The 72,089-nt window shown below is 44.7% G+C and overlaps 1 protein-coding gene across 1 annotated transcript; it reads right to left on the minus strand.

Annotated features, from left to right (window-relative positions):
• Nucleotides 1-19,508: 19,508 nt before the first annotated feature.
• LOC142313132 (uncharacterized) lies at nt 19,509-22,669 on the minus strand. The gene is made up of 2 exons (XM_075352118.1): nt 22,666-22,669; nt 19,509-21,591 (listed from the first exon to the last, which is right to left on the minus strand). Exons 1-2 carry the CDS (start codon nt 22,667-22,669, stop codon nt 20,588-20,590), a joined length of 1,008 nt encoding a protein of 335 aa, XP_075208233.1. The 3' UTR covers nt 19,509-20,587.
• Between the last annotated feature and the right edge of the window lie 49,420 nt (nt 22,670-72,089).

Consider the following 72,089-nt stretch of genomic DNA (forward strand, 5'->3'; position numbering starts at 1 on the left):
AGCTTTGCCAAAATGGGCAGAGCGTGGCCAGAAGAAGGGTGTGATGCCACCATTTCTCTAATTTATAACAAACTGCGATGTTCCCTATGCCACAAATCTCACTCCAGCCCCTGACGTAATTTTCAGTGTACATCGCAGGTCTTGATGAATTGGAGCCCTAATGTTTATCTGCAAAGACAGCAAGACCCTGCTACCTACTTTGGTTACAAAGCCTAAGGATAGGCCATTAATGTTACAGTCCCGGACAAGCCCATTAAATATTTGGCATCTGTCTCTATTTTATTTTCGTCTTCGAAAAAAAAACCTTTTTGAAATTGTCTATGTTGTGGATCAATGTCACAACGAGATGCTTGCAGGCATCGCCAAGTGTCATGGCGGCATCAGGATCTGTGGAAATTACAGATTCTGGCACTCTGCTTGCTAACTTCTTTGGTGTCTGTGAGCAGCGCAGGGAGACACAGGCATCGAACCACATACTTAGTAAGACTAGCAATAGTTATTTTCTGCTGGGCCCCTTGTTAATGTCTTTGATCACATGCTGTAGGGGAGTCAGTATCATTTGCTCCCCTTCTGTATATGCTGGCTGGACTATTCCATTAATGCCAGCTATAGTTTACCTATACAGGTCTGGTGAGGTGTTGGGATACAAACTAGTGGTTGTTGTGCATTATTGCTATGAGCAGTTGTGCTAACCCTTGTTGTCTTTTTGTTTCTGCCTTCCTGCTCTTGCTTTTCTCCTTAGTCTCTCACTGTTTTATTTCTGTGAGTTTGCAGTGTGCCTAAATTTTTGTTTTCCCGTCTGTCTTAATCTGTATTTCCATCATACTCCTGCCCCTTCCTTCCACGTTCAGGGGTAATCTAGAGGTTAGGGATAGGCTAAGGTTTCCTGAGAGAAAGTATAGGAGCCCCCTATCCCTCATTACTCATTATCCTACAGTCACATTGCGACAATCAATCAGATTATTTACTATAACACATTCCAGGGAACTGGTGCTAGGAATGGGAGATCCGAATTAACGAAGATGTATCGTATTTTTCGCTTTATAAGACACACTTTTGTTCCCCCAAGTTTTAGGGGAAAGTAGGGGGTGCGTCTTATAATCCGAATATATGGGGCCAAGGGAGGTGGGGGCAACTTTGGAGCCGTGCTGGGGGCTGCTGGGGGGGCTGGTGGAGGCTGGTAGAGGCTTGTGAAGGCTGCTGGAGGCAGCGGGAGATCTCCTGCTCCCGCTCATATAATATGCACAGCCGCTCTCCATCACCGTGGTGCTGAAATCGCACCGTGGCGATGGGCTGGGAGAGCGGCGCATATTATATGTGCCTGCGCCCCCCTTTGATCGCACATGTTCACCCCCCCCCCCCCCCCCCGTGATAGATATGGCCCCCATGCTGCTGGCCATTCTAAAATAAAAAAGCTTTTCTTACCTCCTCCAGCGTGTCTCCTGGTGTCTCCCCAATCTCACTGCTGCCGCTGTGATCAGGCACGCAGAGATCATGTCACTCTGCTGTGCCGATCACATGACCGGCACCAGGAACCAGGAAGTGCAGGAGCTCAACCGCACGGAGGGAGACACGAGGGAAGACAGAATTGGAGAACGTAAAGTATAGTGTTTATTTTACTATGGGCGGCAGCATAGGGGCCATATCTAACACAGGGGGACGTGTGCCAGCAATAGGAGACCTGTTCCACCTGTATGGGATGTGTGCCAGCAATAGGAGACCTGTGCTACCTGTATCGGATGTTTGCCAGCAATAGGAGACCTGTGCCACCTGTATGGGATGTGTGCCAGCAATAGGAGACCTGTTCCACCTGTATGGGATGTGTGCCAGCAATAGGAGACCTGTGCCACCTGTATGGGATGTGTGCCAGCAAAAGGAGACCTTTGCCACCTGTATGGGATGTGTGCCAGCAATAGGAGACCTGTGCCACCTGTATGGGACGTGTGCCAGCAATAGGAGACCTGTGCCACCTGTATGGGATGTGTGCCCGCAATAGGAGACCTGTGCCACCTGTATGAGACATATGCCAGCAATTGGAGACCTGTGCCACCTGTATGAGACATGTGCCAGCAATAGGACACCTGTGCCACCTGTATGGGATGTGTGCCAGCAATAGGAGACCTGTGCCACCTGTATGGGACATGTGCCAGCAATAGGAGACATGTGCCATATGTATGGGATGTGTGCCAGCAATAGGAAAACTGTGCCACCTATATGGGACGTGTGCCAGCAATAGGAGACCTGTGGCAGCTGTATTGGATGTGTGCCAGCAATAGACCTGTGCCACCTGTATGGGATACGTGCCAGCTATAGGAGACCTGTGCCAGCTGTATGGGATGTGTGCTAGCACAAGGGGGCTATATTCAATATAAGGGGGCCATATCCAGATTAAGGCGGCTAATTATAGGATGGGGGGCTATAAGAGACATATACCCTATATGATTTGTTAGACAGACACTGGCATTATAAGATGGACCCCATTTAACATTAAAAAAATAAATTCTCTTTTCCTTCACCAAATTTGGGGGAGCGTCTTATAATCAGGTGCGTCTTATAAAGCGAAAAATACGGTAACTCTTAGATTTCGAAATTGGAAAACAGATTCAGAATAATTTGTTTCCTAATTTAATATCTAATATTATGGTTTAAAATCATAAATGTGCTTTCAAAATTATATCATTAAAAAATAATAACATTGTGTCTATTTTTAGCAGATGACTGTATCAGGAGTTCAGATGGAAATCTAATATCTTCAGAATTTAAAACAGATGATCAAACTATCACACATGATACATATGAAGAGTATGCTGTTGTCCCAGATATACCTCCAGTCCTTCCTCAGAAAGCTTTATCATCTGATCTTTTCAAACAAGTCCAAAATTACGATTCATCACAGAATTGTAAGCAAAATAAAGGTTACAGAAAGGATGTGGAACATGAAACGGCTCCTACAAGGGAGAAACCATTTTCATGTTCTCAGTGTGGGAACTGTTTTACTCAGAAATCAGACCTTGTTAGACATCAGAAAAATCACACAGGGGAAAAGCCAATTTCATATTCAGAGTGTGGGAAATGTTTTATTTGTAAATCAGATCTTGTTTCACATCAAAGATGTCACACAGGGGAGAAGCCATTTTCATGTTCAGAATGTGGGAAATGTTTTATTCAGAAATCAAACCTTGTTAAACATCAAAAAATTCACACAGGGAAGAAGCCATTTTCATGTTCAGAGTGTGGGAAATGTTTTATTCAGAAATCAGACCTTGTTAGACATCAGAAAAATCACACAGGGGAGAAGCCATTTTCATGTTCAGAGTGTGGGAAATGTTTTATTCAGAAATCAGATCTTGTTTCACATCAAAGATGTCACACAGGGGAGAAGCCATTTTCATGTTCAGAGTGTGGGAAATGTTTTATTTGTAAATCACATCTTGTTTCACATCAAAGATGTCATACAGGGGAGAAGCCATTTTCATGTTCAGAATGTGGGAAATGTTTTATTCAGAAATCAAACCTTGTTAAACATCAAAAAATTCACACAGGGGAGAAGCCATTTTCATGTTCAGAGTGTGGGAAATGTTTTATTCAGAAATCAGACCTTGTTAGACATCAGAAAAATCACACAGGGGAGAAGCCATTTTCATGTTCAGAGTGTGGGAAATGTTTTATTCAGAAATCAGACCTTGTTTCACATCAAAGATCTCACACAGGGGAAAAGCCATTTTCATGTTCAGAGTGTGGGAAATGTTTTATTTGGGAATCATATCTTGTTTCACATCAAAGAGCTCACACAGGGGAGAAGCCATTTTCATGTTCAAAATGTGGGAAATGTTTTATTCAGAAATCAACCCTTGCAAAACATCAAAAAATTCACACAGGGGAGAAGCCATTTTCATGTTCAGAATGTGGGAAATGTTTTATTCAGAAATCAGACCTTGTTAGACATCAGAAAAATCACACAGGGGAGAAGCCATTTTCATGTTCAGAGTGTGGGAAATGTTTTATTCAGAAATCAGACCTTGTTAGACATCAGAAAAATCACACAGGGGAAAAGCCATTTTCATGTTCAGAGTGTGGGAAATGTTTTATTCAGAAATCAAATCTTGTTTACCATCAAAAAAATCACACAAAATAAATCATTTTTATGTTCTGAATGTGGAAAATGTAATTCTCAGAAATCAGATCTTGTTAAACATCTGAATAAGGCTATGTTCACATTTCCGTTGTTTTGCATCAGTCACCTGCATTGCTTAAAGGGAATCTGTCACCAGAATGTTCGCTATTAAACTAAACGAATCCCCTTCTGCAGCTCCTGGGCTGCATTCTATAAAGGTTCATCTTACTACTGGCCCCCCTTTCAGACCTAAATAACAACTTTATAAAATATTACCTTTTGCTATGGTAATGAGGTTTGCTGGCCCCGGGGGCGGGCTGTATTTCGTCTGTTATCCCCCCTCCTGTCGCTGTTTGCCGTCCCCCAGTGCTCATTTACATAGATGAGGCCGCCGCCCTCATGTTTCGCAGTGCTCCTGAAGTCTCGCGCATGTGCAGTGGCACTATTGCGGGACTGAGCACTGTTTTCAAATCGCGAGCGCCGGTGATGTTATTGCGCAGGCGCGAGATTAAGGGCGGCACTGTGAGTGTCATCACCAACGTCATCCAAGTACCCGCCCATAATCTCTAGCACGCGCTTTTACCTCTGCCTCTAACATTAAGCGCATAACGGTAGAGGCAGAGGTAAAAGCGTGTGCATGAGATTATGGATGGGTATTTGTATGACGCTGGTGATGACATTAACAGCACCAGCCATAATCTCGCGCCTGCGCATTAACATCACCGGCGCTCGCGATTTGAAAACAGTGCTCAGTCCTGCGATAGTGCCATGGCGCATGCGCGAGACTTCAGGAGCACTGCAGAACATGGGGGCGGAGGCCTTATCTATGTAAATGAACACTGGGGGACGGCAAACAGCGGCAGGAGGGGGGATAACAGACGAAATACAGCCCGCATCCGGGGCCAGCAAACCTCATTACCATAGCAAAAGGTAATATTTTATAAAGTTGTTATTTAGGTCTGAAAGGGGGGCCAGTAGCAAGATGAACCTTTATAGAATGCAGCCCAGGAGCTGCAGAAGGGGATTCTTTTAGTTTAATAGCGAAAATTCTGTTGTCAGGTTCCCTTTAATGCTTGTAACTGATGCGTTATACAACGGGTGACAAGAAATTAAATTTCTTGTCATGAGAAAGCGGATTCCGTTGAGAGAGAACAATCAGCTGATCGCTCTCACAAGCCGATCAACTGATCGCTCTGAAAAGCCGGTCGCCTGGAGATCAGCTGATCTCTCTGAAAAACCGATCATTTCAGTTTACAACCTCCCTGAGGGAGAGGGGGAGGGGGGAACTGATTTTACATGATTTCGGACGTTTTGCTGGACATGCTGAGCATGCTCAGTAAAACGTGATGGATTCCTGCACTGCAATCCGTTGCGTGACGCAGGATAACGGAATCCTGCACCATAGACTTACATTATGCCTCCTGACGGATTCCAATGGAATCCTGCGGGGTGCGTTTTTTTGCCGCAACAAAAAACGTTTCATGCTGCGTCACTCCCACCCGACAGTCAGTCAGTAAATGACTGATGCGCCCGCGCGGCAGATGCAACGCAAGGTCATCAGTCACAATCCGCCGCTCATACAAGTCTATGGGAAACAACGGAATCGGCCAAACGGATTGCGTTGTTTATCAGAGCGGCGGATTGTGACTGATCCTAAACAACGGAAATGTGAACATAGCCTAAGCTACACAGGGAAGAAACCTGTTCCCTCACTTATCTTCCCTTCTTTTGAGGTCCACACTCTCAGGCTTTACAGACCCTTCTCCCTGCAAGTAGCAGTTGTGTATCGCCCTCCAGGCCCAACCAGTCAGTTCTTGGATCATTTTGCCACCTGGCTTACACATTTTCAAGCCTGTGACCTCCCCACTCTTGTCATGGGGGACTTTAATATCCCTATTGATGATCCCCCCTCCCCAGCTGCCACTCACCTTTTATTTCTAACCTCCTCTCTTGGCCTTTCACAACTAACTAACTCTCCTACACATGAAGGTGGGAATACGCTGGACCTGGTCTTCTCCCGTCTCTGCTCAGTGCATGAATTCACTAACTCCCCTCTCCCACTCTTTGACCACAACGTTCTTTCATTCTTGGTCAAGAGCTGTCAACCCAATCAGGACACCCCCACTTACCTACCATAAAGAATATACATGCCATTAACAACCAGAAATTTCTGAAGACATTGCAGTCATCACTGGCCCCAATATCCTCCCTCTCATGTCCTGACTCTGCTGTAAAACATTACAATGAAACCCTACAGAGCACCCTAGATGAAGCTGCACCTGCTACACGCAGAGCAACTCAGCGCAGACAACAGCAGCCCTGGCACACGTTGCAAACACGCTTTCTCCAGCGGTGTTCCAGGTGCGCTGATTGTCTGTGGAGAAAATCCAATCTAGCCGAAGATTTCATCCACTATAAATTTAGGCTCAAACATACAATGCTGCCCTTCACCTCTCCAAACAAGTGTATTTTAACACCCTCATCACCTCTCTAGCCAACAATCCTAAACGACTCTTTGATACTTTCCATTCCCTCCTCGGACCAAGAGTTCTGGCCCCAACCACCAACCTCAGCGCAGATTACCTGGCCAATTATTTTAAAGAAAAAATTGACCATATACGCCAGGAAATTTCCTCCCAGCCTCATAACACCACACATTGTCTGCCCTCCTACACTACATTTAGCTCACTTTCACTCTTTGATCCAGTCACAGAAGAAGAAGTCACCAGGCTCCTCGCATCTTCTTGCCCTACTACCTGCACCAGTGACCCTATTCCCTCACATCTCCTTAAATCTGTCACCCCAGCTGTCACCACTCACCTAACTAAAATTTTCAATCTGTCTCCTCTGGTGTCTTTTCCTCCTCCTTCAAACATGCCAGCATACACCCATTACTTAAAAAACCATCCCTGGACCAAAATTGTGCCACTAACTACAGACCGGTCTCTAATCTCCCATTCATCTCAAAACCCCTGGAACGCCTGGTCCACTCCCGACTAATTCGCTACCTGTCAGATAACTCTCTTCTTGACCCTCTACAATCCGGTTTCTGCTCCTTACATTCTACTGAAACTGCTCTTACTAAAGTCTGTAATGAACAGCTAAATCTAATGGTCACTACTCCCTGCTGATCCTCCTGGATCTCTCTACTGCATTCAATAGTGTGGATCACCAGCTCCTACTCACTATGCTCCGCTCTATGGGGCTGAAGGACACCATTCTTTCTTGGTTCTCTTACCTCTCTGACCGCTCATTCTTTGTATCCTTTGCCGGCTCCTCTTCCTCTCCTCTTCCCCTTACGGTCAGGGTTCCTCAGGGTTCAGTCCTAGGCCCCCTCCTGTTCTCTCTATACACAGCCCCTATTGGACAAACAATCAGAAGATTTGGTTTCCAGTACCATCTCTGTGCTGATGACACCCAACTGTACACATCTTCTCCTGACATCACCCCTGCACTATTACAAAATACTACCGATTGTCTGTCCGCTGTCTCCAAAATCATGTCCTCCCTCTATCTAAAACTGAACCTATCAAAAACTGAACTCCTCATGTTTCTTTCCTCTCCTAACCTTCCGAAACTTAATATTACCATTTCTGAGTGTGGCTCTACCATTACGCCCCAGCAGCACGCCCGCTGTCTTGGCATTATATTTGACTACGATCTCGCCTTCACTCCCCACATTCGTTCACTTGCTCGTTCTTGTCAATTCCACCTCAAAAACATCTCTAGAATTCGACCTTTTCTTACCCTTGACCCTGCAAAAACTCTTACTGTCGCTCTCATTCATTCTCGCCTGGATTATTGTAATTCTTTATTAATTGGTCTCCCTGTTACTAAACTCTCCCCTCTCCAATCCATTCTCAATGCTGCAGCCAGGATCATTTTCCTCTGCAACCGCTTCACTGATGCCTCTGCTCTTTGCCAGTCATTGCACTGGTTGCCTATCCGCTACAGAATCCAACATAAACTTATCACTCTCACTCACAAAGTTCTCCACGGTTCTGCACCACCCTACATCTCCTCCCTCATCTCTGTCTGTCACCCTACCCGTGCCCTCCGCTCTGCTAATGACCTAAGACTGACATCCTCAACAATTCGAGCCTCCCGCTCTCGTCTTCAAGATTTCTCACGAGCTACGCCTATGCTCTGGAACACACTACCAAGAGCAATCCGACATCCACACCTTTAAGCAGGCCCTAAAAATGTGTTTCTTTAGACTAGCCTATCACCTCACTGCCCTGATCTAATCTAGACCCTTTCTGCCCTTCATAACAAAAAATTGACTTCCAATTCTTGTCCCCTGTACCTGTTTAAATTCTGGCCAATAACGTGTTCATGCAGCTGGTTTTGAATATCCTATTAAATCGATGGCTGGACCATATATAACAAGCTTTTCTCCCCCCATTCACCTTTTCTGCCTCCCCTATTTCCTCATAGACTGTAAGCTTACGAGCAGGGCCCTCACTCCTCCTGGTATATTAATTTAGTTTTTTTGTATTGTCTCAAATTGTCTGTACATGTTCCCTCTGAATTGTAAAGCGCTGCGGAATATGTTGGCGCTATAGAAATAAAACTTTATTATTATTTTTCATGTTGTGAATAATTGAAATGTTTAACTAGTAAATCAAGTCTTGCCGACCATCAGAAAATCAACAGAGTGGAGCAGGCATTCTTGTTTTCAGAACTGGCCAAATGTTTTTTATCATCAGGTCCTGTTGTCAGATCAGTCACACGGGAGAACCCATCATGATGTACCATAACTCAAAGGGTTTTATCCAAAAATCAGCTACAATTGCTTAAGTAAGAATTGGTGAGGGAAAGAACCATTTTCTCTCTTTTTAAACTTATTGTATTTTTCAAACCATAAGAATGTGGTCATGACGCACTGTTATGGGGTGGATCTGCTGCTGACACTGTTACAGGGGTAATATTCCCCAATTTCTAGTGCAATGTGTTTGATGACTTTCCCTTTAAATAGTGCTTATAACAAATCTGTGTCTGCCTTTATTATTTACTAAAACAGTGAAGAACCGCAGATTAGTGATTTTTTTAAATATAATCCAGTACCAAAACATTTGGAAGTGTACCTAATGTCCCCAAAAGGAACTTCCAGGTTGTGAGATCCCACAACCCTCAGCGATCACTCACAGTGAAAGAATGAGCTCTACGACTCCAGCTCTGCGGCATCCTTCCTAAGCAGTTCAGTGAAACCTTAAAAAGTTTGTGACAACCCTGGATTAGTTGAGAGAGCGATGTCTCGTGCTTAGTGCAGCTGCAGAGATTTGTGGGATCCCGCTCTGCACACTGAGATCCCACAAAATGAAAATTCAAGCTCCACTTTGCTAGTAAGTTGGGTATTTTGAGAGCCTTTATGTACATTTGTGAAAGGTTTTGATACTGGATTATATTTAGATAATTCAGTAATCTCAGGTTGCCCCCTGATTTATTTACTAAAAAGCAAAGCCTCAGATTGGAGATATGAACTCTTAAATATATTATATTGTATAAAGTTGCATTTCAAAACTTGTTTTGTTAATAAATGCTTGTAAATGTATATTTTTCATGCCTGTCTTTTTCTATTATTTAGATGTGATGGTTTTGCCTCCGAACATTTCGAGTTGAGGCAGAGCTGTAGGCATTTAGCACAAAAATAGTGAGGGGATGTCACAGAGATGTCACGGTTGGCTGACAATTCAATGGCAGAAGTGTTGGAAAATCCCAGAGATTTGCAGAACATGTTGTTAACTGACAGTTAACTGTTAGCTGTTTCTGCAGCAGCGGACTTTATGACTCTGGGAAACTGTCAGTTTTTCCTCTCAGTTGTGAGGCTCTGACTTCCTTTGTAAACCTCACCCTGGGGTGCTTTGGGTGAGGTTTATAGTTGATCCTGGCTGTGGTTTGCAGCGGTCGTCTCCTCTTGTTGTTCCACAGACTTCTGTAGTAGCTATTCCTAAGATAAATGTTTGAATTTTGCTATGTACCTGGGCTCAGGTGGTATCATTTGTGTCTCCCCTGTATTGTTTTCTTTGGTCTCCCTTAGCGTCAGTGGTATTGACGAAGAGCTCATACCAGCCATTCTTTTTTTTTAAATCAGATACTTTTTTATTAAAACAGAATACATACAACAGAATAACAAATCGGCATCCAAATTAAGATTATCACATCTATTACCCCTTTAGCTCCCCCTCCCGCCCCCCTCCCCCATTCCCGGCAGCAACACTTCTCCCCGATACTACATCCCATTTAGTACACACTTAGAATACCCTCCAACTGTAGTATAGCAACCATCCCGTTGTGCAGGAGGAACAACTAGTAACACAAATAAAACAAAACACACACATCAGAGGTCTCCGACGGCTATCCCGGTCCAAATTCAGTTTACTGGTCCATCACTCGTCCTATTCACATTGCAGCCAAGGAGACCATAGCTTCTCAAACATTTTAACATTCCCACTTCTTTCATACACTCCCTGTTCCAGCTGAAGAATACATTTCACCCTTTAATGTACTCTCCCCTGGTCGGGGGGTCTTTTTTAATCCAGGACCTGGCGATTAGCTTTCTTGCCGCATACAGCAGCCTAGCAATGGCAATTTTCATAGTATTTTCCACCCCAAGCTCCTCAACATATCCCAATATGCATAGCAAGGGTTCCCTGGGAAGGACACACCCATATGTTCTTCCTATCTTGTGGATAACCTTAGTCCAAAAGGAGACCAGTCTCGGACAAGACCACATCATATGAAAAATACCTGCGTCAGATCCCTGACACCTTGGACACTCCGAATTCCTTTTCAACCCCATTTTAAACATCAGTAAGGGAGACCTATATACCCGGTGAATCACGTATAGGTGAGATAGTCTGGCCGGTTCGCTCATGGACAGTTTAGGGACATACTCCAGGATACTCTCCAACACCTCCTCCGTTATCGGCCCAACCTCCTCCCATTTAGATTTAGTTTTAAGTGGGTAGTCTAAAAGAAAGGTATGTAGTATATCTTTATATGTGCCAGAAATGATCCCTTTAGTGCTTCCTCCGCCCTTACAGACATACTCCAGTACCAGGTCAGTCTGTATGGCCACACTTTGTTTAGCCGCTTGGGCTGCAATCGCATGTTTTAATTGACTGTAGTGGAGCCAGCCGGACGCCGGTAACTGAAACTCACTCTGTAACTGCGGGAACGATTTCACAATTCCTCCATCCAGTATCTGATGCATGTATATTACACCTCTACGTCTCCATTCCTCAATATTCCCCATTTTCTGAATCTCCGGGAGATTACTGTTATCCCAGATAGGTGTAAACTTAGTTAACCGGGTCACCCCTCTCACCCTTTTCAGCCTATCCCAGGTCTTGTTTATAAGTGCCATTGTAGGAGATGTTCCACCCAAGATCCCCACCGCACCATCCTCTAGTCCCATTACCAATGGACTTCTACCCACTATGTATTCCAGCACTTCTTTAATGCCCCCATCTTTCTCTCGATCAGACCAGCCCCTGAGGTGTTGACATTGCGCCGCCATATAATACAATTCCGGATTTGGGACTGCCAGACCCCCCTCATCTTTCGGCCTTTGTAAAGTCTCTAATCGCACCCTAGGCTGCTTTTTACCCCACACCAGGTCCCTAAACAGCGAGTTTATCCCTTTAAATCTTTTCTTTGAAATACAAACAGGGGCATTGTGCAGTATGTATAGGAGTTTAGGCATTACTACCATCTTTAGTAAATTAACCCTTCCAACAACTGACAAATGTAGCTTGTTCCAGGCATCCACTTTGGCTCTCAATTTTTTAAGAAGCGGCCATACGTTCACCTGTATGTATTTTTCTACTGGCAGAGATATCTGGATACCTAGATATTTAAATTCATCCACAGTCTTCAATTTGTTAGCCCCAGTATCATCATTTGTCCAGGTTACTTCCCCATCCACTTTAAAGAGGCTCGATTTAGACCAATTAATGGTCAGTCCCGAAACTTCTCCAAATTTCTCTATTATCTGCATGGCATGATCCAATGAGGCTGACGGATCCCCCAGGAAAAGTAATAAATCGTCAGCATAAAGAGCTATTTTCTCCTCTAAATGCCCATACCTAAATCCATGGATCTCCTTTGATTTCCTAATGGCCGCCGCCAGAGGCTCTATTGCAATAGCAAATAGGAGCGGCAATAGTGGGCAGCCCTGCCTCGTTCCCCGATGCAACTCAAACGCTGAGGAGGTCATACCGTTAACTCTAACTTTAGCAGTAGGCCTATTATACAACAGCTGCACCCACTTTACAAACCGTGGGCCAAAACCCATATGTTGCAACACTTTCCACAGATACCCCCACTCAACACTATCGAATGCTTTCTGGGCATCTAGCGAAGCGATCACCCTTCGGCCAGGGTTGTCAGGCGGCAACTGTAGATTAAGATATAATCTCCTGATATTAGCAGCTGTCGACCTATTGGCCATGAACCCTGATTGGTCCATATGTATTAGGTTAGATATAACTCCAGTCAGCCGGTTTGACAACACCTTAGCCAGAAGCTTCACGTCCGCTGTTAATAACGAGATGGGTCTATATGAGTCTGGAAGCCTCGGATTTTTATCCTCCTTAGGAATTACTACTATTGTTGCTTCTCTCATAGATTCAGGCAATACACCCTCCCCCTCCGCCACCTCAAAGACTTTCAATAGTTTGGGTAATAGGATTTCTTCTAACTGTTTATAAATTTCAACTGGTAGCCCGTCTGCTCCCGGTGCCTTGTCATTGCTCATGCCATGCAGAGCGCCCTCCAGTTCATCAATAGTAATAGGTGACTCCAGTTTATCTCTATCCGCCACAGACAACACCGGAAGCTCACCTCGCTCAAGAAATGAGTCCACCTCTTCCACCCTCACCTCTCCGCTGGAAGAATATAGCGTGCGATAGAAATCTTTAAAGACCCCAAGGATCTCCTCAACCCCAGTGACCTGTTTCCCCTCAACTGTGTCCATACCATGCACAAATGAACTACTCCTTTGAGCTGCAGCTATGACCGATAATAGATGACCAACTTTTTCTCCCTCCTCATAAAAATGCAATTTTTGGAATGCCTGCTTCCTTACCGCCTTCTCCAAAAGCATCTTATTAACCTGTTCATGCGCCTGCCTAAGATTTTGCTTCGCGTCCGTAGTAGTACTCCGGATTGCTTCCAGCTCTGCCTTATCTAAGGCCTCCAGGCTATCTTTCTCATCCTGCCTCGTCTGTGTTTTACGTTTACAGATATCCCTGAACAGGAGCCCCCTGAGGTATGCCTTCAACGCATCCCATACCACCAGCGGACCAGTGCTACCCTCGTTGTGGATAAAGAAATCCCCAAGATCCCGTTCTATATTCCCCATATTAATATGACGGATCCATGCTGGATGAAGCTTCCACTCTCCCCTCCTTCCCCCTGTCAGGGTCCCCCGTCGTATGGACACTAGAATTGGGCTATGATCTGAAATCACTCTTGTCAGATATTGCACGTCGCCTATCATTGCATCCATCAGATCACTAGCTAGAGCCATGTCAATGCGGGACAGAGTGTTATGCGAAGCCGAATAACAAGAGAAGCAGGATACCCTCCCATTCCTCACTCGCCAGGCATCCACCATTCCAAGTTCCCCAATAAGAGTGCCAAACGAAGTCATACAACTATCCTGGATACCTTGAGGTCTACTACTCCTATCCCAGTACAGATCTATCACATTATTGAAGTCCCCCACCAGTAAAAAAGGGATTACTCCCCCCTTCTCAGAGAACTCCCTCATGTCCCTTAGTTTGGTGCACTTATATGGAGGTGGTATATATATTGCAGCTATACACATGAGTCTGCCAAATATTTTACATTTGACGGCCACACACTGTCCCTCTTTATCCACATACACTTCTATCTCTTCATATTGCACAGAGTTATGGATCAGAAGTGATACACCCCTTGCATAGTTGGAAAAGATGGAGTGATAGGCCTTCTGCACCCATCTCCTATTTAAAACATGTGTTGTCTCCTTTGTGAGATGCGTTTCTACTAGACATATTACTGACGGGTTCTGGTCTTGAACATATTTAATTAATGCCGCTCTCCTAGACCTATCTGATAACCCTCTAATATTCCAACTCAACACCTTAATTCTATCCCCCATTATCCCACCCAGTAAAACCATCAAACCTTGTAGTATCTTCCCAAGCTGCCTCCACCCTACCCCTTTCCCCACTTCCCCCCTGCTCCCCTCCCCTCCTGCTCCCTACCACTTCCTGTTTTTGAGTACTCCCGTGAAGCATCGGGTTTTCCAAACCTGGACCATAATCCCTACTAAATTCCCCCCTACCTCCCTCGCCTTCCCCTCTTAGACACATTTTAAAACTCGTCCCTTTTCCAACAATTCTCCACTCCCACCCTGTCTATGTATAATCATATTCCACTCAACCAATATAACAGTAAAATGGCGAACAGTAATTAAACTGGAATCTCAAATTGTAAATACCACCACCGCGCCTAATTAGGCAGTCCCCATGTCCTGCGAAGCTCACATCAAACCCTTCGCATTCCCCCTGCATACTACCTCAATCCCAAAGGGAAGGAGGAAAAAGAAAAAAAAAAAAGGGGAGAAAAAAAAGAAAAAACAAGAAGGGTCCCCTGTAAGCTCCTAAGGATGTTGTAGAGCCTCAGCCGGCCTTCTCCAACACACTGCAGATTCAGACAGTCAGCTCATTCCTTCAAACGGATCCGCTTTTCGTTTGCGTCCAACCACTGCATGGCTTCCTCCGGAGTTGTAAAAAAGTGCACCCGCTCCAACGCCATCACTCTTAGCTTTGCCGGGAACATCATTGAGTATTGCACCCCCATCTCTCGCAGGCGCCTCTTTACTCCTGTAAAAGTCATACGTAGCTTTTTAACAGAAATGGAGTAGTCCGGGTATATGGAAATTCTCTGGCCGTCAATCATAAGATCCTCCATGTCTCTTGCCTTTCGCAGTATAGTGTCCCTGTCTCTGTAGTTGAGGAGCTTGGCTAGCATAGTGCGAGGGCCCCTGCCTGCTGGTTGTGGCTGCATCGGGACTCTGTGTGCACGTTCCACGGCATAGAGCTTGGATAAGACATTAGCACCCATTTTCCCCCTGAGCCAGTCTTCTACATATTCAGTGGGGTTTCTTCCTTCCGCTTTCTCAGGGATGCCGACAATTCGGATGTTATTTCTTCTAGAGCGGTTCTCTAAATCATCATTTTTTGCCATGATTTCAGCTATCTGCTGTGCAAATGTTTTTTCAGACTTTTTTAGTTTTGTAATATGATCCTCTGTTATCCCCACTCTCTCCTCTACAGCCGCTGTTCTCAGATCTGCTTTCTTGAGGTCTTTCTTAATGTCAGCAACCTCTGCCTGTAATCCCTTAACTTGCTTTGTCAGGGTAGTCAGAGCCTCTTTACAAAAAGACACCACTGCAAAAACGTCCTTTAAAGTGGGGTTTTCTGGAGCCTCCTCTGCACTATGTGGTTTCTCCACTTCTGTATTATCTTGCTGCTTTTCACCATCCCCCATCTCATCATAGCTGGCATTGTCTTCTCCCTCCTCTCCTATCTCACCTCTGTTATCTATATGCTGAAGTGATTTCTCTGGAGTCCAGGCAGACTTCTCCAGCCTTGCAGCGATCTGCATCCTCTCCTGACAGGCTGCATTAACTTTCTCAGCTTCCTGCCTTATCATGGCACCATCTTGAGAGCTGGGGACTTTCCCGCCTCCATTATCTTTTTGCCTGCAGGGACCATGGCACTCTGCATCCACCAGACTCACCCCAGATAAGTCCTCACCACCTTATCTTCCTGACAGCCGGCTGAGGCAGTGATAACAGCGGTATTCAGGGATTTATCAAGGGAGTTTGCAGGAGAGCTCCACAAACACGTCTCTTCACATTGCCGTCCAGGCCACGCCCCTTTCCCCTTGGCTTTAAATACTCGTTTTCCTTGGATTTGTTGCTGGGATATTCAGTTCCTTCACAAGCTTTGGATGCAAGCAGGCGGCTTGCACTCATCAGTAGAATCGTTGGTGCTCTTTACTGAACTTTTTACTGTATCGTATAGAGATAAGTTGTTTGTTGTTTCCCTTGTTTGTTATCCCTGTGTGTCCTTTAGTGCTTTGTGAGGTTGACGAAGAGCTCATTCCATCCGTTCCCTGTTTAGGGCCCAGATCAGGGTCAGCCAAGGCTCAGGTATCTGGCTTTGTACATAAGTGTGGAAACTATCAAGGGTGACGAGAGAACCCAGGGCCCCAGTGGTAGGCTTTGTCAGGGTCACGGTCTCCCCCTTCCCTACACAAAACAATCAATGCCATAACCCTCAGTCTGATATAGCGCCGCACAACCAGTTCTACCCTAACCTACTGTATCCTCAGCTATCCATTGTAGACTGTGAGCCATCACGGGCAGGGACCTCTATCCTCCTGTACCAGTCTGTGTCTTGTATTGTTTATGAATATTGTACTTGTCCCTATTATGTACACCCCTTTCACATGTAAATCGCCATGGAATTGATGGCGCTATAATAATAAATAATAATAATAACTGATCTCGGGGAGACCAGCCAGAGAAAACACTGCCTGCAGCCAGCAAAGGCGCTCAACACAGTGAAATCCTAGGTGCATTGCCTCCTGGGAAGTATGCAAATCAAAAAACGTCCGTGGAGCCTCTGTTAGAATTCTCGACACAGAAAATAGCCAGATATCCCTCTGGGAACGACCTAGCCAAGGAGTGGCTCTTTTTAAGGAGACCACCATAACCACCATATTAAGTGGCCCTTTTAGTCAATATCCAACTCTTTGACGAGTTTAAAGATATGACAAGGGAAATGCCAAGGCCAGGTATGCATCCACAGACAGCTGTTTCAGGGTATTGCCCCTCATCATTGTGAAGTAGGATTCTGGCTAGGTGGGAGCAATGCCTAGTAGACCAGCAAGACAAAACAATTACTGATCTCGGGGAGATCAGCCAGAGAAAACACTGCCGGTAGCCAACGAGGGCGCTCAACACAGTGAAATCCTAGGTGCACTGCCCCCTGGGAAGTATGCAAATCAAAAAAGGCCGTGGAGCCTATGTTAGGAGTCTCGACACAGAAAATAGCCAGATATCAATCGGGAACGACCTAGCTAAGGAGTGGCTCTTTTTAAGGAGACCACCATAACCACCATATTAAGTGGCCCTTTTAGTCAATATCCAACTCTTTGACGAGTTTAAAGATATGACAAGGGAAATACCAAGGCCAGGTATCCATTCACAGACAGCTGTTTCGGGGTATTGCCCCTCATCAGTGTGGAGTAGACACAGGGTTCCCCTTCCCTTTCGCTTTGTACTTCCCTGTACCTAGTGTGACACTGTCGTTATATTATTTGTTTTTTTAATTAAGTGGTAAACACTTAAGGTCCTGTCACACACAGAGATAAATCTGCGGCAGATCTGTTGTTGCAGTGAAATTGTGGACAATCTGTGCCAGGTTTCTGGCTGTGTACGAATGGAACAATGTCAATGATTTCACTGCAACCACAGATCGGCCAAAGATTTATCTCTGTGTGTGACGGGGCCTTAAGTGAGAGAATCACATTAAATTCACAAAACCCCAGCATAGGTATCATAAATGTTACTTGCTCTTCACCAAGAGATAGACCCATTTTAATTCTGGTCTCTTCTACACCCATAGTCCAAACTGTAATAAAGGTTTGTTGGCGGAGATGAGCAAACCCAAACAGTAAAGTTTGTACCGAACATAAACTTTATAAAAAAATCAGTGTTGGAGTTCAGAGTTTGGGTGCTGTACATATCCTAACCACTCAATCTAGCATCGGTGTGCTCAGGTACGCTTGGTACTAAGCAAAGTGTGAGCCGTTTGAATGGCTTTCACTGGGGTTAAAAACATTATTATAGGATGTAAGTGTAAACCCCGACTTCACTCCCCTGGAAATGCTCTGTTTATGGCTGCATGTGGGCGAAGACACGAACTGCCCAATCAGTGACTTCCAATGGGGTTCAGACCAAGTCCGGTTCCCGAACTGAACGTTACCTAAAGTCCATCTGAAAAAGCCGAACCCGAACTTCAATACGTCCGCTCTTCTCTATTTGTGGGTAGCCCCACAAAAAATAATCCCTTTGATATCAGACATATAAAATCCTTTCATTTTTTTATTACAGCAATTCTCCTTTCTAATAGGGATCATTCTTATAACATGAAGGGCCCAATTTATGCGGGGGCCACTCCTGATTTATAAAATGGTGCATGTCTCTTCATGAATCTGGAGCGTTTGACGAGTGGCATGTGCGTCTTGTGCCATGCTAGAAATATTACTCCCTTCAGGGACTGGAGTGAGATCTCTGGCATAGGGAACACCACAGCTCGTCATGAATTTAAGGAGATGTGCTGTCACACTCTCGTCCCATGTAAGCTCTGCCAATTTTGGAGTGAAAATGCCAAAAGCCGCCAAAATTTGGCACAACTATGAATTGATCCAAATTTTTGTGACGTTTCAAAGTGTCACTTTTTGTGCCACGTTTTGGCATAAAAGCTTTGATAAACTGGGTCCAGAGTGTCTTAACAGCTTCCCCATATCTAGGATTCAGTTCTCCCCTGTTATGGCTGGTGAAAGAAGCTATACCAGCAGTATAGTTCAATACAAAGGGAAGGGGAAAGGAATGCCCTATCACTAGGGAAAGGGGGAAGTGGTGACTCCTTACAATAACCTGCAGCTCACCCTCACTGCTCTTACCAACCCTATACAGGCTCTGCACCTATTGCCGAGCAGGAATACCTCAACCTAGGCAAACCCTGATTTGGGCCCTAAGTAAGGATGGTGGGTATGAGCTCTTCGTCAACACTACTAACGCTAAAGGAGACAAAAGGAAACAATACAGAGGAAATACAAATGCTACCACCTGAGCCAAGGTACATAGCAAAAGTCAAACACTTATCTTAGGAGCAGTTACCACAGAAGTCTCTGGAACAACAAGAAGAGCCGACCACTGCAAACCACAGCCAGAAACAACTATAAACCTCACCCAGAGCACCTCAGGGTGAGGTTTATAAAGGAAGTCAGAGGCTGACAACTGAGAGGAAAAGCTGACCGTTTCCCAGGGTCATGGAGTCTGCTGCTGCAGAAACAGAGAACTGTCAGATAACAACACGTGCTGCAAATTTCTGGGATTTTCCAACACTTCTGCCACTAGACTGTCAGGCGGCCGTGACATCTCCGTGACATCCCCTCACTATTTTTGTGCAAAATGCATACAGCTCTGCCTCAACTCCAGAGGTTCTGAGACAAAATCATCACATCTAGACAATAGAGAAAGACAGGCATGAAGAATATATATTTACAAGCATTTATTAACAAAACAACAAGTTTTCAAATGAAATTATATACAATATAATATACTTCAAAGTTCCTATCTCCAATCTGGGGCTGCGCTTTTTAGTAAATAAAGCAGTGGGCAATCTGAGATTAGTGAATTATCTAAATATAATCCAGTATCAAAACCTTTTACAAATAGTCCTAAAGGCTCTCGAATACCAATTTACTAGCAAAGTTGAGCCCGAACTTCTAGTATGTTGGATCTCAGTGTGCAGAGCGGGATCCCACAAATCTCTGCAGCTGCTCTAAGCACAAGACATTGCTCTCTCAACTAATCCAGCGTGGTCACATACTTTTTTAAGGTTTTACTTAACTGCTTAAGAAGGATGCTATAGAGCTGGGGTTCTAGAGCTCATTCTTTCACGGAGAGTGTGATCTCTGAGGGTTGTGGGATCTCACAACCTGGAAGTTAATTTTGGGGGACATTAGGGACACTTCCAAAAGTTTTGGTACTGGATAATATTTAGAAAATTCACTAATCTGTGGCTCTCCACTGATTTAGTAAATAAAAACAGCAGCCACAGATTTGCTATAAGCACTATTTAAAGGAAAAGTCATCAAACACATTGTGCTAGAGATTGGGGATATTACCCCTGTAACAGTGTCAGCAGCAGATCCCCCCCCCCATAATAGCACGTCATGACCACATTTTTTTGCGACAGTCTTTTTCCCTACTTTCCTTCTTCATAACCTAGGTGTGTCTTATGGTCCAAAAAATACAATAAGTTTAAAAAGAGATAAAATGGTTCTTTCCCTCACCAATTCTTACTTAAGAAATTGTAGCCGATTTTTCGATAAAACCCTTTGAATTATAGTACATCATGATGGCTTCTCCTGTGTTACTCATCTGACAACAGGACCTGATTAATGATAAAAAAAACATTTGGCAAATTCTGAACACAAGAATGGCTGCTCCGCTCTGTTGGTTTTCTGATGGTGGTCGGCAAGACTTGATTTACCAGTTAAACATTTCAATTATTCACAACATGAAAAAAGTTCCTTCCCTGTGCGGCTTCTTCTTGATGTTTAACAAGACCTGATTTCTGAGAATTACATTTTACACATTCAGAACATAAAAATTGTTTATTTTGTGTGATTTTTTTGATGGTAAACAAGATATGACTTTCTAATGAAACATTTACCACATTCTGGGCAGGAAAATGGCTTCTCCCCTGTGTGAGATCTTCGATGCCTAACCAGAGCTGATTTCTGAATAAAACATTTCCCACATTCTGAACATGAAAATGGCTTCTCCCCTGTGTGATTTTTATGATGTCTAACAAGCTCTGATTTCTGAATAAAACATTTCCCACATTCTGAACATGAAAATGGCTTTTCCCCTTTGTGAAATCTTTGATGCAAAACAAGTTCTGGATTCCGAATAAAACATTTCCCACACTCTGAACATGAAAATGGCTTCTCCCCTGTGTGAGATCTTTGATGTTCAACAAGTTCTGATTTTCGAATAAAACATTTCCCACATTGTGAACATGAAAATAGCTTCTCCCCGGTGTGACGTTTTCCATGGTCAACAAGATTTGATTTCCTACTAAAACATTTACCACATTCCAAGCATGAAAATGGCTTCGCCCCTGTGTGATTTTTCTTATGCACAACAAGATGTGATTTCTGAATAAAACATTTCCCACACTCTGAACATGAAAATGGCTTCTCCCCTGTGTGAATTCTTTGATGCTCAACAAGATTTGATTTCCATAAGAAACATTTCCCACACTCTGAACATGAAAATGGCATCTCCCCTGTATGAGATCTTTGATGGTTAACAAGATATGATTTCCTGGTAAAACATTTCCCACATTTTGGACATGAAAACGGTTTCTCCCTTGTAGGAGCCGTTTCATGTTCCACATCCTTTCTGTAACTTTTATTTTGTTTACAATTCTGTGATAAATCGGAATTATGTACTTGAATGAAAAGATCAGATGATAAAGCTTTCCGAGGAAGAACTGGAGGTATATCTGGGACAACAGCATGCTCTTCATATGTATCATGTGTGATACTTTCATCATTTGTTATAAATTCTGAAGATATTAGAGGTCCATCTGAACTCCCAATACAGTCATCTGCTAAAAATAAACACAATGTTATTATTTTTTAATGATATTATCTTGAAAATACATTTTTTTAAACCAAAACATCAGATATTAAATGAGGAAAAAATGTATCCTGAATCTGTTTTCCAATTTCGACATCTAAAGGCCCCGTTACACGCAATGACGTATCTAACGATATATCGCCGGGGTCACGGATTCCATGACGCACATCCGGCATCGTTAGCGACGTCGTTGCGTGTGACACCAACTACCGGCCATTAACGATCAAAAATACTCAACTTATCATTGATCGTTGACACATCGTTCATTTTCAAAAAATCGTTGATTGTTGAGGACGCAGGTTGTTTGTCGTTCCCGAGGCAGCACACATCGCTACGTATGACACCTCCGGAACGACGAACTACAGCTTACCTGCGGCCACCGGCAATGAGGAAGGAAGGAGGTGGGCGGGATGTTACGGCCGCTCATCTCCGCCCCTCAGCTTCTATTGGGCGGCCGCTTAGTGACGCTGCTGTGACGCCGTACGAACCGCCCCCTTAGAATCTTAGAAAGGAGGCGGTCCGCCGGCAACACCGACGTCGCTAGGCAGGTAAGTCCGTGTGACAGCTCTTAACGATTTTGTGTGCCACGGGCAGCGATTTGCCCGTGACGCACAAACGACGGGGGCAGGTGCTTTCACCAGTGATATCGCTAGCGATATCGCTGCGTGTAAAGCCTCCTTAAGAGTTACATCGGCATTAATTCGGATCTCCCATTCCTAGCACCAGTTCTCTGGAATGTGCAACAGTAAATAATCTAATTGACTGTCACAATGTGACTGCAGGATAATGAGGGACAGGGGGCTCCTAAACTGTCCCTCACAATAGGGAACCCTAAGCTATTCTTAACCTCTGGATTACCCCTAAAGATGGAAGGAAGGGGCAGGAGTATGATGGAAACACAGATTAAGACAGACGGGACACATGGCAAACTCACAGAAATAAACAGTGAGAGACTAAGGAGAAAAGCAAGAGCAGGAAGGCAGCAACAAAAAGACAACAAGGCTTAACACCACAACAGCTCACAGTAATAATGCACAACAACCACCCATAAGTCTGGTTCACAACACCTGACCAGACCAGTATAGGTAAGCTATAGCTGGCATTAATGAAATAGTCCAGCCAGCATATACAGAAGGGGAGCGAACAATACTTTCTCCTCTACAGCATGTGATCAAAGACATTAACAAGCAGCCCAGCAGAGAATTAAGGCCACTTTACACACAGAGATAAATCTGCGGCAGATCTGTGGTTGCAGTGAAATTGTGGACAATCAGTGCCAGGTTTGTGGCTGTGTACAAATGGAACAATACATCCATGATTTCACTGCAACCACAGATCTGCCAAAGATTTATCTCTGTGTGTAAAGTGGCCTTAACTCTTGCTAGCCTGCCCAAGCCTGTGGTTCCACGCCTGCGTCTCCCTGCACTGCTCACAGACGTCAGAAAAGTTAACATACAGAGAACCAGAATCTATAATTTCCACAGATCCTGACGCCGCCATGACAGTTGGCAAAAGCTGTAAAAATCTCCTTGTAACATTGATGCACAACATAGACAATTTCAAAGAGATTTTTTTTTCGAAGTTCATTTAGACTCCTGCAATTAACAGATCTTTGGTTACATCATGTCACATGACTTTGAAGTCAAAGGTCCTTAAACAATCAACCTTAGAATACAACTGATGAGGTCCCTAAGAGAGTGGGGTTCCTGAGAAATTGCGCAGTTTGACTCCTCCCAACATTGGCCCTGACTGTAACTAGGGCTTATTTTTGGAATAGGGCTTATATTTCAAGCATTCTCCAAAAATCCCATAAAATCATGCTAGGTCTTATTTTCGGTTTAGGTCGTCTTTTCGGGGAAACCGGGTATTCATGAACCCTCTGCAGGTCTTTGAGTTGACATCATAACAACAAAGAGAAGGCACTAGAAACAAACAGCAGAAGAAGCAGAAGCAAAGAAAATACAGCTGAAAAAAACAGAGCAGAAAGTGAAAAAATGTAAACACAAAATTAGTGCAGAAAGTACATGAGTAGATATCTCTTACTGGATAGAGCTGGAGGAAACACATCCTGAGGAACATCGGGATCTTCTTGTTTACAGTCCTGTGGAAGAAGAGGACGGGGACATCTCTCTGGTGTTGTCCTCTTACTGGATAGAACTGGAGGAGACACATACAGGGACTGAATTCATTCCTTACATACAGATAATTATAGGCCGTGTGTATTTAGTCCTGTCTATTACCTGGTGATGTGAGGGGCTGGGGAACCTCCATCATGACGTCCTTGTACAGATCTTTGTGTCCTTCTAAATACTCCCACTCCTCCATGGAGAAATAGACGGTGACGTCCTGACACCTTATAGGAACCTGACACATACAATGATACCGTCACCCCCGATCCTTTCATAGCGTTACTGTATAATGTCCCAGCATTCCCAGCAGTGTCACCTCTCCAGTCAGCAGCTCAATCATCTTGTAGGTGAGTTCTAGGATCTTCTGGTCATTGATGTCCTCATGTATCGGGGGGTGAGGTGGAGGCCCCGTGATTGGGCTCAGGGGTCTTCCCCATCCCTCAGACACAGGGGCCTGACAGCGCTCACTAGAGGTCTTCTTCACTACTGTGTAATCCTGGTTATGGAGAGACACAGTAATAAATCTCACTCCAGACATTTCCAGAGTCCTCACCTCTCCAGTTCTGTCCATCTGTTATTCCCATAGATAAGAATGATGTAATGTGACGTCATCAGAATCTCTCACCTCTCCAGTAAGCCGGAAGAGGATCTCTAGGGTGAGGTGTAATATCCTCTCCGCCATCTTGTCCCTGTCCATATCCATCCTTCACGGGGCAATCAGGAAAATTCTCTTCTATAGAAAATCTCCACTGAGAGGATCCGATATTGTAGGGATCTTAATGGGAAGATAAGCTGGTGTAAACATATGAAATACAATTACTAGTGCTATGATATCGGTATGAAGCAGTAATGTGATAACTTCATATGTCTAGAGGTCACAGAGGATTCCTATGTGAACCGAACCTCATTGGAAGTCACCAATTTTCACTTTCAGCTATTTAGCATATGATCAGTTATGCAGATTCTCATCATGTCGTTGCATTGTTAATGTTTCAATCTTTGTCTTCCTGTATACTATAAATTACAAACCTGTTCTCACATTCCCTAATAGCTCTGTGTGTTATTAGGTTGATCCCAAAGAGAAAGGTCACTGGTTGGAATCGAGGAGAAAAACCGGATCATCCAGCTCATCAATAGCGGTCTCTTGGCCAAGAAAATTGGCAAACTGCAACTTTTGTGGCCATGACAGTTGGAAGAATATGAAGTGAAGTCCGTCCATCCATTCAAAAGCCAAGAGGTGACATCCAGACAAAATATTGGAGTCAACAAGTAGAAAAGTGGAAAGAAGAAGATTGGAAAAAGGTGATTTGGAGCAATGAGATGAAAGTCAATAGATGGCCCTAATGGGAGCAAATGGGTCTGGAAGAAACAAGGGAAAAGAGGGGCAAACGGATCGAGAAATTGAAGGAACTGTCAAGTTCCATGGTGGAATTCTGATGATATGATGGTTTCTCAGTCAAAAGCGATGGATACTTGACCAGGATCGATGATGTTCTCAATGCTGAGCTATATGTGAGGATCCTACAAGACGGACTGTTTTTTTTTTGTTTAATAAGATGCACCGGATTATAAGACACACCATATATTTGAAGGAGGAATATAGAAAATAATGTTTTTATTGTTAAAATGAGGGTCCGGTTTATAATCCTAGTGCCTCTTATATTAACTCACTAGGGGAGGCAGGGTAGGCGATGCTGCCCGCATGAAGGAGAGGGTGTCACGGCTTAGGAGGGTCAGCGATGCTGTGGGCTCAGAGGAGGGGCTGTTGTGGCTCAATAGGGTCAGTGTGCAGAGGGTCGGCAACACTGCTGCGGGCTCGTGGGGTGTCAGGGTGGCGGGCATCATTGATCTGCCAGTGGGTTCGCAAGAGGGGGTGTTGTGGCTCAGTGTGCGGCAGCGGAGGGTCGGCGATACTGCGGACTTGTGGGGTGTCGCGGCGGCGAGGACCATTGATCTGCTGGTGGATTGTGGGCTGCTTTGAATCACCTGCAGTTGACGAGATAGACTTCAAGAAAATTGCCGCGGAGCAGGTGCATGTGCAGATTAATGTGATGGACTTCAAGAAAATGGTCATGGAGTCCTATTTGCGCATGTGCCGCCTCCACGGTCATTTTCTTGAAGTCCATTTCATCAACTGTGGGAGATTCAAAGCAGCCCGCTGGCAGATCAATGGTGCTCGCTGCTGCGACACCCCACAAGCCTGCAGTATCGCCGACCCTGCGCCACCATTGCTGCCCTGGTAAACCATTTGCGGTTTGTAAAATGCACCCCCATTTTCCCCCCAGTTTTGGGGGAAAATAAAGTGCGTCTTACAAACCGGAAAATACAGTACTTCATACATTCGAGTACTATGGGTTCAAAAAGGACGAGATATTGTTCCAGCAGGACAACGACCCGAAGCATATGGCGAGATTGGGGAAGAAATGGCTCAATGACAATGAAGTAGAGGAGATGGATTGTCTCCACAGTCCCCAGACATTAACACTAGAACTACTGAGGTAGTCATTTTGACTACTTTGCACTATGTATTTCTATATAGGTGTCACGAGTCCAGTAGTTCTAGTGTTAAAGTGAACCTGTCAGGTCCAGTGTGCACCCAGAATCACGAGCAGTTCTGGGTGCATATTGCTAATCCTTGCCTAACCGTCCCTGTATCTAGTAGCATAGATAAAGGGATCTTTAGAAAAAAGTATTACTAAAGATCTTTTATTGTATGCAAATGAGTGCTGGGACTAGTCCTCTGGGCGTTAGTTCCCAGGGCTAGTCGGCCCCATTAGCATTTTGCACGCCCCCGTGGGTGTGCTAACATGCTAATGAATATGCAGTGTCAGAGGATGATCTCACTCACCTCTTTGCTGCCATCATCGCCGCACGCTGGATTATGGCTCAGTGTGCGTGACCACGGGGTTTAGGTCATGCGCACAATGAAGCTGGGTGTATGCATCCCGGCTTCAAACTGAAGTAGTGTGCATGACCCAAACTCCGGGATCATGCGCACTGAGCCAAAATCCAGTGTCGGGCGGTGATGGCTGCTGAGAGATGAGTGAAAGCATCCTGTGACGCTGTGCATTCATTTGCATGATAGTATGTCCCTGTGGGTGTACTAACATTCTAATGGGGTTGACTAGCAAGGTAAGCAACACCCTTGGGACTAGTCCCCGCGCTCGTTAGCATATCATAAAGGATCTTTAGAAATACTTTTTCTACAGATCCCTTTATCTATGCTAATGCATAAAGGGACCATTAAGCAGGGATTAGTAATATGCACCCACAACTGCTCGTGGTTCTGAGTGCATATTGGACTAGATAGGTTCCCTTTAACCTAACCCAACACGTGTGGGTGAAGAAAGAGCTGTATACATCCCTAGTGAGGAGACCAGTATACACCAACACAAGGAACGTGGAGAAGAGACCTGACCAGTATACACCAACATTGGGAACATGGAGAAGAGACCTGACCAGTATAACACTGGGAATGTAAAGAAGAGACCTGACCAGTATACACCAACACTGGGAACATGGAGAAGAGACCTGACAAGTATACACCAACACTGGGAACATGGAGAAGAGACCTGACAAGTATACACCAACACTGGGAATGTAAAGAAGAGACCTGATCAGTATACACCAACACTGGGAATGTAAAGAAGAGACCTGCCCAGTATACACCAACACTGGGAATGTAAAGAAGAGACCTGACCAGTATACACCAATACTGGGAATGTGGAGAAGAGACCTGACCAGTATACATCAACACTGGGAACATGGAGAAGAGACCTGACAAGTATACACCAACACTGGGAATGTGGAGAAGAGACCTGACCAGTATACACCAACACAAGGGAACGTGGAGAAGAGACCTGACCAGTATACACCAACACTGGGAACGTGGAGAAGAGACCTGACCAGTATACATCAACACTGGGAACGTGGAGAAGAGACCTGACCAGTATATACCAACACTGGGAACGTGGAGAAGAGACCTGACCAGTATACACCAACACTGGGAACGTGGAGAAGAGACCTGACCAGTATACACCAACACAAGGGAACGTGGAGAAGAGACCTGACCAGTATACACCAACACTGGGAACGTGGAGAAGAGACCTGACCAGTATACACCAACACTGGGAACGTAGAGAAGAGACCTGACAAGTATACACTAACACTGGGAACGTGGAGAAGAGACCTGACCAGTATACATCAACACTGGGAACGTAGAGAAGAGACCTGACAAGTATACACTAACACTGGGAATGGGGAGAAGAGACCTGACCAGTATACACCAACACTGGGAACGTGGAGAAGAGACCTGACCAGTATACACCAACACTGGGAACGTGGAGAAGAGACCTGACCAGTATACACCAACACTGGGAACGTGGAGAAGAGACCTGACCAGTATACACCAACACTGGGAACGTGGAGAAGAGACCTGACCAGTATACACCAACACTGGGAACGTGGAGAAGAGACCTGACCAGTATACACCAACAACAGGGAATGTGGAGAAGACACCTGACCAGTATACACCAACACTGGGAACGTGGAGAAGAGACCTGACCAGTATACACCAACACTGGGAACGTGGAGAAGAGACCTGACCAGTATACACCAACACTGGGAACATGCAGAAGAGACCTGACCAGTATACATCAACACTGGGAACATGGAGAAGAGACCTGACCAGTATACACCAACACTGGGAACGTGGAGAAGAGACCTGACCAATATATATCAACACTGGGAACATGGAGAAGAGACCTGACCAGTATACACCAACACTGGGAACGTGGAGAAGAGACCTGACCAGTATACATCAACACTGGGAACATGGAGAAGAGACCTGACCAGTATACACCAACACTGGGAACGTGGAGAAGAGACCTGACCAGTATACGTCAACACTGGGAACGTGGAGAAGAGACCTGACCAGTATACACCAACACTGGGAACGTGGAGAAGAGACCTGACCAGTATACATCAACACTGGGAACATGGAGAAGAGACCTGACCAGTATACACCAACACTGGGAACGTGGAGAAGAGACCTGACCAGTATATATCAACACTGGGAACGTGGAGAAGAGACCTGACCAGTATACATCAACACTGGGAACGTGGAGAAGAGACTTGACCAGTATACATCAACACTGGGAACATGGAGAAGAGACCTGACCAGTATACACCAACACTGGGAACGTGGAGAAGAGACCTAACCAGTATACATCAACACTGGGAACGTGGAGAAGAGACCTGACCAGTATACATCAACACTGGGAACATGGAGAAGAGACCTGACCAGTATACACCAACACTGGGAACGTGGAGAAGAGACCTGACCAGTATACACCAACACAAGGGATAGTGGAGAAGAGACCTGACCAGTATACACCAACACTGGGAACGTAGAGAAGAGACCTGACAAGTATACACTAACACTGGGAACGTGGAGAAGAGACCTGACCAGTATACATCAACACTGGGAACGTAGAGAAGAGACCTGACAAGTATACACTAACACTGGGAATGGGGAGAAGAGACCTGACCAGTATACACCAACACTGGGAACGTGGAGAAGAGACCTGACCAGTATACACCAACACTGGGAACGTTGAGAAGAGACCTGACCAGTATACACCAACACTGGGAACGTGGAGAAGAGACCTGACCAGTATACACCAACACTGGGAACGTGGAGAAGAGACCTGACCAGTATACACCAACACTGGGAACGTGGAGAAGAGACCTGACCAGTATACACCAACAACAGGGAATGTGGAGAAGAGACCTGACCAGTATACACCAACACTGGGAACGTGGAGAAGAGACCTGACCAGTATACACCAACACTGGGAACGTGGAGAAGAGACCTGACCAGTATACACCAACACTGGGAACATGCAGAAGAGACCTGACCAGTATACACCAACACTGGGAACGTGGAGAAGAGACCTGACCAATATATATCAACACTGGGAACATGGAGAAGAGACCTGACCAGTATACACCAACACTGGGAACGTGGAGAAGAGACCTGACCAGTATACATCAACACTGGGAACATGGAGAAGAGACCTGACCAGTATACACCAACACTGGGAACGTGGAGAAGAGACCTGACCAGTATACATCAACACTGGGAACGTGGAGAAGAGACCTGACCAGTATACACCAACACTGGGAACGTGGAGAAGAGACCTGACCAGTATACATCAACACTGGGAACATGGAGAAGAGACCTGACCAGTATACACCAACACTGGGAACGTGGAGAAGAGACCTGACCAGTATATATCAACACTGGGAACGTGGAGAAGAGACCTGACCAGTATACATCAACACTGGGAACGTGGAGAAGAGACTTGACCAGTATACATCAACACTGGGAACATGGAGAAGAGACCTGACCAGTATACACCAACACTGGGAACGTGGAGAAGAGACCTAACCAGTATACATCAACACTGGGAACATGAAGAAGACACCTGACCAGTATACACCAACACTGGGAACGTGGAGAAGAGACCTGACCAGTATACATCAACACTGGGAACGTGGAGAAGAGACCTGACCAGTATACATCAACACTGGGAACGTGGAGAAGAGACCTGACCAGTATACATCAACACTGGGAACATGGAGAAGAGACCTGACCAGTATACACCAACACTGGGAACGTGGAGAAGAGACCTGACCAGTATACATCAACACTGGGAACATGGAGAAGAGACCCGACCAGTATACATCAACACTGGGAACGTGGAGAAGAGACCTGACCAGTATACATCAACACTGGGAACATGGAGAAGAGACCTGACCAGTATACACCAACACTGGGAACGTGGAGAAGAGACCTGACCAGTATACACCAACACTGGGAACGTGGAGAAGAGACCCGACCAGTATACACCAACACTGGGAACGTGGAGAAGAGACCTGACCAGTATACACCAACACTGGGAACGTGGAGAAGAGACCTGACCAGTATACAGCAACACTGGGAACGTGGAGAAGAGACCTGACCAGTATACACCAAAACTGGGAACGTGGAGAAGAGACCTGACCAGTATACAGCAACGCTGGGAACGTGGAGAAGAGACCTGACCAGTATACACCAACACTGGGAACGTGGAGAAGAGACCTGGGAGCAGATTTCAGTGGAGACATACAGTACGTGAATCTGATAGAGAGCCCAGAAGGATTCAGGAGAGGTGAAAGCCAAAAGGTGGATTTACAAAATATTCACAAAATAATACAAATTTACATTTTGATTTTTAGAAGCAAAATGTTAACTATGCAGTGACATGACAACAATCTGCATAACTAATCATATGCTAAATAGCTGCAAGTCACATTTATGTAGGATATAGCCAAGATGATTGTAGGTCGTCATTTTCAGCTGGAAGCTGTAGTGGATGGTGAGATATGGAGCCTGAAAGTGAAAAGTGCAAAGCATTGTTATCCTTTTGCTCGTCAGAGTGAGTACATCAATGGCGGAAATGGGTTTGGGTTTTTTTTTCCCCAAAACTTCACCAAATCTGGAATTTTGATCAATATTTTCAGCGCAATAAACAGTAAAGTGAGTAGAGTCATTCAAAAATAGTTAAAAATGGGAAAAAGATAAGTCGTCGTGGGAGTATAGAGGCAGAAAAGTAATAAATGCGCAATGTAAAGCGACAAACACTGTATTATCATATAGAAAAAGCGGGAAATATGTGACTGAGGGGAAGGTAACATCTGTCTGGAGCGGAGCAGCTGCCCCAGAGTCAGTGTTACAGGAGGGTCTCTGCCATCCGAGGCCAACACTGACCGCGAGTGTGAGGAAAGTCTTGACCCTGGAATTGTAGATTCCGGCCAAAATTAGGCACACACACCCCTTTTCCAATTCCCCCTTATCTGCTAATAACCACTCAGACACCAATTTATCTTTGGATAATTTTGGCCATAGCAGCCATTTATTAAACAAATACATAACATGTAAAATTTTGCATTGTGGTAAGGTCCTTGAAGCTAAAACCCTGGTGATTCCCATAACCAAGCCATATAACCAAATTGCTCCCAGCCGTTACCCACACTGGCTCAGGAGCACCAAAGTGTAAGGGTTATTCCTTCATTAACCACCAAAAACACCCACGGGGGCCCCGTCATACCCCGTCGGGATCCCCCAAAAATCACCAGGTGACCAACCATTCTGCCAATGAGGGGATCCATACCCGGATGGGTTCCCCGAACCAATTTAGAACCAACTTCAAGGACCCACCAAAAACCTGCCACCAGGCCACTACGACCCGATAAACTTCCATATCGCCTCCCACAAAACTTGCAGCCCATTGCGAACTCAAAGTCTTTAGGGAGGGCGGGTGGGACTCTCACTGGTGTCCCAGAGCGGGAAAAGTGCCGCTCCTCCCCCAGCTTCACCTTTTTACTATACCCTGACTTACTCCCCCTCCCCTACCCGTGACATCATGACCTCCACTCCAATCAGTGTCATGCTGGCCTCCACACATGCCCGGGGGGAGGGGGGGGTCAGTGCTCCGGCCATTCTTGACCCTGGAATTGTAGATTCCGGCCAAAATTAGGCACACACACCCCTTTTCCAATTCCCCCTTATCTGCTAATAACCACTCAGACACCAATTTATCTTTGGATAATTTTGGCCATAGCAGCCATTTATTAAACAAATACATAACATGTAAAATTTTGCATTGTGGTAAGGTCCTTGAAGCTAAAACCCTGGTGATTCCCATAACCAAGCCATATAACCAAATTGCTCCCAGCCGTTACCCACACTGGCTCAGGAGCACCAAAGTGTAAGGGTTATTCCTTCATTAACCACCAAAAACACCCACGGGGGCCCCGACATACCCCGTCGGGATCCCCCAAAAATCACCAGGTGACCAACCATTCTGCCAATGAGGGGATCCATACCCGGATGGGTTCCCCGAACCAATTTAGAACCAACTTCAAGGACCCACCAAAAACCTGCCACAACGAGGGCACCTTGATAACCTTCAAGTGCCTGAGACCCCCCCTCAATAGCAAAGCTCGCTCAATACCTCCCTGCAATCCAAGTGCCCACAATCAATCCGTACTGCATTCAAATGCACCCCATCCGCCTACCAAAATTCGTCATCCTCTCGTTCCAGCTCAAAAAGCCGAGCTGCGACTCCCACGTTGCAGCCCCCAAATTTTTTGATATAACCCTATTAACTTTCACCCGCACCTTATTCAGCTTCTCCACAGACCATGCTTTCCGCCCAAACCCTTCGTGGAACCATGTCCCACCACACAATTATCACGCCTGGAAAAGACACCCATAACCGCAACAAGTCATGCTTAGTATCTTTATCAAAGTCCGAGAAAGCCGCTCACCCAAATAGGTCCCTCGACGCGTAAAACCAAAATGTCAGGGGGCCTGCCCAAATGAGCATAGTTATGCACCCCCTGCAACACCGTATTCCACCCCATACCCCTGATTCCAACCCATCCGACAGGAGCCCTATCCCTCCGACAAAATTTAGCTGTCTCCTGTTCCTTCTCGTATCCGCTCTCTGTGTTCCCCAGCACACATTAGAATGGCCCAAGATCCAGACCAGGCTGGAAAAACGGGGGGGGGGTGTCTGAAAAACAAAGCACTAACAAAATTACCAAGTAGCTCCAATACCACCCCAAAGAATGACACCCCCCCCACCCCCCCTCCATCAGAACCAGTCTTCCGATCAATTGCCCCTGAAACATTGCGAACCCACGACTTACAACGCTGAGACTTCCATCGACCAATCTGTTTAACTGTCTTAGCAGGGAGACCACACCCAGAGGTTTCCACTGCCGTCCCAAGATGAAAAGAATGCAACGCAAACCTCGCCAACCAGACCCAATGATTTCAAACATGCCCACAAAACACTAATGAACTAATATCTGGACAAAAAGACCCGTCCTCGAGACATAACAATGGGCCATCCTGACTCGGGTGGACCTTTGCAAAGCTCAAAACGCACTGCCAATGGCACATACCTGATGCCATAACCTTCCCTAAACGAACCCGCCTGCCCCCACTTTATCCATTTTTGATTTCTGGATCCAAAATTCGATCCCCATGCTCCAAAAATAGGACGTCACTATTACCCAAGCCCCCGGGGCACGTCACCCTGGGAAATACCAATTCGCCAATACACCAAGCCCCGAAAAACCGCCAACGAAAAGCCAACCGCAACAATGATACCTTAATTCCCTACCCAAACATTCCAATAAGCTAAATCACACAGGCCGTCTACCTATGGCCCCTATGCACACCCTTCAATGCCTGAACTACCCAAAAATTTGTTCCCAATCCTGTACACCTCGCAACCAGAAACCAAATGCCAACCCTGTAATCAAATGACTCAACTTCGTGGAAGACCAACCTGTTATCGCCACTCCCCCGATTTCCCAGGAACAGTCCTAACTGGGAATCCTCATTCATCATGCCACCACCCCACCACCACTCCCAGGAACCCATGTGGCCTAATACGCCGCCCACGTGGTACCAGTCAAACTGCCTGAATCCGTGGTCTTGCTGCTTGAAGACCACGCTCCAAAGCTGCGCAGGGGACTACAAGCTGCTGCCGTCCGCCACTACCGCAAAATCCCGGAAACAATCTCACTGAAACAGGAAAGGAAATCCGCTATTAGGTCCTCTATACCTGGTACCTGAGCTGCTGTGACCCGTATTAATTTCCCAACAAATAAAAACCAACCGCCGCAACACCCGAACAACTTGGGTAAAATATGCCGAGCCGTTATTAATCACTAGCACCACCCCCATATTGTCCCAGTTGAACCGGATCTACTTATTCCACAACTGGTCACTCCCCAAATGGAGTGCGACCATCATCGGAAAAAATTTCCCATAGCGACACATTCCTTGTCAACCCCTCCGCCATCCAACTTTCTGGTCACCAATCCGCACATCACTGACCCTGAAAAAAGGCCCCGAAACCTGAGTCACCCGCAGCATCCGTGAACAATTCCAATTTGAAATTAACCACTACCTCATCCTTAAGCAACGAACCACCATTGTCCTGCTCCCCAAAAAATTCTCCCCAAACCAACAAGGCCGCTCAATGTTCCTCCGACAAACTTATGTAGGGGTGAAGAGCAAGCACTCCAGCTGTCGCGCAAGCTAGCCGACGTGAAAACTCGGCCCATTGACCTTACCCGACACGCAAAATTAAGTTTCCCCCAATAGCGATTGAACCTCCTTTAATTGTAACTTCCTCACCCGGCATGCCCTTGCTACCTCAACCTTAAGCGTGGCAACCTGTCGTCAGGAAGCCAAACCTCCCAAATCACTGAGTCAATTACAATGGCCATAAACTAAATACAGGTATTTGGCCGAACAGTTCTTCCCCAGGTGCCAAAGGCACCCCAAAGCCTCTCGCTATCCATTCCATTGCTGCTAGAATTCTTGTGCCTGTGCCGAAACAGCCAATCCCACACACCGACAATTCATCCCGGTAAGGTACCAGTGATGCCAAACCAGAAACATCACGCCCCCCCCATTCTAAAAAAGAACAAAAGGTTTCAACACATGTGCACGATACTGCACTACCCATTGGCAAGCAGGGGTCTCCAAAACAATTTCCCTTCCAAAAACAAACTAATAACGAACACAATTTTGGATGAACTGGTAAGAGCCGGACAGCTGCCTCAATATCCATCTATTGCCATCAACATACCCCTCCCACAACTCTTTACCTACTATGTAGCCTCATCAAACGACGTATACAACACCTAACGAAGCTCAGCCAGTATACCATCATTCGCTGACCTACCCCTGGGATGAGACAAATGGTGGATTAGCCGAACTTTACCTGGCTCCTCCTTGGGCCCCCCCCCCCGAATGACGAAACCACAAAATAAGAAAAGGTAGGGGGGTGACTAACTGTGCCCCCCATTCTCCCCAACGCCACCTCCTTTCCTAACTTTCCACCTACCAGCGCCAAATGCTGATACACCGAGGGAGATTCCTGGTTGTCCCTGGAACTTCAAAAACAGGGGAAGGAATCCTGAAACCCTCCCCAAAACCCAACCTCAAACCTCAGCTTTGGCCCTAACAGGATCCCTATTTAGGTACGGCAGCATCGCAACTAAGCTCACCGGTGTCTGACCCTTGGACATCCCATGGGATGCTCCGTTAAAATAGGTGCGGAGATGTCCAAACAACGACAAGTGGCACTGACTTGCCTTCCCCCTCATTAACTTACCAACACGAACTTGACTTCTAGGACCCTGTCTGTCCGTACTGACCACCGGCACCCCAGCTTCCTGACCGGCCGGGGAACCCTGCCCCGCCCTGAAATGACTGCCCATATCTGGCTGCCGCCATCACCCGCAACCACAAGCCTATATCCTTCTGATCCCATCTTATGGATGGACGGTCGCCATCCTCTGATGACACTGCTCCTCATAACGGATCCAGGTCTACCCCCCATAAATCCTATATGCCTCACCAATCGAGCCCATATAGCAAAACCACTGAAAACTATTCTCTGGCGCCTGTCGCCAATTACTCTTGCCCAAACTGCAACGCCTTAAACCTATTAGCATAAGTCTGAGGAATCAAGTGCCATCGCCACTTCTCCCCATCTTCCTTCTTGCTATCGTCTTTTCCCCCTTTGTCAAAATAAATTTTTGCCACCTCCTTACTCCTTTCAGTCTGAACTGCCACTAATACTGGGGAAGAGACACTCCCAACTGGACTCACTAGCCGCAATGACGGACAAATTAACCCAAGCCGCCACTGGCGCCGGGGTTTTCCTGGCCCCTAAACCGGGCCCGCAACTGGCGAACGCAACTTCAATTCTGACAACTCCCCACTCAACGCATTCCCCCTAACACCCGCTGGCACCCCCAAACCGAACCCCAGCTGACCCGTCACCCCCCCTTTACTGTGTACCTAAACAGCATGTGAAGACAAACAAAACATGTAATCATACTCACCAGGCTGCACAAAGGTATAACCTCGCCAGCCGGACCACCCGTATCCTGACGTCCCTCCTGCCGATCTAGCATGACTTGGCTCCTCCCATCCGACTCTGCTCCATTGCTGTTTTAGCCGCGCGGCCCGAGGCCCCGCCGGCCGCATATCCTGGACATGACGATCAGTAGCGCCGACCAACAGGGGGAGCTGCATATTATCCTCAGGGCTCTCCAAGCACGGCCCCCCCTGCTCCGCTCCATGTGGCCCCTCTCCCAGACAGGGCCTCTGTAGCCGCAGGCCCTGAATGCCAGGCCCGATGTAGTTCCGACCGCAGCCGCCTGGCTCCGCCCACCTCACAGGGATCCATCCGGGATACTATCGCTGCAGGGAGGAGAGGCTCAGGGCGCTCGGCCGGTACATCACCAGAGCGCCCCGCCGCACCGCCGACGTCACTCGCCGACAAGGCAGCAGCAGGCCCCGCCCCCAACTCCAGCGTAGGCCTGCCGACTGCCGCCGGGCCCAGCCGCCCGTCTGAATTCCTCCCAGGCCGGGGCCTGCCGGACCTCGCAGCTCGCGGCGTCCGGCCTGGAGGGTCCCCGGAGGGGGCTTCTGTGGCGACGCTGGGCCCTGGGAGTCAGGTCAGGTGACCGCCTCTCTGCCAGTCCAGACCTCCGGGGGCGCCGCTGTCGCAGGGGTGCCGTCCCTGCCCCCCCCCCGGACTCCCACCGAAGATCCTTGCTATCAGGATCTGCAGCCACCTGGGGGGATGGTCCCAGCAGCAGCTCTCAGCCGCTCCAGGAGCTGATCCCCGGCGTCCATAGCAGGTACAGGGATGGGGACTCTCACTGGTGTCCCAGAGCGGGAAAAGTGCCGCTCCTCCCCCAGCTTCACCTTTTTACTATACCCTGACTTACTCCCCCTCCCCTACCCGTGACATCATGACCTCCACTCCAATCAGTGTCATGCTGGCCTCCACACATGCCCGGGGGGAGGGGGGGGTCAGTGCTCCGGCCATTCTATAGAGAGCGTGATGGTGATAATAGTGTGCAAAACTGCCCGGGCCAAGGAACTAATGTACTAGCAGGATGCAGCAAGACCCCAATAAATGGAGGCATCACAGGTACAGGAGGAGCAAATCACTCACACACTTCCAACACATGGAGGGGGCAATTGCTAGATGAACAAATTGCACACTTATGGCTTGAATAGGGCGTTGTTCACACATGTAGGTGCACAGTATCTGGTAACAGCCTATTAGTTATGCCCATATTTCTTGATCAGGTGGGCTGCCCAGTACGATATATATGTGCACCAGACAGCACGGACTCCAATATGCAAGGCCTAACAAAAAGAGGCCTGGCTGCATCCTGTATATGATATTATGTGCAGAAAAATATATAAATATATGAGGTATTGGTTGGTATTCTGGCCAGAATATGGGTGCCCACAATCCACGTCACGGGTCCTCATGCTTGTGGGTCCCTACACTAATATATATATATATATATATATATTAGTACAGACCAAAAGTTTGGACACACCTTTTCATTCAAACAGTTTTCTTTATTTTCAGGACTCTGAAAATTGTAGATTCACATTGAAGGCATCAAAACTATGAATTAACACATGTGGAATGAAATACTTAAAAAAAGTGTGAAACAGCTGAAAATATGTCTTATATTCTAGGTTCTTCAATATTCTAGGTTCTTCACCTTTTGCTTTCATTACTACTTTGCACACTCTTGGCATTCTCTTGATGAGCTTCAAGAGGTAGTCACCGGAAATGGTTTTCCAACAGTCTTGAAGGAGTTCCCAGAGATGCTTAGCACTTATAGGCCCTTTTGCCTTCACTCTGCGGTCCAGCTCACTCCAAATCATCTCAATTGGGTTCAGGTCTGGTGACTGTGGCGACCAGGTCAACTGGTGTAGCACCCCATCACTCTCCTTCTTAGTCAAATAGCCCTTACACAGCCTGGAGGTGTGTTTGGGGTCATTGTCCTGTTAAAAAATAATTGATAATCCAACTAAACGCAAACCGGATGGAATAGCACGCCGCTGCAAGATGCTGTGGTAGCCATGCTGGTTCAGTATGCCTTCAATTTTGAATAAATCCCCAACAGTGTCACCAGCAAAGCACCCCCACACTATCACACCTCCAGCCCATGGCCCGTGAGGAAGCAGCTCTTGTTTTCATGTCTGCAAGCCTCGCTTCCCTCTCCTCAGAAAGTTCATTGGCCCTCGAGGAAGCAGCTCTTGTTTTCATGTCTGCAAGCCTTGCTTCCCTCGCCTCAGATAGTTCATTGGCCCTTGAGGAAGCAGCTCTTGTTTTCATGTCTGCAAGCCTCACATCCCTCTCCTCAGAAAGTTCATTGGCCCTTGAGGAAGCAGCTCTTGTTCTCATGTCTGCAAGTCTCGCTTCCCTCTCCTCAGAAAGTTCATTGGCCCTTGAGGAAGCAGCTCCTGTTCTCTTGTCTGCAAGCCTCGCTTCTCTCTCCTCAGAAAGTTCATTGGCTCTTGAGGAAGAAGCTGCTGTTCTCATCTGTGTCAGCCTTGTTTCTCTGTCTTCACATTTTTCATTGGCCCATAATGCAGCTTTTCTTTTCGCATCAGCTGACATTCGTACAAAGGAATTCCTTTACTTATGAGGCATTATTGTAGTAAAAATAGCCTGTAACTGACAGTTTCTATATCCTCTCACATAGAGGTAATGTGACTGACATCAGCCTTTCCACCTTTGCCATGCCTGATGAAGGGACCTGAGATGTCTTGAAAGCTTGCTTTGTAACATCATTTTATTTTATTTTAGTTAGCCATTAAAAGGTATCACAAGATTATAATTTTGTTCCTCTCACTGAGAACATTCAATAATTTTTCAACTGGCTAACACGGTACCAAAACCTTTTCACTTGTAACCTTTCCACCAACACACCCTAACTAACATCCTATTACCTCACACAAGCTTTGTTATACTGAGAATGTCCTTTGTTGCCTATATTAACCAATCAGAGCTCAGATTAATTAACTATAGCAAAATAGAAGCTGAGCTGTGATTGGTTGCTATTGGCAGCCTGATAAATCCCCAGGCAACAGAAAGCCCTCCTCCCTGACAGTATATATTAGCTCACACATACACATATACACAGGTCATATGACTGAATGCTGCCGTATTTCCTATGTGGTACATTTGTTGCTCTTGTAGTTTGGCTGCTTATTAATCAGATTTTTATTTTTGAAGGATAATACCAGACTTGTGTGTGTTTAGAGCGATTATGTGGCGAGGTTGGTGTATGTGTGGTGAGATGTGTGCTGAGGGTGGTATATGTGTTCAAGCACGTGGTAGTATGTGGCGCATTTTGTGTGTGTGTTCATATCCCCGAGTGTGGTGAGTATCCCATGTCGGGGCCCCACCTTAGCAATTGTGCATTATATATTCTTTGGCGCCATCGCTCTCATTCTTTAAGTCCCCCTTGTTCACATCTGGCAGCTGTCAAATTGCCCCCAACACTTTTCGTTTCACTTTTTCCCCATTATGTAGATAGGGGCAAAATTGATTGGTAAATTGGAATGCACAGGGTTAATATTTTGCCTCACAACATAGCCTATGACGCTCTAAGGGTCCATCAGTGTGAGTGTGCAACATTTTGTGGCTGTAGCTGCGACGGTGCAGATGCCAATCCCGGACACACGCACACACATACACATATACACACGCACACACACGGGTCGGGTACATTCTGAGAAAAAAGGAATTGACTGGTGAGCTTGGGAACTCAAAAAGGCCTGGGCGTCCACGGATGACAACAGTGGTGGATGATCGCCGCATACTTTCTTTGGTGAAGAAGAATCCGTTCACAACATCAACTGAAGTCCAGAACACTCTCAGTGAAGTAGGTGTATCTGTCTCTAAGTCAACAGTAAAGAGAAGACTCCATGAAAGTAAATACAAAGGGTTCACATCTAGATGCAAACCATTCATCAATTCCAAAAATAGACAGGCCAGAGTTACATTTGCTGAAAAACACCTCATGAAGCCAGCTCAGTTCTGGAAAAGTATTCTATGGACAGATGAGACAAAGATCAACCTGTACCAGAATGATGGGAAGAAAAAAGTTTGGAGAAGAAAGGGAACGGCACATGATCCAAGGCACACCACATCCTCTGTAAAACATGGTGGAGGCAACGTGATGGCATGGGCATGCATGGCTTTCAATGGCACGGGGTCACTTGTGTTTATTGATGACATAACAGCAGACAAGAGTAGCCGGATGAATTCTGAAGTGTACCGGGATATACTTTCAGCCCAGATTCAGCCAAATGCCGCAAAGTTGATCGGACGGCGCTTCATAGTACAGATGGACAATGACCCCAAGCATACAGCCAAAGCTACCCAGGAGTTCATGAGTGCAAAAAAGTGGAACATTCTGCAATGGCCAAGTCAATCACCAGATCTTAACCCAATTGAGCATGCATTTCACTTGCTCAAATCCAGACTTAAGACGGAAAGACCCACAAACAAGCAAGACCTGAAGGCTGCGGCTGTAAAGGCCTGGCAAAGCATTAAGAAGGAGGAAACCCAGCGTTTGGTGATGTCCATGGGTTCCAGACTTAAGGCAGTGATTGCCTCCAAAGGATTCGCAACAAAATATTGAAAATAAAAATATTTTGTTTGGGTTTGGTTTATTTGTCCAATTACTATTGACCTCCTAAAATGTGGAGTGTTTGTAAAGAAATGTGTACAATTCCTACAATTTCTATCAGATATTTTTGTTCAAACCTTCAAATTAAACGTTACAATCTGCACTTGAATTATGTTGTAGAGATTTCATTTCAAATCCAATGTGGTGGCATGCAGAGCCCAACTCGCGAAAATTGTGTCACTGTCCAAATATTTCTGGACCTAACTGTATATATATATATATATATATATATACACACATATATTAGTGTAGGGACCCACAAGCATGAGGACCCGTGACGTGGATTGTGGGCACCCGTATTCTGGCCAGAATACCAACCAATACCTCATATACTTATACAGTGGTACCTCGCTTAACGAGTGACCCTCTTAATGAGAATTTCGCTTAACAAGCAAAGCTTGCTGTAAATTTGTAACCCGCTTTACGAGAAAGCTTTGCTGTACGAGCGAAATCCTCACCGCACACACTTCCGGTTTCGTCCATCCACCACACTCTGACCCGCACTTGCAGTCCACACAAACACACATATGTACGCACAAACACACACAAACACACACGCACGCACACACATACAGTATTATGCTCACCTTACCTTCTGTTCCACCGCCGGCCTCATAGTTCTTGTAGTTCCCGGGTACATCGCGACGTCCTCGCGGCGAACTACAAGACCCATGAGGCCTGTGATGGAACGGAAGGTAAGGTGAGCATATAATATAACATAATATGTTTACCTTTCGTTTCATCGCCGGCCTCCTGGGTGCTGTAGTGCGCCGCTGCGCTCCAGTCCACGCTGTGTATCTGCATCCATAGCGACGAGGGAGGAACTTCCTGTCACCGCTAATGAAAGGCAGAGCGCTGGCCAATCAGAGGCAAGCGGTTCTACCTTTGACGTCAGCGCTCTGGCCGGAAAGTTCCTGCCTCGTCGTTATGGTCACGCGTTACACAGCCCGGCCCCGTACCAGAGAACAGCAAGTCCCAGCAGACCGGCGATGGAACGGAAGGTAAGGTGAGCATATAATATGTGTGTGTGCATGTGTTTGTGTGTGTGGTTGTGTATGTGTGGAATGATAGAATAGGGGTCCAGGATGGGACATTTTAGAAGTTGTGGAACGGATCGTCAGCATTGCAATGATTTCCTATGGGAAATCTTGCTCTGCTGAACGAGTACCTTGATTAACAAGCACAGTCCCAGAACGGATTGTTCTCGTTAAGCAAGGTTCCACTGTATATTTTTCTGCACATAATATCATATACAGGATGCAGCCAGGCCTCTTTTTGTTAGGCCTTGCATATTGGAGTCTGTCTGGTGCACATATATATCGTACTGGGCAGCCCACCTGATCAAGAAATATGGGCATAACTAATAGGCTGTTACCAGATACTGTGCACCTACATGTGTGAACGAGGCCCTATTCAAGCCATAAATGTGCAATCTTATCATCCAGCAATTGCCCCCTCCATGTGTTGGAAGTGTGTGAGTGATTTGCTTCTCCTGCACCTGTGATGCCTCCATTTATTGGGGTCTTGCTGCATCCTGCTAGTGCATTAGATCCTTGGCCCGGGCAGTTTTACATCCGCTGCCTCTTTTTGCTGTATTTGCTTAATTTTTAGGGGATTAATTTTCCTCTTTTTGTTGTTTTATATTTTGATAATAATGTGTACAGCGCCGTGGAGTATGGAGGCGATATATAAGGAAGCGATAAATAACCTGCACCTACCTCCACCTGCAGAGCCGCACACTAGATATATGGCTGCTCTGTGCTTACAGGACCTGTGATGATGTCACATGGAGGGGAGGAGTCAGGGGTCACATGATCAGCTCCTTAGTGTATGCAGGACTCTACCTCCTCCTGCAGAGCCGCACACTAGATATATGGTAGAGTCTAGATCCCAGTGGCCAGAGGGCCCTCTGTTGACGTCACGCCATTGTCTCTTGTCAGATTGATTGGAGAGTCCTATTGCCTGTAAATATGGATTCCCCTCAGCCCCTCTGACTGCATAATTGAGAGGATAATTTATGCAGTTGGATTGAAGTAGCAACCAATGAGAGGACAGCCATCTCCACCAATCCTGTAAGGGAACTACGGGTATAAAAGAGCATTGCTTTTGTCACCAAGAGAGGGTGAAGCCTAATTTAAGGATTATTTCTCATCAATATCTATGTCCACTTTAATTTATTTAGTCATGAACTCCGAGTCGACTCGAATGAGAAGTGAAATTGCTTCTGCCATAGACCATCGAAATGAAGGCAGAAGAGGAAGGAAGGAATCAATATATACAAACCAATATATCTGTGTTAAAGGGGTTTGGTTTCCAAAGAATATTTTAAATTCTCTGTACTTTAGTGCAGATGTGATAGTGTATAATGTTCATGTTGTCATGTTTTCGCTGTCCTCCCTGTGCAATTGTGCGATTTGCAGTCACATGCTCACTAGTCTCATGCAGCTTATCTGTTTTTCTTTTAATGGAAGCCAGATAAGACTAGTTGTCACATGACTGCAATTTTGTAAATCACATGCATTCATGTAATCATGACATTAGGTGGATCAAATATCATTTTGAAAAATGCTGGGTCTCAAAGTCATCACTGGAGTCCGCTCCAGGCCCTCTGTCCCGCTCCAGGCCCTGTGTCTTGCTCCAGGCCCTGTGTCGCGCTCCAGGCCCTCTGTCCCGCTCCAGGCCCTCTGTCCCGCTCCAGGCCTGTTAGAGAATAGTCAGCCATAATATGCGGAGCAGCCATGTTGTATCTAATAGCCATCTTGGGCAGACTTGAGCAAACTAACTTTGCAGCTAATGAGATGCATTGGCTAGAGTTCTCCCCCAGAGAGGAGATAGAGATGTCATCAGTGTTGTTAGCAAGTATAAGAAAAAGTCTAAAAAGGTTAAATCGAATAGAAGAATACAATTGCGTCAGTTGATAGATGGTGATGTGTAGTCATAAACAGTAGGTATATTGAATTGATAAAGAAACAAAGTTGTCAATAGAGTTGTCAGTGTTTGAAGAGTTATATGAAGTAGAGGCGCCTTCAGGGATCAGAGATGTTAGCCATGACAACATTACTGAATTAATTAAAAGTACCATGGAGGCCCATAGGGATCTGATAAGTTTCTACCGCAATGCTTGTAAATAATGTCATGATGTATCATTATATTCTTTGTTTTCTAATGTGTACGCCTTTCTCTGCAGTATGAGCTTTCCTTTGTCTAACATGTATAAAAACCCCCACCCGCCTATCGGGGGACACTTCTTCTTCATCTGTTGCTAATTCTGCTGTTCTACAAGACACCTGCGTGTGTCTTCGTGCCGATAACCTGTCTTATCTGCTCTATTGCCATCTCGGAATAAACTTCAGTCTTTGCTTGGAACGGATTGTCTACAATGTCTTCTTAGCTCTCGAGGTCTACGAGAACTTTTTCTTTCAAGTGGCGAGCCAGCCAGGAGGAGAAGCCAGGACGGTGGCTGCCTCCAAGAAGAACCTAGGAAGAATTTGTAGACGAGAGCTAAGGACTGGAAGGGAAAAAGAAGAAAAAAGCGTTGCGCAACGTGCAAGTCACTCAAAGGAAGCCAGCCTGAAGAGAACCACTCACGAGTGCATCCCAGTCTGCCCGATTGTTTTTTTTATTTATTATAAGAGACTAAGGACTATAGAGATTTATGTTTAACTAAGAAGAAACCTCTTTGTGAGTTTATCTACAAGGACGTGGAGAACTATTTTTGTGCCACGGTAGCAAAGAGGCTTTAAAAGACGGAGGGATACGCCTGGCAAGCGTAGTGAGTGAGGCTGGAAAGCAACTACATCTCACTTGGTCGACTCAAGCCGGCACACGGGTCTTCCATACAAAGAGGTGTGAGTATCTAACTCTTGCTTGAATCGCACTGGTTGATACTAGAGCAGACTTAAAACGCGTCCTTGTAGACCACTGAACTGATATGGAGTGGTTAAAAAGACAGGCAGAAAGGCACGCTGTCACACCCCAGGTGGAAGGGGTTAATACAGAAGTTACATCGTTAAAAAGGATGCACTGGTTTGTGCAAGAGAATAGAGAATTAGACAGAAAGAAGTCGCTAGTTAGGGAAGGGTGCCGAGTAGCGGCTTTGTGTAAGACAGTGATGGCTTTTGACGAGACAATTGAAAGACAGCCTCAGAGACAGCATATTAGTGGGGTCATGTGGAATAGAATAGTGTATGGGGAGAGAGAAGCGCAGTTGAATGAGACATTAAAGCAAGCAGAGGTAGCACAAAGGGAGGGATATGAACTCCGGGACCTGCATGCAGCGATGAAAGAGAAGGGGGAGGTGGCACGGAATCAGAGTGTGACAGGGAAGAAAGTTGAGGAATGGAGACTTAGGTTACAGAACTGGATGAGAGAACATATGGAAAAACAAGAAGTAGTGATAAAACATATTCAGTTGATGCAGGAGCAGTTAAAGAGAGATGCAGGGGAATCTGAAGATGGGGACGATTCATCCCAGATAGAGGATAAACCTAATGCCACTTCTACCCCTAAAATAGCTCCCGGCCAGGCATCCCTGATGCATCTTAAATTAATTAAAAACCTGCCCAATTGGGATGAAAGTAAAGGGGTGTTCCGTAATGTTCTTGGTTTTGAATCATGGTTGAATAAGTTTCAAATTGAGTCCACAGAGGATGCTGCACGATACTTTCTGTCCTTTGTTCCTCCTGCATTTTTGTCCCACTACAAAGTACAAGAAGGAAGAGGGATTCATTATGACCTTACAGATTCTCAGGGGAGGATGAAGTTAGTGATCTCCCAAAAGCCACGAGGGAGAAAGTCTAATCCGGGATTGTTAGGCTATGTGTCCATGGTAGAATGTACCTGCGGATTTTTCTGCCTGAAAATCCGCGACTTTCGCGGCAAATCCGCACCCGCGGATTTGCCGCGGATTTACCGCGGATTTGCCGCGGATTTTGATGCGGATTTTTTTTTTTTTTTTTCCCCATTCAAAACCAAAAATCCGCACCAAATCTGCACCAAACAATTGACATGCTGCAGATTTTTCCGGATCAAAATCCGCGGCAAATCCGCAGCGGAAAAATCCGCAGCATGGACACAGCATTTCCAAAATTCCATTGAAATGGCTTGGAAGTGTCGCTGCTGCAGATTTTCGGGAAATCCGCGGCAAATCCGCGGCAAATCCGCGGCAAAATCCGCTCAAAATCCGCAGCGTGGGCACATAGCCTTAGGCTATGTGCGCACTAGGCGTTTTTTTCATGCTGCGTTTTTATGTGCGTTTTTGTCTAAAAAACGCACCCGCGGCTAAAAAAACGCGGCAAAAACGCATGCGTTTTTGCCGCGATTTGGTGCGTTTTTTGCTGCGTTTTTGCTCACTGCGTTTTTAATCAGTGCACAATGCCATTAAAGATTGTTGATGAAAAAAAAAAAAGGTCTGATGTCATTTCCTTCTTCAAAATGTTCATTGTATGCAGGAGAGCAGACAGCAGCTGCAGAACTACAAGTCTCAGCATCCTCCATTCACTAGTGTATGCAGGAGAGCAGACAGCAGCTGCAGAACTACAAGTCTCAGCATCCTCCATTCACTAGTGTATGCAGGAGAGCAGACAGCAGCTGCAGGACTACAAGTCTCAGCATCCTCCATTCACTAGTGTATGCAGGAGAGCAGACAGCAGCTGCAGAACTACAAGGCTCAGCAGCCTCCATCCAGGACTGTATGCAGTTTTTTGCCCAAAAAGAAAAAAAAATGACATGGGCTTCGCCATATTTTTCTATGCTAGCCGGGTACAGCAGGCAGATACGGGCTGCCCCCAACCCCCAGCTGCCTATTTGTACCCGGCTGGGAACCAAAAATATAGAGAAGCCCTTTTTTTTTAATTATTTCATGAAATAATTAAAAAAAAAAAATGACGTGGGCTTCGCCTAATTTTTGAGTCCAGCCGGGTACAACTAGGCAGCTGGGGATTGGAATTCACAGTGCAGGGTGCCCATGCTTTCTGGGCACCCCCATTGCGAATTGCAGTCCGCAGCCACCCCAGAAAATGGCGCTTTCATAGAAGCGCCATCTTCTGGCGCTGTATCCAACTCTTCTAGCTGCCCTGATGCCGGGTGGCTAGCTAGGTAATAATGGAGTTAGGGCTAGCTGTATATTATCAGCTAGCCCTAAGCCCGAAATTCATGGTGTCACGCCAATATTAGACATGGCCACCATGAATTTCTAGTAATGATAAAAAAAAAAACACAACACACAGAAAAATATTTTTATTAGAAATAAAACACAACACAATTAGTGACTCCATCTTTATTGAAATTAACCCCCCTCCGCAGTAATCCTGGGTCAGGGTCCCGCGCCGTCCAATCCGGATCCAATATCATCTGATCGGTTTGCTGGAAGGCAAAGCGATCAGATGATGTGTCAGGATCAAGTGCCTGAATCCCATCACACATCAGCTGATTGTATAAAAGCCGGTTATACAATCAGCTGATGCATCAGTAGAAAAAAAAAAATAATAATACTCACTTATGTGCTCTGCTGATGACCGGCAGCTCCTGGAGCGATCGATTGGACAGGAGTCTGATCCCGTCCGATCGCTGCAGCAGCTGCCGGTAATCAGCTGATCCAGCTGATGAAGTCCCCTGACGGCAGGATCAGCTGATAGCCGGCCGGGCAGGAAAAAGCCGGCGAGACTACGATCAGCTGATGCGTCAGGTGACTGCATCAGGTGATCCCTCGCCAGGTCCTGCAAGCAAGGTCCTGCCGGCCGGGGAGACTGCACACAGCCAGAGCGGCGGTACCGGGAGGAGCTGGGAGCGGGCATGGCACCGGACCCTGCAGACAGGTGAGTATATATGACATTTTTTTATTTTTCTACTGTTCACTTTGGTTTTCGCCGCTGCCTCCACCTCCCGCCCAGACATGGCGCCGCACGGAGCTGACATGCACAGGACGGGAGGTGGAGGCAGCGGTGACGGTACCGGGAGGATTCATGCTTCTGTGTTTACCAACAGAAGGAATCCTCTTCCTGTACACGTCACTGTAGTGCCCACCCCTTGCGTGTATAGCTGCGTTTTTAGTCATAGAAACGCGGCTATATGCGTTTTTCATTGCGTTTTTAACATCTCATTGAATTCAATGAGTGAAAAACGCAGTGAAAAACGCAGAAATAATTGACATGCTGCGTTTTTGTGGTCACCACAAAAACGCAGCTAAAAAAAAAACGCTGTGTGAGGACAGCACTTCTGAAAACCCATTGACATTGCTGGGGAAGCAATGTCACTGCGTTTTCAGCACAAAAACGCGGTAAAAAACGCCGCTAAAAACGCGGCAAAAACGCCTAGTGCGCACATAGCCTTAGAGTCCTTCAAAATTAAGAAAGGGGATGAGCTTAGAGTTCAAGCAAGTAAGTGGGTTGCAGCCTGGTGCGTAGTGTTTGACAAGTTATTGAGTAGTATGGATCAAGGGAATAGAAATGTGATGATGGAACAGTTTGTGAAGAAAGTACCCTTGGACGGGGATTTCAAGTCAGGGGTTTTGAATAATGCTGAATCTATTGAGGATGTGGTCGAAGCCTTGTTAACCAATGTTAGAACCATGCAGTCCGAGACGAAGGGAGACAAATCTAATGTTTTTTCCTACTGCGCGCCTCGGGTTGCATCTGCTGATTCACGGAGACCTGGGTTTCCAGGGGGGGATGGCCAGCTGCCGAGAATGGGCCGGTCCCAGTCGGCAGAGCCCCCCTTTCGGAACCCCAATAGGGGTCCTCCGGTGTGTTATTTCTGTGGACAGGTGAGACATATCAAACGTCAGTGTCCTCATTTGGAGCAGAGGAACATACCTCGGGTACTATTTAACACCCCCATGTCCCGAGGTATTCCCGGACCCCATCCGCAGGGAGTTAGACCTCCTTATCCCCTTGTGGATGAACCCCGGCAGTATCAGCAGTACAATGGTCTTCAAATGGTTAACCCTGCCACTCAGGGACCTTCCCCCCCCCCCCTAGCTCTTAATTACACAGGCCCAGAGATCAATGCTATTCAGGGTGGAGTCACCCCTCCTCGTTTCTATGCTCCGGCAGTGAAGGAGCTGCAGGAATATGAGGACCGGGCTCTCGCTGATGGTCTCTTTGGGGCAGAGGTGGGGGCTGTGGGGCGAAAGACTCTCATAGACGAGAATGATGGATTTTTTTGGGCTTCCCACGGCGGGAGACACGGATTGATGCCGTGAACCCCCTGTTTCCCTCACCTTTCTTGCCCATCTTTCCCTGGGCACGGATGGACGACCATATGTCAGAGGGAGAATGGAGGGGCTATCGTGGGAAGACTTTCTCGTTCATACAGGAGCCTCGGTTTTGTAACTGGGCACAAATTGCAGTCACCCCCTGGACTGCCTGAAACTACCACTTTGGTAGGATTTGAAGGCTCCTGTATTCAAGCAACAAAAAGCCGTCCAGTGAACCTGAGATTTCAGGACTCAGGGGGATCGAAGGAAAGGGGTCTTCGATGTACTTTTTGGTTAAATCCACAGTTGGACTCCACTATTTTGGGAACTGATGTACTAGGAGCATTGGGAATTGTTGTTGATTTATGTAACCGAGCTCTGTGGCGTGACAAGAGAGCGACTGTTTGTTCTATTATTGTGCCTGTGGAAGAAGAGCTGGAGAGTCATAAAGTAGACATTGCCAGCTTGAATCTATGTACTGATGAAATTTTGGGGAAAATGTTGCAAATGATGCTTTAAAAGATGAATTGAAACAGTTGTTCCCAGAATTGTGGACTTCAAATGAAACTGATTGTGGTCTAATGCAAACTCAGGTTAAAATTGATGGTGATAAGCTATCACCTTTCCAGCGACAGTACCGAATTCCTGAAGAAATCCTCCCGTACATACGGGTGGCAGTTTCTGGGTTGGAAAAACAGGGCGTGGTCGTGCATAGAAACTCCCTGTGCAACAGCCCCATCCTGCCTGTCAGGAAGACAGATGGTAGCTTTCGCATGGTTGTGGACCTGAGACTTGTAAATAAGTACACTCCGTTAGCTGCTTACTTTGTTGCATCTGTCCCTGAAGTCATGTCGCAGCTGAGGAATGAATGTAAAGTGTTTTCATGTCTTGACATTGCAAACGGATTTTTCTCTTTACCCATTGTGAATTTTTCCAGAGAATTTATTGTGGATTTTGCTTGCCTTGCTAAACCACGATATGAGCTCCTAAAATGTATTGAGAATGATTATGTCCAAATCATTATCGAAGCCCTACAGGCCTTTGAGGGGTTAAAGCAGGCTATCACGGCAGCCATGGCATCAATCAACCCTGATCCATTCCAGCCCTTTTACATCCAAGCCTGCACAGGGGATGTATCCATCTCATCTGTGCTTTTGCAAGAATGGCCCAAAGAAAATTCTGAAATTGCAAGTCATTTACATGCCTTGGGTTCTTCCGCTCAGTTGTTAACGTGCGTGGAAAAGGGCTTCACTTTGTGCATGAAGCATGTACTGGCTGTACACTGGATGATGAATCAAGTAAGACACAGTCGGATTTGCCCCTTTGATTTTACCAGCTACTCTGCTGGCCATCCGTGCTGTGGCTTCCAAATCCACAGGAATTTCTCCTTTTGAATTAATGACGGAAAGACAGATACATGTTCATTTGCCAAATGACCTTGTATCTCCTTGCCCAGAACAAGCCATAGTACAGAGGGATCAGTGGCACCAAAACCAACAACAGATTTAGCACCTTTAGCAGTATTCTGCTAAAAGTATTTTTTGGCTAAAAGTTGTGTCGATCCTAGTGAAAAATCCTTTCAATCCAAATTTGTTACAGAAGCTCAGATCATAGTTAAAAACTTCAGGTAGAACTCAGAGAAGCAAATTGGGAGTGTTCATTTTTTTATCACTCTAGTGATCAACCCCACAGTTTTAGGAGTAGATAGGTTTAGCAAGCCAACAGACAAAGGTGTTAAAATTATTCACATTGATCAATGTAAACTTCTTAATATTGGTAAGAACTGATACCTCACTTTTATTTTTCCCGCAGGTCCCTAACCATGGATCCGCCAGAGTATCTGGAGGTAAAGTTTCACACTATACAGTGGGACTCTGATAGTGTGAGAGGGGGAGAAGATCTGGAGATTCCAGAATTCGGGGAGGAGGAAGAAAAGCAGGAAACATGGATCATAAGATTTAAGGACTGTTACAGGACTCATTACCTTGGGACTCCTACTTTGATTACTTTGGACTCCTACTTTGATTACTTTGGACTCCTAGTTTGATTATTTTTTTTGTGTTTTTTGTGTTTTTGTTAGGGATGTGGGCCCTCCATGTACGTGCTCAATCTGATCTCTTGAAAAAACTGGCTTACAGGTGTATGAGTCAATGAGGTCCCTGGATAATCCTGTCTATGGCAATTCAACATTGCATATGTCAGCTCTGTAAGTTGTACTCTGGACAGAGTACAAAAGGGGGAGTTGTTAGAGAATAGTCAGCCATAATATGCGGAGCAGCCATGTTGTATCTAATAGCCATCTTGGGCAGACTTGAGCAAACTAACTTTGCAGCTAATGAGATGCATTGGCTAGAGTTCTCCCCCCAGAGAGGAGATAGAGATGTCATCAGTGTTGTTAGCAAGTATAAGAAAAAGTCTAAAAAGGTTAAATCGAATAGAAGAATACAATTGCGTCAGTTGATAGATGGTGATGTGTAGTCATAAACAGTAGGTATATTGAATTGATAAAGAAACAAAGTTGTCAATAGAGTTGTCAGTGTTTGAAGAGTTATGTGAAGTAGAGGCGCCTTCAGGGATCAGAGATGCCAGCCATGACAACATTACTGAATTAATTAAAAGTACCATGGAGGCCCATAGGGATCTGATAAGTTTCTACCGCAATGCTCGTAAATAATGTCATGATGTATCAATATATTCTTTGTTTTCTAATGTGTACGCCTTTCTCTGCAGTATGAGCTTTCCTTTGTCTAACATGTATAAAAGCCCCCACCCGCCTATCGGGGGACACTTCTTCTTCATCTGTTGCTAATTCTGCTGTTCTACAAGACACCTGCGTGTGTCTTCGTGCCGATAACCTGTCTTATCTGCTCTGTTGCTATCTCGGAATAAACTTCAGTCTTTGCTTGGAACGGATTGTCTACAACGTCTTCTTAGCTCTCGAGGTCTACGAGAACTTTTTCTTTCAAGTGGCGAGCCAGCCAGGAGGAGAAGCCAGGACAGTGGCTGCCTCCAAGAAGAACCTAGGAAGAATTTGTAGACGAGAGCTAAGGACTGGAAGGGAAAAAGAAGAAAAAAGCGTTGCGCAATGTGGAAGTCACTCAAAGGAAGCCAGCCTGAAGAGAACCACTCACGAGTGCATCCCAGTCTGCCCGATTGTTTTTTTTATTTATTATAAGAGACTAAGGACTATAGAGATTTATGTTTAACTAAGAAGAAACCTCTTTGTGAGTTTATCTACAAGGACGTGGAGAACTATTTTTGTGCCACGGTAGCAAAGAGGCTTTAAAAGACGGAGGGATACGCCTGGCAAGCATAGTGAGTGAGGCTGGAAAGCAACTACATCTCACTTGGTCGACTCAAGCCGGCACACGGGTCTTCCATACAAAGAGGTGTGAGTATCTAACTCTTGCTTGAATCGCACTGGTTGATACTAGAGCAGACTTAAAACGCGTCCTTGTAGACCACTGAACTGATATGGAGTGGTTAAAAAGACAGGCAGAAAGGCACGCTGTCACACCCCAGGTGGAAGGGGTTAATACAGAAGTTACATCGTTAAAAAGGATGCACTGGTTTGTGCAAGAGAATAGAGAATTAGACAGAAAGAAGTCGCTAGTTAGGGAAGGGTGCCGAGTAGCGGCTTTGTGTAAGACAGTGATGGCTTTTGACGAGACAATTGAAAGACAGCCTCAGAGACAGCATATTAGTGGGGTCATGTGGAATAGAATAGTGTATGGGGAGAGAGAAGCGCAGTTGAATGAGACATTAAAGCAAGCAGAGGTAGCACAAAGGGAGGGATATGAACTCCGGGACCTGCATGCAGCGATGAAAGAGAAGGGGGAGGTGGCACGGAATCAGAGTGTGACAGGGAAGAAAGTTGAGGAATGGAGACTTAGGTTACAGAACTGGATGAGAGAACATATGGAAAAACAAGAAGTAGTGATAAAACATATTCAGTTGATGCAGGAGCAGTTAAAGAGAGATGCAGGGGAATCTGAAGATGGGGACGATTCATCCCAGATAGAGGATAAACCTAATGCCACTTCTACCCCTAAAATAGCTCCCGGCCAGGCGTCCCTGTTACATCTTAAATTAATTAAAAACCTGCCCAATTGGGATGAAAGTAAAGGGGTGTTCCGTAATGTTCTTGGTTTTGAATCATGGTTGAATAAGTTTCAAATTGAGTCCACAGAGGATGCTGCACGATACTTTCTGTCCTTTGTTCCTCCTGCATTTTTGTCCCACTACAAAGTACAAGAAGGAAGAGGGATTCATTATGACCTTACAGATTCTCAGGGGAGGATGAAGTTAGTGATCTCCCAAAAGCCACGAGGGAGAAAGTCTAATCCGGGATTGTTAGAGTCCTTCAAAATTAAGAAAGGGGATGAGCTTAGAGTTCAAGCAAGTAAGTGGGTTGCAGCCTGGTGCGTAGTGTTTGACAAGTTATTGAGTAGTATGGATCAAGGGAATAGAAATGTGATGATGGAACAGTTTGTGAAGAAAGTACCCTTGGACGGGGATTTCAAGTCAGGGGTTTTGAATAATGCTGAATCTATTGAGGATGTGGTCAAAGCCTTGTTAACCAATGTCAGAACCATGCAGTCCGAGACGAAGGGAGACAAATCTAATGTTTTTTCCTACTGCGCGCCTCAGGTTGCATCTGCTGATTCACGGAGACCTGGGTTTCCAGGGGGGGATGGCCAGCTGCCGAGAATGGGCCGGTCCCAGTCGGCAGAGCCCCCCTTTCGGAACCCCAATAGGGGTCCTCCGGTGTGTTATTTCTGTGGACAGGTGAGACATATCAAACGTCAGTGTCCTCATTTGGAGCAGAGGAACATACCTCGGGTACTATATAACACCCCCATGTCCCGAAGTATTCCCGGACCCCATCCGCAGGGAGTTAGACCTCCTTATCCCCTTGTGGATGAACCCCGGCAGTATCAGCAGTACAATGGTCTTCAAATGGTTAACCCTGCCACTCAGGGACCTTCCGCCCCCCCTAGCTCTTAATTACACAGGCCCAGAGATCAATGCTATTCAGGGTGGAGCCACCCCTCCTCGTTTCTATGCTCCAGTAGTGAAGGAGCTGCAGGAATATGAGGACCGGGCTCTCGCTGATGGTCTCTTTGGGGCAGAGGTGGGGGCTGTGGGGCGAAAGACTCTCATAGACGAGAATGATGGATTTTTTTGGGCTTCCCACGGCAGGAGACACGGATTGATGCCGTGAACCCCCTGTTCCCCTCACCTTTCTTGCCCATCTTTCCCTGGGCACGGATGGACGACCATATGTCAGAGGCAGAATGGAGGGGCTATCGTGGGAAGACTTTCTCGTTCATACAGGAGCCTCGGTTTTGTAACTGGGCACAAATTGCAGTCACCCCCTGGACTGCCTGAAACTACCACTTTGGTAGGATTTGAAGGCTCCTGTATTCAAGCAACAAAAAGCCGTCCAGTGAACCTGAGATTTCAGGACTCAGGGGGATCGAAGCAAAGGGGTCTTCGATGTACTTTTTGGTTAAATCCACAGTTGGACTCCACTATTTTGGGAACTGATGTACTAGGAGCATTGGGAATTGTTGTTGATTTATGTAACCGAGCTCTGTGGCGTGACAAGAGAGCGACTGTTTGTTCTATTATTGTGCCTGTGGAAGAAGAGCTGGAGAGTCATAAAGTAGACATTGCCAGCTTGAATCTATGTACTGATGAAATTTTGGGGAAAATGTTGCAAATGATGCTTTAAAAGATGAATTGAAACAGTTGTTCCCAGAATTGTGGACTTCAAATGAAACTGATTGTGGTCTAATGCAAACTCAGGTTAAAATTGATGGTGATAAGCTACCACCTTTCCAGCGACAGTACCGAATTCCTGAAGAAATCCTCCCGTACATACGGGTGGCAATTTCTGGGTTGGAAAAACAGGGCGTGGTCGTGCATAGAATGTCCCTGTGCAACAGCCCCATCCTGCCTGTCAGGAAGACAGATGGTAGCTTTCACATGGTTGTGGACCTGAGACTTGTAAATAAGTACACTCCGTTAGCTGCTTACTTTGTTGCATCTGTCCCTGAAGTCATGTCGCAGCTGAGGAATGAATGTAAAGTGTTTTCATGTCTTGACATTGCAAACGGATTTTTCTCTTTACCCATTGTTAATTTTTCCAGAGAATTTATTGTGGATTTTGCTTGCCTTGCTAAACCACGATATGAGCTCCTAAAATGTATTGAGAATGATTATGTCCAAATCATTATCGAAGCCCTACAGGCCTTTGAGGGGTTAAAGCAGGCTATCACGGCAGCCATGGCATCAATCAACCCTGATCCATTCCAGCCCTTTTACATCCAAGCCTGCACAGGGGATGTATCCATCTCATCTGTGCTTTTGCAAGAATGGCCCAAAGAAAATTCTGAAATTGCAAGTCATTTACATGCCTTGGGTTCTTCCGCTCAGTTGTTAACGTGCGTGGAAAAGGGCTTCACTTTGTGCATGAAGCATGTACTGGCTGTACACTGGACGATGAATCAAGTAAGACACAGTCGGATTTGCCCCTTTGATTTTACCAGCTACTCTGCTGGCCATCCGTGCTGTGGCTTCCAAATCCACAGGAATTTCTCCTTTTGAATTAATGACAGGAAGACAGATGCCTGTTCATTTGCCAAATGACCTTGTATCTCCTTGCCCAGAACAAGCCATAGTACAGAGGGATCAGTGGCACCAAAACCAACAACAGATTTAGCACCTTTAGCAGTATTCTGCTAAAAGTATTTTTTGGCTAAAAGTTGTGTCGATCCTAGTGAAAAATCCTTTCAATCCAAATTTGTTACAGAAGCTCAGATCATAGTTAAAAACTTCAGGTAGAACTCAGAGAAGCAAATTGGGAGTGTTCATTTTTTTATCACTCTAGTGATCAACCCCACAGTTTTAGGAGTAGATAGGTTTAGCAAGCCAACAGACAAAGGTATTAAAATTATTCACATTGATCAATGTAAACTTCTTAATATTGGTAAGAACTGATACCTCACTTTTATTTTTCCCGCAGGTCCCTAACCATGGATCCGCCAGAGTATCTGGAGGTAAAGTTTCACACTATACAGTGGGACTCTGATAGTGTGAGAGGGGGAGAAGATCTGGAGATTCCAGAATTCGGGGAGGAGGAAGAAAAGCAGGAAACATGGATCATAAGATTTAAGGACTGTTACAGGACTCATTACCTTGGGACTCCTACTTTGATTACTTTGGACTCCTACTTTGATTACTTTGGACTCCTAGTTTGATTATTTTTTTTGTGTTTTTTGTGTTTTTGTTAGGGATGTGGGCCCTCCATGTACGTGCTCAATCTGATCTCTTGAAAAAACTGGCTTACAGGTGTATGAGTCAATGAGGTCCCTGGATAATCCTGTCTATGGCAATTCAACATTGCATATGTCAGCTCTGTAAGTTGTACTCTGGACAGAGTACAAAAGGGGGAGTTGTTAGAGAATAGTCAGCCATAATATGCGGAGCAGCCATGTTGTATCTAATAGCCATCTTGGGCAGACTTGAGCAAACTAACTTTGCAGCTAATGAGATGCATTGGCTAGAGTTCTCCCCCAGAGAGGAGATAGAGATGTCATCAGTGTTGTTAGCAAGTATAAGAAAAAGTCTAAAAAGGTTAAATCGAATAGAAGAATACAATTGCGTCAGTTGATAGATGGTGATGTGTAGTCATAAACAGTAGGTATATTGAATTGATAAAGAAACAAAGTTGTCAATAGAGTTGTCAGTGTTTGAAGAGTTATATGAAGTAGAGGCGCCTTCAGGGATCAGAGATGTTAGCCATGACAACATTACTGCATTAATTAAAAGTACCATGGAGGCCCATAGGGATCTGATAAGTTTCTACCGCAATGCTCGTAAATAATGTCATGATGTATCATTATATTCTTTGTTTTCTAATGTGTACGCCTTTCTCTGCAGTATGAGCTTTCCTTTGTCTAACATGTATAAAAGCCCCCACCCGCCTATCGGGGACACCTCTTCTTCATCTGTTGCTAATTCTGCTGTTCTACAAGACATCTGCGTGTGTCTTCGTGCCGATAACCTGTCTTATCTGCTCTGTTGCTATCTCGGAATAAACTTCAGTCTTTGCTTGGAACGGATTGTCTACAACGTCTTCTTAGCTCTCGAGGTCTACGAGAACTTTTTCTTTCAGGCCCTTTGTCGCACTCCAGGCCCTCTGTCCCGCTCCAGGCCCTCTGTCCCACTCCAGGCCCTCTGTCCCGCTCCAGGCCCTCTGTCACGCTCCAGGCCCTGTGTCGCGCTCCAGGCCCTCTGTCCCGCTCCAGGCCCTCTGTCCCGCTCCAGGCCCTCTGTCCCGCTCCAGGCCCTCTGTCGCACTCCATGCCCTCCTCTTGCGCTCCAAGCCCTCTGTCCCGCTCCAGGCCCTGTGTCCCGCTCCAGGACCTCTGTCCCGCTCCAGGCCCTCTGTCCCGCTCCAGGCCCTCTGTTATGTTGATGCCGCAGGCAATAAGGAAAAAATACATACTTGTGTCATCTGTATCCTCTAAGGGCTATGACGTATTCATGAGTCTCCCATATGTTAAATGGCCTCTTATACTCACAAGATCATAGTGTTGTTGACATTATATATTTTACTTATAATCCCTGATTTGCTTTTCCAGCCAAACAATGCTTTATCTAATAATAATAGACTTGTCATAAACTACGAGACATATGAAGAAATGACGGCCTCAATCAGTGCATCTGAAGACAATACAAAGTGGAGCTTTGTTATATTTGAGCACACAATGCGCTGTGGGACGCGAGGTCGGATCATCTTTACCTGATCTTGCCGTTTATTTGTGATGGCGTTCTACTCTCACATACAGATGGTGACAGAAGAAAGTACGGCTGGAAGGTTTGAACAGTGCTATAAAGATTTTGGAAAAGGTTGTCCAGCGTCACTAAAAGCTTTACACCTGGTATAGATGCTACAAAATCCTAACACCATGCGACTCGCCTGCTGTCACTTCTGTGAATACATTCTGATCTGCAGATGACCATGAAGCCGGGAGTGAGTAATACATCATCACACAGCTCATATACACAAGCACAAGTCTGCAAGAAGCTATAGACAGCATTATTATGGGCAGGTGCCTAAATTAGTCACCTGACCCTCAGCACAAACTCCGTCAGTATATACACGGGAGAACAAGAGTTATCTGTGCAATTAATTTATTAAGTGCAGAAGCTCGTGGCACCCAATGTGTAATATACATTAACGCTAGCCAGGTAACCTGCAATGACAGCTATGAAGTGCTAGTAAAGTGACAGAACCATGCACTGGCCACTTTAATAGCACCTGGCACTTTATCATCTTGGCGCTTTAGCTTTCTATGGAGGTTTGAACTTCATACCCATCATTGCAGGTTACCTGGCTAGCGTTAATGTATATTGCACTTTGTATGTGCCACTAGCTTCTGCACTTAAAAAACTCTTGTTCTCCCGTGTATATATCATCACACAGGTCACCTGGCCATAGCAGCCAATTGCTGTTCCATTTTATGAAGCATAAAGGGGTTTTTTTTCACATTTTATTAGATTAATTTGGAGTTGGAAAGTCCAAAAGAACCAATTCTGATGTTCACGATTCTGTTGAAATGACATCAACCACTTTATTTTGGTTGATAAAATAGTGCATGCGTGAGCGTGTATGTATAATAATATTGAGCGTGAGACGACCTTTATTTTATAGACAATCATCTCAGCTATCTCATACATAAATGTGACTTCATACTATTTAGTATATGATTAAACAGATTCTCGTCATGTCGCTGCATTGTTACTGTTTTGCTCCTTTATTTCCCGTATACTACAAATTACATCCTATTCTCACATTCCCTAATAGCTCAGTATGTTAAAATTTTGATTCCAAGTGAAAGGTCACTGGTTCATATAAAGGAGCCGCCATGAAGAATATTTCCCAAGAAAAGATGAACAGCCTCATCCAGCTCATCAATTATGCTGCAGACATGGGCAATAACATGTACCCCGCTATTAAAGAAAGTGGCTAGTCATTGCTTCCTGCTCACATCATGCCAGGTGTGGGAGGAGTGAATATTCCGGCAGCTCACAGCATGTGGGGGGGCACAACGCACAGCTGTGCCGTCATGCGCCGTGCACTTACATACAATTGAGCTACCGGCAGAAGAGCATGTTGTGCTGCTGGTAAGCGATAACCGGTGAGTATAATCGTGTTTTGGGGTGTTTTTGTTTTGTTTTTGGGTTTTTTTTCCCGCTGTGTGTGGTGTGATGGGGAGACTTTGCTACAATTTTTTTTTACGCTGTGTGTGGTGTGATGGGGAGACTTTGCTACAATTTTTTATTTTTTTTCCCCCCAATTCCACTTCTCTACAGCCTGGGTGCATGTTATAGACTGAAAAATACGGTAATTGTTTTCTGAGAGTACTAACGTTTTTATTTTCACAGAGCACCATTCTGTAGTATTTCTTATTGTTTTTTGTGAGGCTGGCTAAATAAAAAAAAAAAAAATGTTTTTGTTTTGTCTTCAAATTAGAATTCTTGCCAAATTCAAACTTGCGAATACATTGGCAAAGCCTTTTTGCCAAAGATGAGCCGGAGCGTGAATTTTCAGGTGTTCCTTATGTGGCCGAAGAGTCCTCAGCTGTCATCTTGGAAAAGATTTGTCTACTTTAAAGAAATGTAAATGCAAAAAAGAAATCCTGAGAAGACCGGTCAGGGACTGGAGGGCTTTTCTTAATTTTACATTTGAAATATTTGTCCCTTTTTGTCAATTCTTGCCTCCCCTGCTCTTGTCCTCCGAGTGTTCTCTACCTTCTGGTGTTTCTGTATATGTAGCCATAGATTGGCTGAGCCTAGATTTCCTGCATGTCAAGGAACAGTTTATAATAGAAGCCATCATTTCTGATTGCCAGACGTCACACAGTTCAGAGGCCGTCAGCCCAGCAGCAGGAGGCGGTGCTCAGTGGGGAATAGAGCTGGAGTGACGGAGGCTTCACATCAACATATATCGCTTCAGCCACGTTTTGCATTTAAACTGATGTGTTGTTAACACAGGAAGGGTCTGTCTAGTTAAAGGTATTGCTCAGTTTGTCTTAAAAAGATCTACATGTGCATATATAATGATTTTTTGGGGGAAATCCTTCTGATACAGTCTAACGTTAATATCTGTTTAGTTTTTACAAGTGCTATATTGTTTTTCTGCTGCCCTTTAATAGTAGATTAGTGTCTAATTACTGCTGCACGTTGTTTCTGGATGATATTTAATATATGACTCTACTGTATTCACACTTTTTTTTTTTCTGTGACAACATTCTGAAGTATTTTCATGAAATGGATGAAGTTTTTAAAGAAAAAATAAAAGAAAATTTGTTGCATCAACTCCTCTTTTCCAAACTGGGTGCTGTGGACGGCATGCTGAGATTGCAGATATTAACCTATGTTTCCATGGCCTTAATGTAAAGCACATATTATGTAAAAAAAAACAAAATAAAGACAAATCACAGTTATTTATATTACAGCAACATGACACATGCAAAGGTATAGTTAAGGTGGGGGTGGGTCACAAACACGTCACTTTGGGATTCCAAGACATGAAATAAGATGCCCCTTAACATTGAAACAAATTGGGTGTGTATCTGCAAGTCCAGCGAACGTCGGCCATCTTCACCGGATGAATTCCAACATGATGATTCAACCAAAAGGGACGTTGCATCTCCTGGAAAAGTTTCCATCATGTAAAAAAAAATAAATAAATTACAAAATCACTTAATGGAAGTTCTGGTTATTTCCAGTCACAGGTAATTTCAGATACTACCATCTTTGCCATCTTACACTAACCATAATTCCATGACAAGACAAATGATTAAAATCTAATCCTTTGGGTAATAAAATCCAGTACAGCCAGAGTGGGTGCGAACTAAAACTAGATGGACTCTGTTGGTTTTGGGCAGAACCTTAATTTGTATGTAAGCTGTAACAGGCCTAGAAAACAACCGCCCAAGAGAAGATTGCCATTACTGACCTCTCCAGCTGCTCACTGTCCGTTCCTTTTCTTTCTGCTGTACCACGCTGCATCTGTGACCCCCTTTTCCTATAGGACTCTAGACCCCGGAAGTCACTTTGTGTTATAAGGTAGTGATGTTTAATCATGACCTAATAATGCACAGTGACATCAAGATCCTGGCCACAACTGGAAGTCCTGGTGAGTAGGAAATATGCTAGAGCTGCAGCACGCGAAGGTAGAAAGAAAAGGGCTGGATAGAAAAAAGCATGGTAATATAAGAGGTGAGATTTATTTCCTTCAATTCTTGCCTCCTCTCTTACCTCTTCTGCCACCCTGTTGCCTGCTGAACAACCTGTTTTTTTTTTGTTTTTTTTTTGTTTTTTTCTTTCTGCCATTGCATGCTGCATCTCTGGACTCTTCACTATAAGCCAAGGATTATTGTTTGCGTCCAAGCCTCAGAGCACTGCATGTTAGAAGGGCACGGAGCACATCTATTGCTTCACCTGACTACAAGTAGTGACCTCTGAGCCCTGGATGTGGTGTGAAGTCAATGCCTATAGTGAGTAGCCCGGAAAAGCTGCATGAAATAGCTTAAAGAAGAGGAATGGAGAGGTGAGCAGTGTGTAGAGAACTACCAACAATTTATAATTATCATCTAGAGATATAGATAGAGCTATAGATATGTGCGGACATAGAATGTGTGTATGTACACACACATTATATACACTTGTGCATATAATGTATGTGTGTATGTGTGCGTGTGTGTGTGTGTTTGTATGTATATATATATATATAATATATTTTACTACATGTGTTTGTGTGTGTATAGAATTTGAACTTTTTATAATTTATATATAGATCTATATAACATTCAATATACCTGCAAGTTTCTTTATGTAAATTGAAATATTCAATAATAGTAAAAAGTAATTTTGGTTCCATTTGAAGGGATTGAAATAATTGTCCTACATACCTTTTTTTTTTTTTATTGATAAGGCTGAGGATCATTGCTTTCTTAAACAAAGGACTATCATCCAAACCACAAAGAAAATGGACTGCCCAGCCAAGCTATACATTTATCATATAGCAATTTTTCCAGACTTTAGGGTAAATAAAAATTTTGTTTTTAAATGTTGTAAATAGCATACCAAAAAATTAAGATTATAATTAATTTTGTCAACCTTAATAGTATTTTCCAGCTGTATTTGGAAGCCAATAAGTACAATCTACACAAATGTCGCTTCATCTATTACTGGTGTAAAACTTGTCATTTGAACATTTCTTTGCGAGTCGCTCGGTTCTGCCGATAAGTCATAAAGTTTGAAAGTAAATATTTAAGTATCATAAACTGAGAAATACTTTATTTCAAGTGAAGAAAAAGTTAAAATGTTTTTATTTTCCAACTTTAAAACATTTTTTGGTGTTATTATATTAAAATATTGAATATTGGTGTTTGGTGACGGCTCACCTGTCAGTTCAACCTCCCAATTAGTGACTTTATAAATAATTATTAACACATAAAAAAGGTTCTAAATGTTTCATGTTTTACAGATCTGTTTGTAGGAAAAGTCTTTGATTATTTTCAAACTAATTTTTGAAATGATTTGTTTTAAGATTGCTCATAACACAGAAAAAAGACGAAAGATGGTGTCTAAGAAAATAAAGAATTCCCTTGATAAACTTGCTCCTATCCACAACTATAAAGTTAATTTCCCAAATGTAACCGACCATCAAAATCACGCTACAACTGGAGAGGTAAAGAACGGTCTGTGTTACTGTGCTGTTTACATGTGATATTCTACATGATGCAAGATTTATATTCTAATTATGTTCCAATTTCCTTGTTTTAAGATTGCAAACTTCCGAGAGAAAGTGGATCAGAGAGTTCACAAGAAAGTAAGAGCTTTACAGAGGGGGATTAAGAACGGTCAGTGACATAATGATCCCGCTAGGGGCCTTTGTAGCAAAAGAGTTTTTTTGTGATGAAGTCCCTGAGTGATCACGCAGAAGCTTCTATCCAACCAGAGAAGACATCGCAAATATTATTGTAACTTTGAGGCAAGAGAATAGAAATTCTTTATTGGATCAAGAAAGTATTAGAAAGTTTGTTGTTCAGTATGAAAAGCAAATGCCAGAAGACAACATTTTTTTCCGTGAAAACCCCACCACCGACGAGAAACGTGAGAAGCAAACGTTTTTATTCTGCTACCAAGCACAATGGCAGAGAACAATATTGACTATGTATGGAAGCATAGTGCTTTTGGATGCCACGTACAGGACGACTCGATATGCGTTGCCTTTATACTTTCTATGTGTAAGGACAAACGTGTGTTACTTGATAGTCGGAGCCTTTGTAACACAAGAGGAGACATCAGAAAGCTCCGAGAAGCATTGCTCCTATTCAAGTCATGGAATCCTGATCGGGAGTCAGAGCTTCATGGTGGATGTTTGCTTAGAGGAAATCAATGCATTGACAAACATATTTCCAGGTATGTAATAATTGTATAAAAATGTGAAGTGGAATCTATATCATTGTTTTTTGGATGTAGGTTTTTTTTTTGTTTTTTTTTACAGGCTTTGGATATTTATAAGGCGAATACACGGTCATCAAAATTTGATTAGCCTGGTTCTCTGCACCCTATGTAACTAGCTAATTAGAATGGGTTTGCAGTGTTTTGGCCTCTTTATTGAATACCGTACCAACCTCTGCTTTTGTGGATTTGCAGCTGGTTGTGTGACAAATGTGACTCTTCCATGGCCTAAGAATATCCTGCAGCACGCTCCTGACCCACATAACAATTCCACTAAAATGGTGTGGAACCAAGAGTTGGGCACCTGACAATATAATAGTGATCACCCGTTATAATGATTCATGTACATCCATGTGTAATGAGAAAATAAACTTTGAGAACGCAATTGGGAATGGTGTTTGGTAGGTTTTCATTGCAATAACAGGTTCTATAAACAGTGCAATTATCCAGAAATGGTATCAGTAAAAACATCAGCTCATGACACAGAAAATATGCCCCACACAGCCCCAGATCCATAATATTTAAAAGCTTACAGGTCTCTGAATATAATGGTCCAGGTGAAAAAAAACAAAACAAAAAAAACAATTATACATATATATATATATACAGTGGAACCTTGCTTAACGAGAACAATCCGTTCTGGGACTGTGCTTGTTAATCAAGGTACTCGTTCAGCAAAGCAAGATTTCCCATAGGAAATCATTGCAATGATGACGATCCGTTCCACAACTTCTAAAATGTCCCATCCTGGTCCCCTATTCTATCATTCCACACATGCACAAACACACACAAACACACACAAACTCACACAGACACACATGCACGCATGCACACACACATATTATATGCTCACCTTACCTTCCGTTCCATCGCCAGTCTGCTGGGACTTGCTGTTCTCTGGTACGGGGCCGGGCTGTGTAACGTGTTACCATAACGACGAGGCAGGAACTTCCTGGCCAGAGCGCTGACGTCAAAGGCAGAGCCGCTTGCCTCTGATTGGCCAGCGCTCTGCCTTTCATTAGCGGTGATAGGAAGTTCCTCCCTCGTCGCTATGGATGCAGATACACAGCATGGACTGGAGCGCAGCGGCAAACTACAGGACCCAGGAGGCCGGCGATGAAACGAAAGGTAAACATATTATGTCATATTATATGCTCACCTTACCCTCCGTTCCATCGCAGGCCTCCTGGGTCTTGTAGTTCGCCGCAGGGATGCCGTGATGTACCCGGGAACTACAAGAACCATCAGACCAGCGGTGGAACGGAAGGTAAGGTGAGCATAATACTGCATGTGCGTGCGTGTGTGTGTGTTTGTGTGTGTTTGTGTGTGTTTGTGTGTGTTTGTGTGGACTGCAAGTGCGGGTCAGAGTGTGGTGGATGGACGAAACCGGAAGTGTGTGCGGTGAGAATTTCGCTCGTACAGCAAAGCTTACTCGTAAAGCGGGTTACAAATTTACAGAAAGCTTTGCTTGTTAAGCGAAATTCTCGTTAAGAGGGTTACTCGTTAAGCGAGGTACCACTGTGTATATATATATATATATATTATAATTTATTTTGTTTAACACTTAAAGGGAATCTGTCACCACTTTATGAGTGGTTAATGTGGACATGCAGGTTACAGAATGCTGACAGACCTGGATTTCTCAGGTCAGACGCCATGTAGTGGATAATTCTTCTTGTATCACTTTATGTAAATGAGCTCTTCCAGGCTATGGGGCAGATGCTGCCTGGAAGATAACTCCACCTCCAGAGATTATTATATTTAGAAGGATGTGTTACCAGTGTGAGACAATTAACTGACACAGAACAGGAGAAATGAAATTTGTCTTCTTGCAAACACATATTTTTGCAGATCCCTGATCTCTGCTTCATTGCAACCCTGTTTGCCTGTGAGATGGAAGATGAAACTGAGGAGCCTGCAGAAGTGTCCGTTATAATCACACCCAGCTCTGCAGTGAGCGGCCATCACACTGGTAACGCCCATTTAAGATAACTCCGCCTCCAGAGATTATTATCTTCCAGGCAGCATCTGCCCCATAGCCTGGAAAATTTACATGAAGTGATAAAAGATGATTTAGCCACAACAATACATCTGATATGAGGCAGACAGGTAGGATTATTTTCAGCATCCTATTACTTGTATGCCCATATGAATAGTTTATAAAGGTCCAAGTGGTGACAGATTCCCTTTAAATAGCAAAAAATATGTCTGTTATCTAGGAAGTCATACTGAGCTGTAGAATCATTTTGCCAGGTCCAATTTAGCGTTTAGTGAAAATGTTACATAAAAAACCTTAAAACAGTTGTGGTTTGCAGTATTTGGGCAATTTCATCACCCTTAGATTTTTTTCCCACTTTCCAGTGGATTACATGATTTAAATAGATAATGTAATTGAAAACAACAGTTTGTGCCACCCAAAAAAAGCCCAAAACCATGTGGATGGGGAAAAATGAAAAAATATGGCTAGTAAGAAGGGGAGGAAAATACAAAATCCAAAAAGCTGAAATTGGCAGCAGCAAGAAGGGGGTTAAAGAGCTTGTCCATTGAAGATAAGATGTAACTTCTCCGTAGTATGGCTGATAAATATATTGTTGGGGGTCCCACTGCTGGTAAAGCAATTAGTAGAATATGTTACTTTTCTGCTTATAGCCCCCGAGAGGGACTAGTAAAATAAAAAAAATAAAATAAAAAAAAATAAAACCTAAAATTTCAAAATCGCCCTATTGAAAATGAAAGGGTTAAAAAAATATACACATATTTGGTATCGCCATGTTCAGAAATGCCCGATCTAACAAAATCTAAAATCAATTAGTCTGAACGGTAAACTGCGTTGCAGCCAGAATATCCAACCGCCAGAATTAAGTTTTTTGGTTAACTCATATATGGTGTAAGATGCGATAACAGGAGATCAAAACAGCGACTCTGCGCATAAAAGGTACTGTTAAAAACATCAGCTCGAGACGCAAAATATAAGCCGTCACTGAGCCATAGATCCCAAAAAAGGAGAACGCTACAGATCACGGAATATGACATAAAAAGTGCGTCTTTGTTTGGACAAACTTGTGAATTTTTTTTAACCCTTTACATAAAAGCAAACCTATACATGTTTGCTATCTACAAACTCGCATCGATCTCAGGCATCACACTGTCCCATCAGTTTTACCATATAGTGAACACTGTGAATAAAATATCCCAAAAGCAATTATGCAGTCACACGTTTTTGCAAATTTGTGCACTTTGAATTTTTTTCCCATTTTCCGGTACACTATATGGTAAAACTCCTGGCTTCATTCAAAACTACAACTCGTCTCACAAAAAAAATAAGCCCTCATATGGCAAGATTGACAGAAAACTAAAAAAAATTACGCCTCTCGGAAGAAGGGGAGCAAAAAACAAACCAAAACTGAAAATTGTGTGGGGGTGAAGTGGTTAAATAAATCAAGAGTACACTTGAAAATACACAACTCTGTCATTTTATCAGAGAAATCTGCTGGTTTCTTCTCTAGAATTTCTGTCATTATCAAAATCCTGAGATGGCGGATGGCGGCTGTTACTGATGAGATTCTGCAATACACATGACAATGACGGTTACACTTTACGGCTTTTCATCTGTATCCCAGTGAAATCATTCATTGTAAAGCGGCTTTCTCGCAAGCACAGATGATGCAAATTCGATTTTTACTCTTATTTCTATTTTTCCTGTTACTCCATAGATGCAAGCATTATGTTATCAGAGAAAAGGCATGGACCGAGTGGGTGAAAAAAAAGGATCACGATGTGTCACAGTATCAGAAGGAAATATTGAAGATGATGCGCAACCTCGCTTATGCAAATACAATCAAATGTTTCCAAAAGGATTTCAAACTCTTAAAAAAAGTGAAATTTGGAAGCAAAAAAAGCAGTTTCAGCAGTGGTTTTCAACAAAATGGCTGTCATCACAGAAGGTTATACTTGGTCTCAAATGTTTACTCATTGGTGACATGACGACATATTGACCTGACATTCGCTGCATACGATCTCATTGGTGACATGGCGACATATTGACCTGACATTCCCTGCACACAATCTCATTGGCGACACGACGACATATTGACTAGAGTTGAGCGCGGTTCGTGGTTCGTGGTTCTCCAGTTCTAGGCTCGAGTGATTTTTGGGCTGTTCGAGATCGAACTAGAACTCGAGCTTTTTGCTAAAAGCTCGATAGTTCTAGATACGTTCGAGAACGGTTCTAGCAGCAAAAAGCAGGGCTTTTTACAGCTACAGTGAGCAGGAGCCATCGCTGGCAGCCTGCCAGAAGCTGGTAACCAAGATAAACATCAGGTATCCAAGCAAAGCGCTTTGGTTAGTAACCCGATGTTTATCTTAGTTACGTGCAGGAAGCCCACACTTTCCCGCTCAGCTCGCTCCACCCCCTCCTGCCCGCGGCATGTACACATACATACACATACACAAACACACACACACACATCCACCACCCCCCCCCCGCCCGCCCGCCCGCTCGCTCGGCTTACCTGCGGTGATGAAGTCCCGCCATCCCGACCTCAGCGCTGTCACTGTCCTCCATGGCCGCCGCTTGTCACATCACCTATCGCTTCCGACCCGAGACTGACACTGGCGGTGACGTCACGGACCTCTCGCGAGACTTGATGTGAAGGCGCCGGTCATTGACCTCAGTGACAGGGGCTGTCAGTGTGCTGGAGATCAGCGCAGGTAATGTACCTCACTGACAGCAGCACTTGTCACCCCCCTGCAGTGACCTGGGCTGACCCATTGATGTTAGCTCAGGTCACTGCACTGCTCTCCCAGCCAATGGGGAACATCCTGCTCTTCATTGACTGGGACAGTGTGCATCGTCATGGCAACCCCTTGGATTACACCAGACCTGGATTTGTTTTTCAATCTAATAAATTGGTTAAAGAGGGAATGTTTTGGGGAGTGTTTTTTCAAATAAAAATGTGTTTGTCGTGTATTTTTTTTTTATTACTGACTGGGTTGGTGATGTCGGGTATCTGATAGACGCCTGACCTCACCAACCCCAGGGCTTGATGCCAGGTGACATTACACATCTGGTATTAACCCCAAATATTACCCCGTTTGCCACCGCACCAGGGCGCGGGATGAGCTGGGGCGAAGCACCAGGATTGGCGCATCTAATGGATGCGCCACTTCTGGGGCGGCTGCGGCCTGCTATTTTTAGGCTGGGGAGATTCCAATAACCATGGACCTCCCTAGTCTGAGAATATCAGGCCCCAGCTGTCTGCTTTACCTTGGCTGGTGATCCAATTTTGGGGGACCCCTACGTGTTTTTTTTTTTAATTATTTATTTAATTTAAAATAACAGCGTGGGGTGCCCTCAGTTTTGGATTACCAGCCAAGGTGAGGTTGCCAGCTGTGGTCTGCAGGCTGCAGCCGTCTGCTTTACCCTAGCTGGCTACAAAACTAGGGGGAACCCTATGTCATTTTTTTTTCATTTTTTTGGCTAAATACAAAGCTAAGCACCCCTTAGTGCCACATGAAAGGTACCAAAGGGTGTTCCACTTTTTCTCCATTTTTTTCTCCACTTTCTCTCCACTTTTTCTCCACTTTTTCTCCATTTTTTTCTCCACTTATTCTCCACTTTTTCTCCTCTTATTCTCCACTTTTTCTCCACTTTTTCTCCACTTTTTCTCCTCTTATTCTCCACTTTTTCTCCACTTTTTCTCCACTTTTTCTCCATTTTTTTCTCCACTTTCTCCACTTTTTCTCCACTTTTTCTCCACTTTTTCTCCACTTTTTCTCCTCTTATGCTCCACTTTTTCTCCTCTTAATCTCCACTTTTTCTCCACTTTTTTCTCCACTTTTTCTCCTCTTATGCTCCACTTTTTCTCCACTTTTTCTCCACTTTTTCTCCTCTTAATCTCCACTTTTTCTCCTCTTATGCTCCACTTTTTCTCCACTTTTTCTCCACTTTTTCTCCACGTTTTCTCCACTTTTTTCTCCACTTTTTCTCCACTTTTTCTCCACTTTTTCTCCACGTTTTCTCCACGTTTTCTCCACGTTTTCTCCACTTTTTTCTCCACTTTTTCTCCTCTTATGCTCCACTTTTTCTCCACTTTTTCTCCACTTTTTCTCCTCTTAATCTCCACTTTTTCTCCACTTTTTCTCCACTTTTTCTCCACTTTTTCTCCACTTTTTCTCCACTTTTTCTCCACTTTTTTCTCCACTTTTTCTCCACTTTTTCTCCTCTTATGCTCCACTTTTTCTCCACTTTTTCTCCACTTTTTCTCCACTTTTTCTCCTCTTATGCTCCACTTTTTCTCCACTTTTTCTCCTCTTATGCTCCACTTTTTCTCCACTTTTTCTCCTCTTATGCTCCACTTTTTTCTCCACTTTTTCTCCTCTTATGCTCCACTTTTTCTCCACTTTTTCTCCACTTTTTCTCCTCTTAATCTCCACTTTTTCTCCACTTTTTCTCCACTTTTTCTCCACTTTTTCTCCACTTTTTCTCCACTTTTTCTCCACTTTTTTCTCCACTTTTTCTCCACTTTTTCTCCTCTTATGCTCCACTTTTTCTCCACTTTTTCTCCACTTTTTCTCCTCTTATGCTCCACTTTTTCTCCACTTTTTCTCCTCTTATGCTCCACTTTTTCTCCACTTTTTCTCCTCTTATGCTCCACTTTTTTCTCCACTTTTTCTCCTCTTATGCTCCACTTTTTCTCCACTTTTTCTCCACTTTTTCTCCACTTTTTCTCCTCTTATGCTCCACTTTTTCTCCACTTTTTCTCCATTTTTTTCTCCACTTATTCTCCACTTTTTCTCCTCTTATTCTCCACTTTTTCTCCACTTTTTCTCCACTTTTTCTCCTCTTATTCTCCACTTTTTCTCCACTTTTTCTCCACTTTTTTCTCCACTTTTTCTCCTCTTATGCTCCACTTTTTCTCCACTTTTTCTCCACTTTTTCTCCTCTTAATCTCCACTTTTTCTCCACTTTTTCTCCACTTTTTCTCCACTTTTTCTCCACTTTTTCTCCACTTTTTTCTCCACTTTTTCTCCTCTTATTCTCCACTTTTTCTCCACTTTTTCTCCACTTTTTCTCCATTTTTTTCTCCACTTTCTCCACTTTTTCTCCACTTTTTTCTCCACTTTTTCTCCTCTTATGCTCCACTTTTTCTCCTCTTAATCTCCACTTTTTCTCCACTTTTTCTCCACTTTTTCTCCACTTTTTTCTCCACTTTTTCTCCTCTTATGCTCCACTTTTTCTCCACTTTTTCTCCACTTTTTCTCCACTTTTTCTCCACTTTTTCTCCACTTTTTCTCCACTTTTTCTCCTCTTATGCTCCACTTTTTCTCCACTTTTTCTCCACTTTTTCTCCACTTTTTCTCCACGTTTTCTCCACGTTTTCTCCACTTTTTTCTCCACTTTTTCTCCTCTTATGCTCCACTTTTTCTCCACTTTTTCTCCTCTTAATCTCCACTTTTTCTCCACTTTTTCTCCACTTTTTCTCCACTTTTTTCTCCACTTTTTCTCCACTTTTTCTCCTCTTATGCTCCACTTTTTCTCCACTTTTTCTCCACTTTTTCTCCACTTTTTCTCCTCTTATGCTCCACTTTTTCTCCACTTTTTCTCCACTTTTTCTCCTCTTATGCTCCACTTTTTTCTCCACTTTTTCTCCTCTTATGCTCCACTTTTTCTCCACTTTTTCTCCTCTTATGCTCCACTTTTTCTCCACTTTTTCTCCACTTTTTCTCCTCTTAATCTCCACTTTTTCTCCACTTTTTCTCCACTTTTTCTCCACTTTTTCTCCTCTTATGCTCCACTTTTTCTCCACTTTTTCTCCACTTTTTCTCCACTTTTTCTCCTCTTATGCTCCACTTTTTCTCCACTTTTTCTCCACTTTTTCTCCATTTTTTTTCTCCACTTATTCTCCACTTTTTCTCCTCTTATTCTCCACTTTTTCT

This window comes from Anomaloglossus baeobatrachus, chromosome 5, assembly GCF_048569485.1.
Source record: "Anomaloglossus baeobatrachus isolate aAnoBae1 chromosome 5, aAnoBae1.hap1, whole genome shotgun sequence".
Lineage (NCBI taxonomy): Eukaryota > Metazoa > Chordata > Amphibia > Anura > Aromobatidae > Anomaloglossus > Anomaloglossus baeobatrachus.